Source organism: Phaseolus vulgaris, chromosome 8, assembly GCF_051622355.1.
Source record: "Phaseolus vulgaris cultivar YP4 chromosome 8, ASM5162235v1, whole genome shotgun sequence".
In the NCBI taxonomy this organism is placed as follows: domain Eukaryota; kingdom Viridiplantae; phylum Streptophyta; class Magnoliopsida; order Fabales; family Fabaceae; genus Phaseolus; species Phaseolus vulgaris.
In genome coordinates, this window is record NC_143505.1 from 7,104,931 (window position 1) to 7,161,342 (window position 56,412).

Below are 56,412 nucleotides of genomic sequence, written 5' to 3' on the forward strand. Positions count from 1 at the left end.
TATGAAAAAAGAACAAAATAAATTCCTGAGTTGATTGTTATGAGATGTATGGAAAACACGCATGTATCAATAAACAAAGTCTTTAAATATTTATTTATTTATTTTATTTAATAAATGTTTTGGAATAATGAATTTGTCAACCTTTAAGAAGTTTAATAATAAGAAACATAACATAAAAAAATCAAATAAAATGATAAAGACCTCGTCCCAAACAAAATACATTACAGACAACATATAATTATTTTACATAAATAATAAAAATAACAAGGATTTAAATCCAAAGGTTAAAATTTAAATAAAGTTAAAAATAAATAAATTTTTATTTTGTAAAAAAATATTTTGGGAATCCTAAAAGTTATTGACATTGTTAATATTGGGATGAAATGATTACCTGTTGCACTAACTCTGCATAGGAAGAGTAAAGTAAATTTGAAAAAAAAAATGTATAAAGGATTAAGAAAGGGCACACTCTATCTCAAAAAGAATAAAATAAGTTATTCAGTTAATTACTCTGACACCTGTTTAATGCACACATGTATAAATTAACAAAATGCTTGAAAATATTAAATGATGTAGCTTTTATCTTGTTTTGTTGAGTATAATGTTGATATATACTCAATAGAGTAACGTATATAATGCATTTAAGGTATGAGATATAAGGTATAAAAACGAAGCATGATTAAATAAAAATTAATTATAAGACATAACATATAAGAAACAATAATAATTAAACAAAACAAGTGTTGCTCTAATTGCTTATTTTGGGCCTTAGAATATTATATTCAAATTCTAACCATTTAAATAAGAAAATAAAAAATATAAGTACTACAGAAAAATACTTACTGTTAAAATGTACACAAAAATAATGAAAACAAAAGAATTTTATTAAAGTTGGACGAAAAAATTACCTCATTACAACAACATATATTCAAAATTGAAAATGAATAACAGACTTTTAGGAAACAATTAATTTTACATTCATGTAACAATTGTGTGACGAATAATTATACAATTTAGTACATGTGATTGGAAGAATAAGTATAAGGTAATTGACATACCTGTAAAGTTTCTTGAAACAAACAATCTTATTAAAATATTCAGAAAAATAAATTAGTATATCAATTATAAATAAAAAAAACTGATTAAAGTAACATAATATATATATATATATATATATATATATATATATTTTGAAGTCTAAGAAATTGTTTTAACTCCAATATTAAACATATCTGAAACATGGTGTCCAATGATGAAACCAACACATTACACAAAGAAATTTTAAAGAGTAATTCTACTAATACATCAAAATATGTTCTCAATAGAAATTAAATAATATGTACATAGTAACGAATAGAAACTAAAACGGTCCAAGTAGTCCTAATAATACATTAAAATTCATCATTAAAATTACTTCCTTTTCAATCTTGGTATTTGTCCTTAATGCCTTCAATGAGATATGATGATCCAGTCTCTAGCCCTTAAAAGAATTTCACTCCATACATCAACAGTTTCACATTGCATTTCAAGTGTCTGATTTGACAATTTATTAACAATCATGAGATATTAAGTACAAAAATTGATAGACAAAATTTGTAATAGCAATAATAAATTATGTAAATTAATAATTTAAGTAAGCAATACCTCATCAAGTGCTTCAGAGAATCATCAGGTATGAACTTTAATAGTACACAACCGTTTCTTCTGATAAGGAAATTCCTTTAAAACATGAAATGAAATTAAAAAACTATGACAAAGGTATTTCATAATTGAATCTACCACATTCTACAATTGATAAAGGATAGGTATCATACTTTCAAGATGACCATCAAAATATTTTCCAATAAAATAAGGTTTGTATAGACTTTTGTGACACACAAAATCAATGGTCAAACATGTTACGGATATTGTATATTAGTTATTAAATTCATGTTCATATATTACAAAAAAGAGATGGGAAATAAGAATATTTTTTATTTAATTAAAGAATTTTCATACCTCATATGTATGGCGGTAAGAATATACTTCAAACATTTTCAAATATTTCTCTGTAAACCACATTAGTAGTTAAATTAGTGATATTACCATTATCATCCAAAATCAATATATTCAACCCTTTCTTAGATTTTACTCTGGAAAGAACAACATATAATTGTCCGTGTGTAAACACTGGACGCTATAGATATAGATCAACTTTATTGAGCGTTTGACCTTGACTTTTATTTATTGTCATGGCAAAGCACAAAGATATTAGGAATTGTGTTCTTTGAAACTTAAACGGCAATCTTGTTTCGGAATGAGTCAAGTTCATTCTCGGAATAAATATTTGATCACCAATATTTTTCTCAGTAATAACTTTCGCACCAATAACATTCTTCCCCAAGTGAGTTATCTGTAATCTTGTTACATTGCAAAGTCCATTGGCTTGATCAATATTTCTTAGAAGCATTATTAAAATTCTAACTTTTAATTTAACATAGTGATTGGGAATTCTAGAGCATTTGATATCATTCAAAAATTCAGTTGTAAACCACTCAGCTTGAACATTTTCTTTAGATTCGCAAGGATTGTCTAAACTTAAATAAGTAACTTCGTTTCTTGAGATTAAGGATAAAATGAACTCATTCACTTGATTCACACATTATGTAGTCACACATATTTTATAGTAGGACATAATATTACATCATCATCAAAATAACCATAAGAGGTCCCATTGTTTATGTAGGAGAAGTAAACAAATTTATTAAAGTAGTAGTGAAGTAAATGTATTAGTTGGTGGAAGTCAGCATCCATTAAATTAAAAATTTGACTTCAATATTTTTTAATTTTTAATTTTAATATATATTATTAAAGTGGATTGTGAATTAATGTACTATTTTGAGAGTTACAAAAGAAACATTCTCCTTTATGAAAATAATAATTTGAGTAGACAGAAAATAGAATATACGTCATAGGCGCACCTAACTGGTAGACCTAGAAAGCAATGGGCGTTATAGGTTGTCTTCCTGCAGGCCTTAAACTTAAACGCAACTTGTTGGTTGAGAACGTGGAAATTCTTTAGCCTTTTATTTTCTGTACTATCAGTATTCTTTGACACTCTTTTTAATAAATAAATAAATATTTCTGTAAGTATCTTATTAATGTCAATTTAGTCCATATTAATAGAGCTTATAATATTTATAATATTTATAATAATAAATATAATAAAAATTATGGCAAAAGAACTTGTTTAGTGTAGTGGTTAAATTTTCTTTAGTTTCTTAACCTACCTACTACTAAATATTGAAATTTTTATTATCTAATATTATTTTTTTGTGGTTTTTTAAAAAAAATGAAACTTTAGAAAATTTATTAAATGTGTAAAGTTTCACTTTCGAAATTTTAAAAAAATTATTTATAAAATATATTAAAATTATATAGTTTTTCATTATTTATTTATAAATAAATTTTATTTTATTTATTTATTAAAATTTGAAAAATCTATTTTACTATAGATTTTAAAATAAACCATTCAAATTTAGATAAGATTAAAAGCTTCTATTATTTTATTAAGATTTTAAAATAAATATTTAAAATTTAAAAAATCCATTATTTTGTTGAATAACCTTTAAAATTTAACTAAGATTAAAAAAAATCACTAATTAAATCAATTTTTAAATTATATTAATCTTCGTTAAAATTTAAAAAAAAAATTCTTGGAATGGAATTAGTACACTGAATTATTCCTTTTATATAGTTTAGTTTTTAAAAATTGATCTAAACAGACATTGTAGTTTAGTGTTTTTCTTTGTAAAAATAGTTCCATTTTTTTATTTAATTCAATTTAATGAACTGTTTCTTGATTTAGTTATTTTAACAACCCAAAATGAAAGGTGACCAGGTGCGCGTCCCAATACCACGTATTACATCTAAGCCTTACATCGTAATATCTTTTTAAAATTAGAGAATTGTTCTGAATTTCCTATCTAGCACCATTTACACTTTTATTTCCCTAATTAGCACCTTTTTGTTTTTATTTCCCTTTCTAGCACTCTTTTGTTTTTATTTTCCTATCTAGCACCCTTTTATTTTTTATTTCCCTATCTAGTATCATTTCAAAAATAAATTAAAAAATAATAAATTAATTTTTTTTTGATAATTTTAATTTTGAATGCATTAAAAAATAAATATTTTTAATATTTAAAATAGTTAGATATATAATTAATGAATAAAAAATGTGTTTTTAAAAAATAAAAATAAAAAAGTAATAAATTTAAAATGTTTAGTTTAAAAATTATTTTTTTAAGAATGAATAAAATAAAAAAATTAAACTCTACAACAACATAAAAGTTGAATATATAAACAAAAATTAGTATTTATTTTTATTATTCTTGATGATATAATTATGTTAATTTCAAGTAAAAAATAGAGGACATAATTATAAAAAAACAAAGTTAAATAAAGACTGATACGGATATAAAAGAACAACATGATAAAAAAAATTCATATTATCAAACACCAAGACACACATAAAGAATATGTTCCAACATTACTGGATTATTCACTTCTCGTCATTAATTATGTTTCATTTCGCACAAACTATTTAATGTACCATTGAAGAAAATATTAAATGAATTATCATCTTTCATTTATTTTCATTTTTATTATCAACATATACTTATTTAGTATTGTCTTATATCTCTTATATTTATCTTATTTAGATTTATTTTTATATCTTTTATCTTTATCTTAATTTGTTTTGCCTTTATTTTATATCTTTTATGTTTTTAGTTATTATTTTTTTCTACCATTCTTTTTTTTATTGTTGCTGTTTTTATTTTCTATACTTTTTTTTTCATTTTTTCTTCTCATTTTTAAGCATTAAGTGTAACATTTGCATTAGTTTTTTTTTTAGGATTTCGCATTTAGGATAAACACTTCAATATTACTTGTGTATCCATTATTAATTAATACTAATTGACTTTTGTTTTTTTTGTAATTATGTCATGTATTTTTTACTTGAAATTAACATGATTACATCATCAATAATAATAAAAATAAATAGTAATTTATGTTTATAGATTCAACTTTTATGTTGTTGTAGGGTTTAATTTTTTATTTTCTTCATTCTTAAAAAAAATTTAAAACTAAATTTTTTAATTTAATTTATTTTATTTTATAAAAACTCATTTCTTTATTCATTAATTATATTTCTAACTATTTTAAATATTAAAAATATTTATTTTTTATTGCATTTAAAATTAAAATTATCAATAAATAAATAAATTATTATTTATTTTTGAAATGGTGCTAGATAGGGAAATAAAAAATAAAAGGGTGCTAGATAGGGAAATAAAAACAAAAGGGTGCTAGATAGGAAAATAAAAAAAAAAAAGTGCTAGTTAGGGAAATAAAAGTCTAAATGGTGCTAGATAGGGAATTTACCCTGTTCAAATTAGGTATGGAAATAATTAAATAAAAATTAATTTGAAAAACAAAAAGCTAATTATCATTAATAAAATTAAATATTATTTCATAAATTAAAATTATTTTTATTATTTAAGATCATTTTCAAATTAATAATTAATTAATTAATTATATCTAATTAACTAGAAAAAATTTAGTTATTAATTTTAGAATTTAAATTAATTAATAACTAAAATTTTGATAATTAATTGAATATCAATTTAAAAATTATTCATAAATTTATAAACTATTTTAAATATCAATAATTTTTTTAATTTTAAAAATAATATTTAACTTAGTTAATATAATAATTTATTACTTTTTTAAAATTAATTTTTATTTGATAATTTTTTTATAGATTTTATATAAATTAATACAATTTTGGTAAAATATGATTAGACATTTAAATGAATCAACATAATTTAAGTGGTATTTTTATTATAATTAATATTGATTTTAATTTGTTGAAGTTCATATTTATTTTCAGTTTTATTTTCTTTTTATTCTTACATTCATCTTATTAAAACTTATTGTACTGAATAATTTTAAATTGAGATTAAATATTTATTTATGTAGTATATTAGGTTCGCTTTAGGTTGGAAGAAAAAGTGTACTTGTTTGGTTTTGAGAAATTTTCTCAATAATTATAAAATAATATTTATAACATTAATATTTATTGAAGTGTAAATTACATCTCACATCAATAAATTAAAAATAATTTCATGATATATTTTATAAACTATAGAAGATTATAATAATGACAATAATTGTTTCAGAAAACAATGACATTGATACATTTATTAACTAAATCGCAGGGTATTCTTCTCGTACTTAATGTGTATTTAATATTTTGGCTGTGATTAAATTACAAAAGGAAATAAATAAATATTTATACTAATTTAAAAAATAGTTTATAAATTTTATTAATAATAAAAATTACTTTAAATACAATTTTTTTTTTGAATATTTAATTTAGTCAATATAATAATTAATTTTTTTTTATCTTTTAAAAAAAAAACCATGTTAGGCATCATTATGCAACTTATTCCAGTTAGGCTGACACCTTATTAAAAAAAAGAAAAAGAAAGAAAAATACAAAAATATGGTAGGACTAGACCATATGTTAACAAAAAAATTTATATATAGGTAGATTATACCAATGAAATGATTCTCTATGAATAAATTCTAAATTGGCCAATTTATCAGCACACATATTTCCTTCGCGAAAAATATGAGTAACTCTAAACTCCTGGTTTTCCCACAGTAATTAAAACAGGTATTCCATCGAAACATCTTATACTAATTTAAAAATTAGTTTATAAATTTTATTAATAATAAAAATTAAATTACTTTAAATATGAATAATTTTTTTAATTATTTAATTTAATCAATATAATAACTAATTATTTTTATCTTTAAAATTGATTTTTATTTATTAATTATTATTGATGTAAAGATTAATATATAAATATTAAGATCATAAAACTTTAATGTATTATACATGTAGAAAAAAAGAACATTTGACAATCAATCCAAAATATTTGAATAAAAAACTAGAAACACATGGAAAATGAAAACCTTGCAAGAGTAGATTCAAACATTAAATAAAGGGAAGAGATAGAAAAAAAAAAACTCTAAGATATTTCTATGTCATGAAAACAATGCATGTTGCATGAAATTGTCTATCAACTATAATTATCAAAAATAGATTTAATTTAAGTTAGCTCAGATTAAAAAGATTTTAGTCTAAATTAAATTAAGTAGATCAAGTTCATAAGTTTCTGAATTGAACTATTAAGTATATATGAAAGATAAAAAAATATTTTCACAATCAACATGTGATTAAGATATCAAAATGGCTCACAGAGTCAATCCATATATGTAACCTTCCCAACCCAAAGGGCTAAAAAGCTAATTTAATTGACATGTAGGGTTTATATTCTTTTGTTAATTGTTATCATGCATTTTTTGGTTAAGCACTCTTTTGCTAGACAAAATATTCTCTGAACTATTATTTTTTTTTCTTACTGTTATTTCATATTATATCTATTTAACTCATCATAATGATAACTACTTTTAAGGAGCATTTCTAGAAAAGGTGAAGATTGCATAATGATAACTCATCATAGATGAAGTGCCTATCATACCTAAATGAGAATATATTTCAGATGCCTAAAGGTGAAGATTGGATGTTCAAATTATGGGTTGGTATGTTACTGCCACAATATCAACACATTCTGCTTTTGGAATCTTGGAACTGCTTTTGGTGACCTGCGGTACCTCCATCCATTTGTGGTCACTTGTTTAGTTAAATAGTACTGTGGTGGAAAGTGCACTTTTGCTCATAGTAGCTCTTTAGATTAAATTTATCCTTTTTTTCAGTAGATTTTTGGGTGCCCTGAATGTGAAGGTTGAAACCAAATTTTATCTAAATTAGGAGCACCTATCTGATGAATACGGGTTTGGACATCCCTGAAATGTTCAATTTTAATTATATTTATTCTTTGCTGATAAAAAAAAATCTAAAAAAATAGTTTAAGTTTATTAAAAAAAACATCATTGTAATAACTTCTTTTATTTAGGAAGGACTAATCCAACTTTACATCAACCTGTTTTGGTTGAGTTTAGATGAGATTTTCAATTCAATCTCATAATAACTCCAACTCAACTCATTTTTCCATGGATTTGAATTAGTACATTTTGACATCTAAATTCAACAAAAAGGATACAGCCATCATCATGATTAACAAAGGAGACCACACTTTCTGGAATGTAAATGTCATGAATCCAAAAGAGCAATGTGTTCATAACTTGGCAACTGGGATGTTATAGAAGGTGGTATGAGCAATATATGTCAAAGTCCCAGTCTTCTTCAGCTTAAACTCTAGTGCAATCATAGTCACATTTCTTCCACTCTTCACCACACGAGCTTCAGCTACAACTTCTTCCTGCACAAACAACGGAGAAACACTCATTTATTGGAGTATTTAACCATGTTGAGGAACATGAACAAGTTCCAACATTATTGGTGAGACCCTAACCAAGTTCTCCAAAACTTAAGTTGTTATAGGTGAAGAAGACTCATGAGCATCTTAAGTTGATATAATCATAGATTATGAGTAGGCTCACCCACCTTGAGCTGAAATTGAACTATTGCTTGAAGAATGGAGGCTGCAAAGTTCAAACTTTAGACTACTCTGTGTGTGTTTAGAAACCCATTAGAACGAGGTTATTAAAATTTCAGACATTTCTACAATGGAAAAGTAATGTAACTGATGGATTGAGATCAACATGGGTTCAGTAGAATGAAATAATAATCCAAACACATCCTTAGTCATAGAGACTATGATACCATGCCACAAACCAAATATCCTAGAAACTTAAGCAACTAGAAGAAGACATGTGAATGATTTAATATTATGGAGTTATTTCGAAAATAATTCTCCCTTAATACATCTAGGAGAGAAAAATAAAAAGAAAAAATGAAACAAGTTTCTCTATAAAGTAAAATTAGCTCATATCATAAGCTTGTTTTAGCTTATTAAGAAGTTCATTTCATTTTTTCTTCTTATTTTTTTCTCCTAGAAGTACTTCTGAAAAGTTTGTCCAAAGAGGCCTATATAATCCACAGTTATCAAATTGAATGCAAATTAAGTACTCGGTGGATGCTTAGTAAGGGTGCTAATGCAGTTGAATGATGCTAACTACTTGGCAAGGCAACACTTAATGCTAAGAATCCCAAATCCTAAGTTCAAAGATCTTCTTGCTTAATGTTAAGGTGAAACAGTTTTTGAAGTCCTAATTTTATGTTTCAAATGCAAGTTAGGCTAAATCATCGAACTTCCTCGGCCAGCACGAATTGATAACTCTTTCTAAAAGGGTTGAAATCCAGAAGGCTCATTTATCATTCACTGATTTGCAGAATCAGGAAATCCAGATGCCCATAAGATAATTTAGAGAATCAAAATTAGAAATTCATTAGACAGAACTCACATTTATTGGAGCTGCAGAGAGGTAAGAAACATCAATTTCCCCAAGAAAAAGTTCCTTGTCCTCAGCAACAACAGTTCTAGCACAAGCAATAGACAGCGACTCAACAAAAGAGGCAACAGATCCTCCATGCAGTGTTCCATAAAAATTCTGCAAGTCAAATAAAGAAAATAAAAATATCCATCTACATTCATATAACATTTTTAATGCTCCTCCTTAAGATAACTTTAAAATATAGACCTCAGAAAGAGATAGAAAAAGATAGAAGTCTATATTTACATGTCTTCCCTTACCCCTGTATAAATATATGCTGTCTTATGAATGTTAGAATGTCATAAAAGGTATCATTAGTCGTGTTCAAAACAAGGTTTGACTTTAGATATTTGCTTTCAATTTGCTATAGCTTTAAGGATACAAAGGAAAAGGATAAGAGCTGTAGTTGTAGTCGTAGTTCATGTATCTAAGTCGTATGAAGAATTTATTGGTCAACAAAAATAAAATTGAAAAATTCAGTGAATCAAATGCATGTAAATATTCCAAACCTATATACTCTGCAATTTTCCTGTCATAAGAACAGTCTTTTCCCTACCTTTCTAAGCTACTAAACAGAGTATCAGAGTATCATAATAGTGAATTAAGTGAGAAAATTCAATTTTGAAATGAACTTAAAATATCATACATCAAAATAACCCGATGAAAATTTATACGGGATTTTATTCAAGTAAAATAAAGGAATTTCAAAATCATAAGTAAAATGAAATTTGCACACAATGAAAATTAAATTATTTTATCTAAGGAAAATTTGGAAGCAAAAGATTTGAATTGCTGTATCAAAACAACATATATTAAAAATGAAAGTCTGGCTAAATCATCAAACTTGTAGTCCTTATATTCTCAGTGCATTTGGTTGGGAGGAAAAGTCACGGAAGGTGACTAGAAATCTGACCAAGATTAGATTAGTCATGAACATAGTGGGTAATACTCTGCATTAATAACAATAACATGATTATCCAAAAATAATATCATGCATTTGAATTACTTGAAATTTTGAAATCATTTGTCCTAAAATAGTTATTTTGCAAATGAGTAATTTCTAATCATTTAACAAAACATCGAAAAACCTAATTTTGAGACCTTCCGTCCCAATTTTCTCAGTCGTCAGGTCAAACACAAAAACAATGTTACAATTCAACAATATAATGCATATTATGCAGAACCTCGAATTGAATAATTAACAGTTTACAAACACAAGCCTTTTTCTTCCCAATTTGTGAGGTAGCAGCAAACAGAGCATAACCAGAAAGAATAGATGAAGAAGATAAAAAGGGGTTACTGCAATTGGAAGCTTGACAGAAATAGTGCAAGAGATTCGTCCCCTTTTGATGTCGTTGACTTTGAGGAAGCTTCCAAAGAAGTTGGAGTAGAAGCCGCTGGTATCGAAACTCCGTGGAATGGCTCTGTCCATGCCCAATGTTTTAAGATAATCGAGAGTTAGAGAAACATGTTTGTCGGGAATTGAAGACAGTGTTTGGGTTTCAGAAGCAGAGGAAGAAGCTTTTGACGCCATTAGGGACTCTTACACAAACACCTCTTTACCTTTTTTTGAAGTGGTTTAGTTTTTAGTTCTTGTTCTGTTCAAAGGGTCTTCATCACTCTTGATCACTTTACTCAGTTTCGCAGTAGTTTATATTTATCTTTTACTTTATTTTTAAATATATATATATATATATAATTGAAGGGAACACAAATAATATTTTTTTTATGTGTCTTCACCTATGTAATACAGAAACTGATACAGATATTGATACGACACACGAAAATAGGTATAATCTCTCTAAAATGTAAAACACGGAGATATGAGGCACGGATCTATATATTATATATTTATGAATTATATAAATTGACGATAAAGATTTATGTGTACAAGTATTTTCAATTTTTTTTAGCCGAAACATGTTTTTCATGGCTGGTTGAAAATGATTTGTTCCTTATTTTTATAATCATACTAAAAATTTATATAATAAATTTGAATTTTTAAAAAATTAATATAATTCTTCTTTTTAAAATTATATTAAAATCGTACTAGAATTGTTATAAATCTAACAAATATTTTTTAAATTACACACTTCACTTATACGTGTTTTATGAGTGTTATATAAATGTCGATATCGAATACATGTATCTGACACGGACACGTTATTTAATAGGAGTGTTTGAACCTCATAGGTAGATCGTCACTAGAATTTTCTCAAAATATTATAAAAAACATATTTACTTAAAAATAGGAGATGTAACACGTGGCAATTGTCTACCATATGTGTTCGACTCCCTATATGCATGTCACGTATGTGCATCTTTTCTTTCTCATTCAAAAAATGCTACACATAATTACTGTTTAGCGCACAAAGATCAGAAACCGAAGAATGCAAGTATACAAAATACATGTGCACTTTGAAAATTAAAATTTGAAGTGAATCGTATGCATGTAAATATACCAAACCAGTACTCTGCAATTTTCCTGCCATGAGAAGAGTCTTTTCCCTACCTTTCTAACCTACTAAACAAAATCATGATTATAAATCAAGATTCGAATTGAGAATTTTTTTTTAATTTTTTTAATTGTAAGTCAATTTTTATTATAAATGATAAAATACATAATAAATAAAATATGATATATTTTGAAATAAATAAAAATAAATAACACTAATAAACACTAGTATAAAATCATTAAATAAAAATCAATTTTAGAGACTAAAAATAGTTAGGTGATATATCGATTAAATTAGATACTATTGTAGAGACTAAAAAATTATTGGTTTCTAAATTAATTTTTATTATAATAAATAGTTTCTAAATTGGTATCTAATTAGCTACCAAGGTTTTAACTACCAATTATTTAAATTCTAAATTTGGTAGCAAAAACCTTGGTAGCTAATTAAATATCAATTTAGAAGCTATTTATCAATAATAAAAACTAATTTATAAATCAATAATTTTTGTAATCTCTAAAATGGTATTTAATTTAGTTTATCTAACAATAAATTTTTTTTGTCTCTAAAATTGTCTTCTATTTAATTATTTTCTTGTAGTGAAAATTGATTTTAAAATAATATAAACAAATTTTATTTTAAAATAATTTTTTTAAAATAAAATATAATAAATAGAAACTTAAATAGTTTTTTATATAAAAAATAAAATTAGTTTTTCGAAAATAAATAATCCTATAAAAAAAATTTAAGAGTGATTTAGTTTTTTTAAAAGGTGGTTAAGCTCTTTTAAAAGGCAGTTCAGCTTTTTTTTAAAATGGTTTAACTTTCTAGCTACGTAGCACAAACACTGAAACTGATACAACACGGATACGGAGATACATAAAATTTATAAAATGTAGGACACGGATCTATATATTATACAATTATAAATTATATAAATTAACAATAAAGATTTATACAAGTATGTTCCAGATTATTTTTTGGAGCAGAAAGATATTTTTCATGACTGGTTCACAAGGATTTGTTTCTTATTTTTATAATCATAATAACAATTTATACAATAAAGTTTGAATTTTGAGAAAATTAATGTATTTTTCCTTTTTAAAATTGTGTTACAATCGTACTAGAGTTGTCAGAAATATAACAAATACTTTTTGAATTGGACATTTCACGGATACATGTCCTATAGGTGTCATACGACTGTTGATGTCCGATGTATCAAACACCGACACGTCATTTAAGAGGATTGTCCAAGCTTCATAGCTTTATAGATTAAGTGCGGTTCAATTTTTCTTTATATATTATAAAATTTAAAATTGTGCTTCCTTCTTGTAACAAATAAACTTTATTAAAGAATTTTTTCTTCTTCCAAAGATCTTTGTCTCGTTCGTGACCCTTTTTCTATGGTGAACTTCCTCTTCTCCAGTAATTGAATTTTTTTTTTCTTTGTTCCTCACTTTTCTTCTTTATTGGAGATCTCACATCGACTAGAGATTAGAACATTTCATTGTATATAGGTGGGTGCAAACCTCAATCTCATGAGCCGGTTTTATGGGGTTGAGTTAGGCTTAAAGTCCACTTCGTAATATGGCATCAGAGTCATTTTCGAGCCTATCCTAGTGAGTGTTGTTGGGCTTATCAGACCACCCGTTATCGGGCCCTTATCGGACCACCCATAATATGTTATCCCATATTTATTTTCTATCGATCTATTCTCTTCTCCATTGTCGTTCTTGACTTTAATTATTTTTTTTTTCTTCTTTTTAAGATTTTTCCAAAAATTAATTGAATTGGAAATAAAGAAACAGAATCGTGAATCTCACAATTCACTCTATTCATGTAACAATTCAAATCCTACCTAAAATGATTCATCTTCTAATTTGAATAGACAAAGTCATTTTGATTCGAATCATATGATTCATACGATTTTAACTAGCATGAATAGAATATCCACAATATCACAATAGTAAATTTAGTAGAGAATTATGTGAGAAAATTCAATTATGAAATGAACTTAAACTGATGAAAATTTATCGCGGATTTTATTCAAGTAAAATGAAATTTGCACACAATAAAAATTAAATTATTTTATCTGTGGAAAATTTGGAAGGAAAAGATTTGAATTGTTGTATCAAAAATCCTAAACCCTAATGGGTAATACCATGCATTAATAACAATAACATGATTATCCAAAAAATAATATCATGCATTTGAATTACTTGAAATTTTGAAATCATTTGTCCAAAAATAGTTATTTTGCACATGAGTAATTTCTAAACACCCATCTCACAAAACATCGAAAAACCTAATCTTGATACCTTCCAGTCCCAATTTTCTCAGCCGTCAGGTCAAACAAAAAAACAATGTTACAATTGATCAACAATATAAGACAGTTTATGCAGAACCTCGATTGAATAATTAACAGTTTAAAAGCACAAGTCTTTTTCTTCCCAATTTGTGAGGTAGCAGCAAACAGAGCATAACCAGAAAGAATAAATGAAGAAGAGAAAAAGGGGTTACTCCAATTGGGGGCTTGACAGAAATAGTGCAAGAGATTCGTCCCCTTTTGATGTCGTTGACGTTGAGGAACCTTCCAAAGAAGTTGGAGTAGAAGCCGCTGATATCGAAACTCTTTTGGAATATCTCTCTCGATGTCTATGTAGCACAGACATTAATACGAGATATAAATACGGATACGTAAAATCTCTAAAATGTAGAATACGGAGACACAATCTATATATTATATAATTATGAATTATATAAATTGACAATAAAGATTTATATACACAAATATATTCCATATTATTTTTTGGAACAGAAAAATATTTTTCATGACTGGTTCACAAAGATTTGTTTCTTATTTTTATAATCATAATAACAATTTATACAATAAAATTTGAATTTTGAAAAAATTAATGTATTTTTTCTTTTTAAAATCGTGTTAGAATCGTATTAGAATTGTCAGAAATCTAACAAATACTTTTTGAATTGAATACTTTACGAATACATATTCTACAAGTGTGACACGCCATTTAACAAAAGTGATCGAGTTTCATAGGTCAAAGTCAATGCTTCAAGAAATTCGAGAGTTAGAGAAACACGTTGGTCGGAAATTGAAGACAGTGTTTGAGGAAGATGCTTTTGACGCACCTCTTACACAAACACCATTTACACTTTTTCGAGGTGGTTTAGTTTATAGTTAGAGGTCTTCTTCTCTCTTGATCACCAACAATCAGTCAACTTACTCAGGAAATTCTCATGAAATTATTTGTTTAAAGAGGAAAATTGAATTGTCTTTCTTATTACATACATTTTTAATTTTTAAAATGAATATTTATTTAAAACAAAAGCACAATCACATTTTTCACTATTTTTAATTAAATATTTTTAATAGATAACACTGTTTTTATATTTTTATAAAATGGTATTTATATTCTTTGTTCTATTTAAAATTTAATAGATAAATTGTTATATATATATATATATATATGAATATATATTTAAGATTTAATCTAAATATTTAGATTTAAATATATAAACATTCAAATATTTGAATTTAAATTAATAAAAATTTAATTTATTTTTAAAAAAATATAAATTTCCTTAAATGTATCAAATATTTAAATTTGGATTGGATTAGATACATACTCGTTTTTGCTATTCGTTGTATCTTGTATCCTTGGTTGTAATCCAGTTTCCCCTAAATTTGTTTCCTTTTTATTTATTATTTTTTATGTGCTTTTACGAAATCTTTTATAAGAGAAAATATGTATTTTTTTTATGGAATTTCAGTTCTGAATTGAAAGTTATTAAACTAAAATATTAATTTGTCAAAAGTAACTGCCATTTATTTGAAAATTAAATGCTCTCTCTTTTATAAGAAAATAATATATATTAACAATGTCTGTGTATCGCATTTTCCTCTTTTACTAAGCTTTCACGATGATAGAAATTTAACATATATATATATAAATATTTTGGATGAGTCGAAAATGAAAAACAAAAAATAACATGTAAAAGAAAAATGATAAATTGATTAAACAATTTTTTTTTCTTTGGTTTAAGTCTCTCTTCTTCTTCAAATTTGTTTCCTTCTTTCATTGATAATTTTGAGATCAGAGTGTGATGATGTTCATGTTAAAGTTATGATTGACTTGATGGTATATACAAAAGAATAATGATTTTACCAAAGAATATAGTTGCTTGAAATGGAGTGAAGAGTGATTAGAAATGAATGTTATTTTATTTGATATGTAAGATTTGGTATAGAAAGTGAGAGTATACTCTCTCATTCTTTCTGTTGTTGCCTTAAAATAAGGAATTAAGAAAAGAGTGAGGTCAGTTTGCCTATAAAAAATGTACATTAATTAATATTAAATTAAAAAATAGTTTTACTTTTTAAGTAATTCATATGAAATGTCAAAATATTTCATTGTACTAATAAAATGAGATATATTAAATAAGGGTAGAATCAGACAAAATTTGTGTGCACGATACACGCTTATAATGGGGAATCCCCTTTATATATACTAGCGGAAACACAAGCGCGCGCCCGTGTATCTGCATTTTCCTCTTTTACTCAACTTTCACGATGATAGAAATTTAACATACATACAAAAATAATTTTAAATGAATCAAAATTGAGAAGCAAAAAATGGAGTGTAGAAAGTGATTGAAAATAGAGATTATTTGATATGTGAAATTTAGTGTGAAAATTTGTGAGAGTATGCTCTTTCTTTCTTCATGTTGTTGCCTTAAAATAACGTATTAAGAGAAGAGTGATGAGTCATTTAAAACTGTACATTAATATTAATTTAAAAAATAATTTTATTTTTTAAGTAATTCATATGAAATGATAAAATACTCTATTGTATTAATAAAATGAGATATATTAAATAATGATAGAATCAGACAAAAATTATGCACACCAAAAAACGATTATAATGAAAATCCCCTTTATATATATATATATATATATATATATATATATATATATATTAATAAGTATAAAAATTTATTAAATAAAAATTAATTTTAAAAAATTATATTAAATAAATTAAATACTATTTATCAATTTAAAATTAATTTAATTTTTTATTAATAATAAAAACTATTTTAAATATCAATAATTTTTAATTTTTAAAATAATATCTAATTTATTTAATAAAATAATTAATTATTTTTAATTCTAAAATTAATTTGTATTTAATCATTTTTATTATTATACATGTATATATATATATATATGTAAGGATCCTTTCCTTCAAATATTTGCTTTAGTTTCTAATAACTTTTGTAAGAGGTTTTGAGCGAAAGATGCCTCGTGGGACGCTTGAAGTTATTTTAACAAGTGCAAACCACCTTCACAACAGTGATTTTTTCGGTACGTAACGCAAATTCAAACGTACTTTCGGCTAAGAAATTTCTACATCATATGGATTAGTGTCTCAAAGTATTTTTCAATTCAATGATTTTTTTTTTATTAATTTTTTAATTTCTGCAGTTAAACTTTTATTTTAGGAATTGAAAATAGGCAAAAATTATAATAAATAAATTTAAGGGTTGATGAGTTCTATGCATATTTTTTACGAGCAGGAAAAATGGATCCTTATGTGATTCTCACTTATCGCACTCAGGAGCACCGAAGCAGTGTGGCTAAAGGTGTAGACTAGTTTCTTCACCATTCTTTTCTTAGTTTTTATATATTTTTGAACAATTTCTATATAACTAACCCCGTTGGAATATTGAGTAACGGGATTGAGATGTTTGATAGGTGCAGGATCAAAACCCCGTTGGAATGAAAGCTTTCTTTTCACTGTTTCTGACAGTGTCTCTGAACTTAGTCTCAGGCTAATGGACAAAGATACCTTAACCAAGGATGATTTTCTGGGCGAGACCAGGTGAGTAGAATAACTTTATAAAATAAGAGAAAAAAAATACTTTATTATAATTATTTGCATCAAAATATACTTTTGTGACTCACATATTCTAATTATATTTAATTTTCCTCTTAGTTTTTTTTTTATATTTTTATTTAAGTTTAAAATAAATTACTCTAAAATGTTTTAAATTTCATTAATTATATTTATTTATTAATTTATTAATAATGTTAATAACGTGAAAGGGGCTAGACAATCAATCCATTATGTTTAATGCCATAGTTGACTTTGCATCTTCTTTCAATTATTAATAATTGCAAATAATTTACAACTGGAAACGGAAAGTTAAATAATTGATTACACAGATTTAAAAAAGTTGTAACGTTAAATAACTTTCCTCCTGTAACTCAAACAATATCAAAATTGAATATACTAAGTAATGCAGTTCCTTACAATAAATACATTTAATTGACTATAAATTTAATTTAAATAATAAATAGTAATGAAGTAATAATTAATTATCTAATAAAAGTATATCAAGATAAATTTATTACATTTATTTAATTTTAATAATGGAGTTACGTTTCTCTAATATTATTACTTTTGCAAAGTCATAAATAATATACTTAAACATTTCTAAGTGACATGATGAAAATTACAAAATATTATCAATGCATAAATATATCATGGCAGAAAAATTATAAGGGTCACATAACATACTTACCTAATTAATTAGTTATATAATATATTAATCGGTTAGTAAGTATAGTAAAACACAATGTATAATTTACGGTATTAAATACATTTATTAAAAATAATCCTCTCACGCGTTTTTCAAATAATAATTTCCATATATTAAATATAGTTATATTATATTATCATTACAAAAAATTATTAATTAAAAATTAATTTTAGAAACTAAAATAATTAATTACTATTTAATTAAATTAGACACTATTTTATAAATTAAGAAAATTTTTGGTATCTAAACTAGTTTTTATTATTAATAAAAATTTATAAAATGATTTTTAAATTGATATTTAATTATTAGTTATCAAGATTTTAACTACTTATTATTTTAAGTTCTAAACTAATCTCTATTAGTATTTTAGAGACCAATTTAAAATTTAAAATATTAGTCGCTAAAACTTAGGTAGCTAATTTAGATACAAATTTAGAAATTATTTTATAAATTTTTATTAATAATAAAAATCACTTTAGATATGAATAATATTTTAGTCTCTAAATTAGTATCTAATTTTGTTAATATAGTGACTAATTATTTTTAATTTCTAAATTTAGTTACTATTTAATGATTTTCTTGTAATGTATATTAAATATTATAAATTAAGAATAACCTATAAATCAAAATTTATGGATATAAAAAATATTTCGCATCTCATAATTGATTTTTTAGAGTTTAAATTGAGATAAACTCTAATTCCATCCAAAATCAAAAATTGTTTCTAATTTTTGTTTTAATTTTTTAAATAATTTAAGACCATATTTAAGTTATTTTGCATAAATTTTTTCTTATAATTATTGTAATTTTTTTAAAGCAAAATAATTAAAACTTGTGAAAAAAAAAGTTTAAGAAAATAATTAGCTTCAATTGAGTTACAATCGATTTAAAATTCTGTATCTAATGAGCTGAGCTCAATATTTTCTACATAATTAATATCTAATCCAAAAAATTTTCCTTTCTTTTACTTTAAATTATTGCAAATATACAGAAAGAAAATATGTAGATAAAAACATCATTCATCCGTTTCCTTATAAATAGTACATATGTTAAAACAAATAAAGTCTTAGTTTGATATCTTAAAGTGATAATTTGATTTGATTTTTATTTTATTGATTCAGAATCAATTAATAAATAAGATATTAAAACGTATTTGTGGATTTTTTTCTGAATAATATTATTTGAAAGTGTCTATTACTTGTGGTATTGAAAAGCGTAGACATATTACTTTTTTTCTGAATTAAATTCGTATATAGTCACTGTATTTTATTTTAAGGTTTTACAGTTTTGGTTCCTATCAAGTAAAATCTTATTATATTATTTTAGTCTATTTTTACTATTTATTGGTGATGTGATACCTATCTATTATAAAATAGATTGTATGACATCTTGTTTATTCTATTATTTTTATTTTCAAAATGAAACCCTCTTATATTTTTGGATTGAAGAGATAGTGATAAAAGAAAGAAAATGAAAAAAAAATACAGTTATTTGAATTGAGAACAAAAAGTAAAAAGTGAAGGAAAATAAATACAAATATTGTAGCTATTTAATTGATGTGATGAAATATTTTTATATTAGTATATTTAAAATATAATTTAAAAATAAAATTTTAAACATATAAAAGATTTAAAAGATAAATTATTATAAATTCTTTATCCAACATTTATATTAAATTCATCATCTAACACATATAGAAAGGAATTAGCTTGGATTAAATTGAGTTTCACCTAATTATAAATAAAATTTACCCAATTGAATTGAATTGATTATTAGATTATCTGGTAGTTGGACTCAATTAACATTCTTAAAAAACATTGATAGGAACAACCTTTTAAAGCTTTTGAGGAACTAAATGCAGTGAGAAACATATATATGCAGAATTAATCTGGAACCTGTGTTTGATGTGGGGAGCATTCCAGAAAGTTCTTACAATGTTGTGAAGGACCAAAACTACTGTGGGGAGGTTAAGGTGGCACTCACCTTTAATCCTGAGGTAAAATTATCAGTTATTTTAAAAGCTTCTTTAACTGCAGTATTGATAAATATGGTTAAATTTTGTTGGAGATTTAGTAGATATTAAAATATTTTATAGTATAATAGGTTTTTATCTAGTTTAATTTGTTTTTATTATTTATTAATATGTATAGTTTATCTATGTATCGTTTTTGTTAATATAGGAATTTTGTTGGTTCAATCTCTTTATTTTTTGATTTTTTTTAATAATACTTTTTTATATGATGACAAATAATTGTTATTACTTGAGATGTCAACTTAACTGAGATGATGTCTAATATAAAAAAAATTTATAAAAAAAAATTTATAGCATATAATCGAATCTTATTTTATAAATTTAAAATTTATTATTACTTGTTGTTCTAATTTATTGATGTTGTAATTTGTGGTCGCAGAGAGGATATGGAGAAGAATAAAGACGTGTGAGAAAAGTGGTTGAAGGAGTCACCAAATTAGTAGCATATGAACTGACATTATTTTTTCTTTTTCCATAATAAGTTGTTCAAAATTACATTATAATTGGCTTTCTGTGAGATGATTTCTAGATTTGTATTTTCAACTCAAATTTGCCTACTTTTTCGTTGTGTTTAAATTTTTGCCAACAATCATTTGTATGAGAAAACTCGTGCACCTAATATTTTTGCACCACATCCGAATAAGGTGTAATCCTAATGATTAACCAATGTCCACTAAAATTAAATTATAATTCTAAAAAAATTAATAATATCATTAGTATTAATCCTAGTGGAAATGTGTATCCGTATTTTCCTGTTACTCAAGTTTTACTATATAGAAATTTAATATATATAAAAAATAATTTTGGATGAGTTAAAATTAAAAAATAAAAGCAGGAGTAATGGGGGATTGAAAAATGTATGTTATTTTATTTGATATGTGAGATTTGATGGGGAAATATGTGAGAGTATGCTCTTTCTTTCTTTCTTTCTTTCTATTGTTGTCTTAAAATAAAGAATTAAGAGAAGAGTGAGAGAGTCATATAAAAAATGTACATTGATATTAATTTAAAAAATTAAAAAATAATTTTATTTTTTTAAGTAATTCATATAAAATGAAAAAATAATCCATTGTATTAATAAAATGTGATATATTAAATAAGGGTAGAATTGAAAAAAAAAATATAAGCTTTTATAATGAGAAATCCCTTTATATATAAGGCAAATTCTCTCTGCACTAGATCATTTTGTACTGCACCCAATATATGCACATGAAAAAACCAAAATACCCTTAATAAAATGAAAATTAGGGTTTAAGTAAAATGTGCACCCAACCCAGCAGTGCACCCTTCTCTGGTGGCTTCGTTTGCTGTTGTCGCGGTGCCTCAATGCTGCTTTCAAGTTCTGATGCTGCCACAGTCACGAGAAAAATAAGAATGAAGGTGTTTGGGTTACTCTTTGTTTAAGTTTCCAAGCTTCCGTGACGTTGCCTCACATTGACCACAAAAAAATGAAGGGTGTACTGTTGGGTTAGGTGCACATTTTACCTAAACCCTAATTTTCATTTAATTAAGGGTATTTTAATCTTTTCCTTTGTATATATTGGGTGCAGTCCAAATTAATCTGGTACAGGAAGAATCTGCCTATATATAAAAGGTGCATTAAGTGTAATTTGTGACATTCTAATTTCTTTTTATCACCCCTTTATTCCTCTTGCACTGTGATAAGTGTAGAAAGTAAGCGTGAAAATGAAAATCTAATCCAAATTTAAATATTTAATCACATTTTAAATTTGTATTTACATTTTTTATAAACATAATTTAATTTTTATAAATTCAAATATTTCAATTAAATTTTAAATTTAAGTTAATATTTTTATAAAAAATATTTAGATTTTAAATCCAAATTTATAATTTTTTTAAAAAAATTAATATAATAACATGTAAAAAAAAATTCAATATTATAAATATTAAGGAATTATAATAAAATTATAATTTAATTATTAAAAAAATTAAAAATAACAATACATAATTTTTTAACATTCAAAATACACCTACCTATAATACAATACTTTAATTTAACTTGATTTTTTATAAAAAAATTAGAATCGTTTAAATATTCATATAATATAAGAATTATATTTAAGATATGATTAATAGTTATAATGTAATTCTTTAATGTAATAATATAAATATCATGATTTAATTCAACTAACAAGCCAGTTAATACACCCTCAATTTAATTATAATTCTTAATTAACTTAATTCTACTTAATAGTCAAATAGCTTACCAAATTCATCTTTCTAAAATAATTTCAAATAGTATGTGCTTTTGATATTCACTTAATTTTCATAAGTAAATCTTAAGACTCGTGATTCATTTCTATCAACTTGTTAACTTTGCAAGAAAAACCATTTAATAAACTTTTACATATTAACTTTTCCATATTAAAGAACTTATCTAACCTCCATTGTAAGTGATTATCATTCCAAATACCATATTGGTTCAGAATACCATCTCTCTTTACTGAGTTTGTATATAATCTGGGAAACCTATCTTTGAGTGAATTCACGTCTAGCATCTGCCATTTGATGACTTTCTATGGCAAGTGCAATATGTTATCAGAAGTAATAATTTGTCCCTAAGGACGAGTATTGATCCCACAAGGAACAATTGAATTATCAAGTACAATACTCACTAAATATAAAACAGAACAATAAAAAATGTGTTGAGAATGGTTGTGTTGGTGTTGATCCGTAAGAAAACAAGCAGACAATGAATTAGTTGTTTCAAGTTGGAAAAATAGGGATTAAGTTTAATTTTTTCTCACTCTTATGTATTATCATGTTAATATTATGTTATTTGATTGAAATTGATGCCCACAGAAAAGTCATTTATATCGATTCCTCACAAATAAAATTATTAAGAATGTTTCTTAAATATCGATTTCTCGTATTTACAAAAATAACTTACAATCACGCTGAGACGTTAATAGCATAACATTTCAAGTTTATTCTTAGCACTCAAATATGTTAAGTATTGTTGTTTAGATCAGAACCCTAAAAATACTCTCTAGTCAGATTTCCCCCCTATTTAACCTAATTTACTAGGATTATGTGACTTCTTGCGTCGCGTTGAAGGGCTTCTTGATAAAACATAAAAATAACCCAATTTGTCCACGCATTCTTGCTTGAGCGAGAAAGGCGCCGATTTTCGAAATCTTTACTGGAGCATACTCGCTCAAGCAAGAATATTTCGCTAGTGCTGAGTTGGACTTTTTTGTTCTTTTTGTGTGTTTTGAGCCTTCAAGCTTTCTCCTTTTAGCTTATATCATTCTTCTTTAGTCCAAATCTCCATTCTTTACTGAAAACATGAAATTAACACCAAATTTGGAAATAAATATTTTAGCAATTAATACTCCTCAATTTCTATATTTTAATATGAAATATTACTAAAATTAGGCACTTATCATTAAGTTAATTTTATTCCTTTTTCATATTCATAAAAATCAACTAACTAAAATCATTATTAAATCGATTCCAAAAAGATAAGCAAACATAAAAAAATATAATATAAACTAGTTGTTATATTTAATTAAGAGATTGAATTATTGTAAAAAACTAAAAAACAATAATATCACAAAAGAATAAAGATAGAAAAAATCACACAAAAAATTTATACTAACTCTTAACCAAGAACTAAATATAATCCTCGGAACACCACTGAGAATCCACACTAAACACAAAATATATATAAATGTTGTTGCCAATAGAACAAAATGTTACTATCATAAGATTTAAAAACTTAATTGCATCACACATAAATTCCTTTTAATGGTATTTTTTATCCAATGACGAAATTTTAGAAGGTGAAGAAATACACTGAAAACACACGAATCAAGAAATAAAAAAGCATTAAAATATCGAGACGAAACTGTATCAGTGTTATTTTCTTTCGCATATATGTAAAGAATTAAGAAGAATGTGCCTTTTGAACTCACGAATCAATGTTATTTCTTCACATAATATAAATAATAATAATTATTAAAATATTAATAAATATATAAAATGATAATTAAATAAAAATATTAATAATTAATTTATGAAATAATAACTATAATTATAAATTATAAATAATAATTAATAATGATAAAAATAAATAATAGTAAAATTAAAATTAATTTATAATATACATTTTACACCTTTTAAAAAATAAAAAAATTTCACACAACCATAACATCACTCACAAAGTTCAATAAATTTTTCTCACAAATCTAGTATAAGATATCCCAATCCAAACAAATCCACTCTCTCAAATCTCTTCCCCAATCCAAACACACCATAAATGAATTTTATGTTGAAACGCTCAATGACTTTTAAGGGTGTGTCTGCTTCCAAGTATGAGGAGGGAGAGGGTATTTTTTGTGCTCGTTTTCATGGTTTTGAGAGTGGGGGAGTGGATGGGGGAGAGGGTGGAAGACTTTGTTCATTCTTCACAAAATGAAGAGATTTGTGGGGATTTATGTAGGATTGTTGTATTTTACCAAAATACCCTTGTGCATGCATTTTATTACAATATACAAAATTAAATATTACTTAAATTTATTTATAATTTCAAAAATATTTAATTATACTATTAATAACAACATACAATTATAAATAATAAAATAAAATAAAAATTATAATATTAACAATATACATATAGTTACATAAAATAATAAATGAATATAATAATAAATATTATTTTCATAAATTTTAATATATTTAATAATTTTATTTCAATTTAACACAAAAATATTTTCTACTATATTTTTTAATTTTTTATTAAAAATAAAAGTAATTATGAATATTATATATTAGAAAAATTTAATTAATTCAAACCTACACACAAAAAGAATCATAATTCATTATTCAAATATTTTTTAATAACAAGAATAAATTTGTAAACTTACAATAAACCATCCTCACAAATTCACTCTATCATCTCTCAATCCAAACAACCTCACACATCCTCTCTAATCCTCACAAATCCACTCCCTCCTCTCCCCACAAATCTCCTCTTCAATCCAAACACATCTATTAAAAATAACCATTACCTTAATATTAATTTATTACAAATTTTGTAAATAAATAAAATATACTTATTACTTGTATTTATAATAGTCTTAATTTTTTATGTGAAAATCTTAAATGTTATTTATTATATTTATTAAATAAAACGCTTTAATTAATATTTAATTTATTACATGCATGCATCTATTATATGAATAAAAAATATTTATTAATTGCATTTATTATGTTAAAAATATTAAATGAATTAATGATTTCTTAAAATTATCTATATAAATAATAATATTTTAAAATTTTATATTATATTTTTTATTGTTTAAAACATTTATTAATGTTTTTATATTGAACGAAGTTTAGAGAGATAAAGTGAGTTGAGATTTTTTCTCGTGAGTGTTTAAAATTTTATCCTAACATAGCAAATAAATAACACCTTTTGAGTCAACATTATCACCAAATTGTATTTGTGAGTTCTCTTTTCTCTTCTTCTCTCACCTTTTCCTCTTATACTACTTTGTTTTACTTTTAGGAAAGGCTTCAAACCTTTTTCCTTCTTCCTCCAAATCTCCTTTATTCCCACCACCATTTGCAAGTAGTTTATCTCCTCCCAATCCATTCAAAGCTTTAGAGGTTTGCATTCTTTCTCAATCTTTTTTTTTTCTTATTCAATTACTTCTTTATTATTTAAATTTTATTCAGTCTACTTGTTAAATTTGGGTGAATTTATAATCCTAAACCAAACGATTTTTTTTTCCAATTTTCTCATTTTCCCTCTTTCTCCCAATTTACTCTCATTTTTCAATTTTGTTCACTTTTTTTTTGTTAAATAACCCTAGAATGAGCTAATTTAACCCAAATTGAACCAATTACATTAAGTGGAGTTCACACGATCTCAAAGTTATTATGTAAAATCATAATGTACACAAAAATTATGCAAACCCATATTATTTATGTATATCCTAAATTATTACACAACATTACATCAAAAAAAACATTTAAGTTTTGTCAACATTAAACATCGCTTCAAGTCTCGATCCTAGTTTCAATAAGATATAACTCTTAATGTTTTGAAAATAACATAAATTCGGGTTGATATATACAAATTTTGATTGTTTTCAAGAGATTTGGAGGTGTTTCTTTGTAATAGCTCTAAAACATCCCTAAAATGTCCCCATATTTATTTCATTTTTTTTTATAAAAAAAATATAAATTTCTTTATTTTTTTTTCATTTTACGTTAAGAGACATAATATTTTTAAATAATATGACAAAAGAATTTAAAAATATTGAGTAATTTCATTAGATTTAATGGGTGTACTAATGTAAAATTTTGATTCTAAAACTAATTTTAGCTATGGTTTTAGATCCACCATCGTAAAAACATATATGATAATAGTTTTGTAAATAAAAACAACTTTTTAGTGACGATTGATTTATAATCTTCGTTAAAAATAAAAAAATTGAGAACAATAACATCGATTCCATATAGAACCATCATTAAAAGTTAAAAAATTGAGAAACTACGATGATCTTTTGCATAACTGTCGTTGTTCCCCTTCTTTCTACCCAAAATAAAAATTAGCGCAGTTGTCATTTTATTCTTTTCTCTCTTGCCATTGGAACTTTGGAGCTCATTGTTGATGTTGTCCACCAATTGTCGTGTCCTCACTTTGTAACTATTCATGCAACCCCTCTTTCACTCCTTGCACACACTTTCTACCACCAATACTGTCACTTCTGCCATTGTCGTTGTATATGTTGTTCTTCTTATCATTGTCGTGCTTTATTTCTATGCTTATGCTATCTCTATTATCACTATTTCATGCAAACTTCATATTAGCACGTCATTATTAAATAAAGTTACAATGACAATTTAAGATAAAATTATCATAGTCTTTTAACCATAATGTGTGTAATCGATATAACCTATAACAATATCTTTGCGTTTCTCAGTGCATCAACAATTAGACATACTTTTCACAACAATAAGTTCTTCTGCTTTTCTAATGATGAAAATATCTGATGAAAAATTTCTTTCTTTTGTATTAATGTGATTAATGAATTCGTGATAATATTTATCGAATTACTTTTACTAGATTTGTAGACTTCTTTGTTTCCTTGATATCTATTGTTACTGCAATATTGTGCAAAAATTATATGAACAATTATTAGAATCTTTCAATCTGTTACTTCATTAATTCCTACCATGTCAAGAACAACAATAGATTCGAGACCAAAAGCTAAAGAAACACCAAATCTCCTTGCTTAGTATAGAGTCTCTCTCCTTGCACATGGCTTCACATGTTCTTTACAATCCCACCACTGTATTTTCTCCATATACAAGGGGTATTCACACATTATTTTTTAATATAGAGATTGTAGGATTTTTCTTCATTATTTGATTTGGAGTTCCTTATTCATGAAAAAAGTGAAAATGATTGTGTAAAAAGTTTCATATATTTGCAGGAAAACGTCAAGAAATGAAGAAAATGAAATCAAGTGCTGGAAATGTCCGGAACACGAATAATGATCTGATGCATGAGATTCTGGTAAAAATATTTTTATGCCTTAACGTTGTGGATGTTGCAGTTGCCTCCCTAGTTTGCAAATCCTGGAACAAAGCTTCTCGTGAGCCATCTCTCTGGAACAAGATTGATCTCTCCACACTCGGCTCTTACTGTTTCAGAAAACCTCTCAATAAAATTGAAGCTTACAGGCACTCGAGTTTGAAGATGACTCAATTCTTGAAACATGTTCTTGATCTGAGTAATGGAAGTACTACCTGCCTTATATTCAACTTTTATGTTTACTTAACGAATGAACAGTTCATCCTTGTAGCACAAGGGTAAGGATTCTCTCGTTCTGAATTACCCTTTTAGCATGCATGTGGGTTATTATAAAACCGTTCTATGTTTGTAAGTTAAATGCTTCTTTTTGTTTTGCAGGACCCCTAAACTGAAACGAGTTGTTCTACCAGAGACGGGTGATTTCTCAAGAGGAGTAGTGGAGACCGTAATGAGCTTATGGAGTTGTCTAGAGTCCATTACCATTACCTCTGGTGTCTCGGGTTATTACACATTGCTAGCTATTGGCAAATACTGCAACAACATCACTGAGATGAAATTTTCTCAGGGTTGCTACTTTGAAGAAAAGCATGCTGTAGCCATGGCTAAACACACCCCCAAGTTGAAGATACTGAGCATAAGGACTGTAGCAACAAGCGTGAAGGCATTGTTCTGTGTGCTGAGATTCTTAGAACATTTGGAGAAGGTGAATATATGCCATAGTCTGATCATGGATACAGCATATCCGGGCACCGTATTTGTAGACATTAGGGAGCTACGAAGGCGTTTTCCAGCCTCGAGTGTGGAAAAGCTATTATACTGTGAAAGAGGATCGTGCCTGAGATGCATCAATGGTAGAGACACTACTCCCAGCAGACAACCAGATGGACCCTATGAAGATATCTGGGGGGAGGATGAGATTACCTCTCTTGCCCATTTGCCTCAACCTTCTCAGGCTTCAAGACATGCAAGAGTGCCACACTTCGTCACTAGAATTCTCTACAATGTCTCATGTCCTTTTGATTAATAGCAGCTATATAATCGTACTTAATTTTCTAAGTTACTGGTAAACAAAAAACATTTTCTATGTTTATGTGTTTTTGGATTGCATGTTTGAACAATATTTCAGTGTTTCTGAATCTTGCATGTTTGAACAATATTTCAGTGTTTCTGAATCTTGCATGTTTCAACAAAGTTTACTTATATTATATCCCGTGGAGCTGGTGGTGATACTGCACCATCACCCCCATAGTAATGAAGCTTGGGTAGGTTGTTTATGAGGTTCAGACACTTCTTTTAGATGGACGTATCCGTTAACACTCGTATGACATTCGTAGGATACTTATTGATGAAGTGTTCAATTCAAAAAATATTTGTTGAATTTTTTAAAATTCTAGCACGGCTCTAACACAATTTTAAAAGGTATAAATACAATAATTTTCTAAAAGCTCAAATTTATTGTATAAATTTTTATTATGATTATAAAAATAAGGAACAAATTCTTTTGAACCAGTCATGGAAAATATCTTTTTGCTCCAAAAGAATCTGAAACATACTTTTGCACATAAATATTTATTTTCAATTTATATAATTCAAAATTATATAATATATAAATTTGTGTCCCCGTATCTTACATTTTAGAGATTATACGTATCTTCGTGTCCATATCCGTATCGTGTCACTGTCCGTATCCGTATCTGTGTACATAGTACTAGGTTGTATCAATTATCCAAACTTTACCATGAGGTCTGCTGATTAAGATGGAAGACAACTACCGACATGTGACCTATTTTCACCTGTCTCTGAATCCTGCACACAAAACAAACCCATGCCAAGAAACCTATCCTCTCTCTCTATATAAGTTTCCAGCAATCAGTTTACCATAATCGTAAAATATATGACTCAAGTACTTATATGATTTTGATTTACTCCTTCATGTTGATCTTTCTTTCCCCTATCTATTATGTCATCATCTTTAAGCTCAAAGTAGAATCTTATATATGATTCGAGTATACTTAACTTTATGTCTTTGATAAAAGAAAATTGCATCTAACTTTAAAATTTTGTGGATGTCTAAACTCATGTTTACATACTGAAAGATATTAAGATAAATTTTTATGGTTAATCTTAGACATTAACACATACTAATAATTTTGATATCTTAAAAGTTGAAGTCATATAAGGTTAGTTTTTTTTATTCATTGTTCAAATATTATGAATTATGTAAATATAAATATTACTTTTGCTATATGTATGTCCTGAAAGTAGTTCTAATTAAATAACTTCAAAAATAATTATGTTTTTTTTAGTTAAACCATAATGTGCCCAATCATATCAAGGACATAATAAAAATAGGAATGTCATAAATATTGTAAATCTAAATCCTTATGATGGAATATAATTAGATATTATACAATCAAATATTTTGTTTTTTATTAATATATTTATGTTTTTTTATCATAAATAAATTAAAAGGAGTGTCTTAACCCTTATATGAATTGAAAAAAACCTCATCACCTAAGCTACTAATACTAATTTAGGCTTTGGACTACACGGATCATGCTCTTGACAGTGATGGTGCTTAGAGAGATAATGCACTCGAGCGCATAGCCTCTCTGCTGAGCCATTCTCACTACAGCTTCAACCTTCTAACCCTTGCAAAGACAACTACGCACCCCTTTCCCAGCCTTGAGCTGCAGATTGCATTAGTTCTGCTTACCTTAGCTTGCTTACGATGCAAAAACCTGCTATGAAGCTATACACTATGCATTTGAATCAAATCAAGCATAACAAAACAAGCCATATGTAAGATTTTTAGTAAACAAAACTAGACAGCACACTACTTCACAAGATTCCTAATAACTGACAGAAAAAACCCCATCCATGTAACTGCCTACCACCTCTGCTTCTCAACTCTATGCCTTTTCTCAGCACTTCCTCTTCTGCAAAACATGTCACCTCTTCAGACATCTTCCTTGACATGCTGCTAGCAGATTCTTCTATAATTTATTGAACAAGCCATTGTTAGGCCGAATTTGATTTGCCCACTTAATCATTTTCCAGCACCTGTCACCTAGCTGAACTTGCATAATTTTCCTTGCCTTAGCTGGTAACAGTGGCAGCTTTACTACAATGATGTCCACATCACTGGGAGTGCCCGCTTTCTTGGCTTTCACTCTTCTTCTAACTGTCCCTTCCCTTCTGTCATTAGTGTTGGCTTCTTCTAGTAACAGATCAGAGTCTGCCAATCTCATAACCGAAACCATGATGTCTTAGAAAAAATATATTTGTTCTTATATATAACTTTTTTTATGCAAAAAATTATATTACTTTTTTTTTTCACTTGATGGTATCAAAAGATAAGAGAATCAGATAACACTTAGAAAAACTTAACTAACCAAACAACACTCTTATAAAAAACATAATAAAGATTCAAGTACTTAAATTGATTTCTATTTTAAAGGTGATTCCTATTTCATATTGATTGGTGTTTGAACCCAATGATTTTCTTAAGTTCTATGGGCTGTGAAGGTGTTTGAACACACAAGGAGCAAAAATTCTCTGGGAAAGAAATATGAAGATGAATGATCATAGGCAGCTATGTGAGAGGGACACAGAAACCTGTCAAATTCTTTCTATTAGAAAGTAATATTTATGTGTTGTAAAGGGAGATAGCAGAAACACAATCAACACAAAAAGTTTGGAATATAAATCTGAATTGTAAACATATGTTTTTTTTCTCCCAGTGAGATCTGGGAAGATGTGTAATAAGTGAGTGAACCAACAATAAAATCTAAAAACAATGAAAATTTATAAATTTGGCCAACCCAATTAAGATGGTTGACCTAGCTTCAATTGGTGCTGAATCTATTAATGCAGAGTGAGTGTTCTTGATGGAATAATATTATGATTCCCTGATGCAAGAGAGGTTATCTCATCCTCACGCCAAACATCCTCCAATGGTCCATATGGTTGCCTGCTACGACTGTTGTCATGCCCATTCTGGCACCTAAGGCACCATCCTCCCTCCAGATATCCTTCACAGTATATTAGCTTTCCCAAACTCAAGGGAGACAAACAATTTCGCAGATCTTCAAAACCCAAACCGTATAATCTACGGTCTGATGTATCCCTAATGAAACTGTGACAAACATTCACCATCTTCAAATGCTCCAAGAAGCTCAGAACACACTGCAAAGCCTTCATGCTTGCTGGTATGGACCGAATGCTCAGCATCTTCAAGTTTGGGGTGTATTTAACCATGGCTTCAGCATGCTTTTCTTCAAAGATGCAACCACAAGAAAATTTCATCTCAGTTATGTTGTTGCAGTATCTGCCAAGTGCAGGAAATATGTAATGCCCGGGGACAGCAGAGGTAATGGTGATAGACTCAAGGCCTCTCCATAACTTCATCGCTGAATTCACTCCTGCTCTTGAGAAATCACCCGTCTTTGGTAGAACAACTCGTTTAAGCTTTCGGGTCCTACAAAACATAAATACACGTTTCTTTTTTTACCATGTATAAACTGCAAAACATAAATTCAAAATCATACTTCTACAACAATTTTCAAAAGTAATGCATTTTAAAAAATGTTAGGTTTTTGTTTTAGAAGGTTGTATAATATGTAGAAAGAAGATTAAAAATGAGAAAGGGAAAAAACGTTACCTTTCTGCAATTGTGATTAACTGTTCATCCGTTATGTAAACATAGTAATTAAATATCAAGCAGGTTGTATTTCCATCACTGAGACCTAGAATGTGCTTGAAGAACTGAGTGATTTTTGAAGTTGAACGCCGGTAAGCTCCAATTTTATTGGGTGGTGTGTTGAAACAGTAAGAGGTGAGTGTGGAAAGATCAAGCTTGTGCCAAAGAGACGGGTCACGACAAGCTTTATTCCAAGTTTTGCAAACCAGTGAGGCAACTGCAAGGTCCACAATATTGAGGGATGCGAAGATTGTCACCAAAATCTCATACAGCAGACGATCATTCTGGTCTTTTCTGCCACCTGAATTGCTGCGATGCATTTCTTAATGCTTCCTGCTACTGTAATATTAAATGTTTCACACCATCATTTCAGCTTTCTCATGAACTGGCAAGTGCAAATCAAATGTTGAAGAAAAATCCTATAATCTATGTTCAAGATATCATGCGCGAATGTCCTTTATACATGAACTATTTATATAGCTATTTCAGAAAATATTTATAACTTTCCTTTTGGGGAAGGGGTTTGTAAAGGACATGGGAGAGCTATGAGTAAAGAGTGACAGACTCAAATAAACTAGAGATAAACACAATTCATAATATATAAAAATTGGTTTTATAAAACTGAGTTAGACTTAAGATCCAATTCTTAATACAACCATCACAAAATGAAAAACTTATGAAATTTAGTGTTTTTTTCCTTTAAGTCTTGGGTAAAATGTTATTCTTAATATAACAAAAAGTTTATATAAGGATTAAAATATCTCTTAAATACTCTAATTCATTCATTTTATTCCCTGCGAATAAAAATAATAATAACTTATCATGTATGTAAGTGTGAATAAAAAATATAATTTTTATTTCACTGTGACTTTTCAAATGATAATACAATCTCTCTAAATAGTCTAACAATAGACTTTTCAAATTCTACATTCTCTCTCATAAAATCTATACTATAAATTACATTTAAAATCATTAGTATAAATACATTTAAAACTAGAATTAAAAATAATAATTATTGGTTATTCAAATTTCAAAATAAAACGGATAACAATTTTGAGTTTAATGATAACAAATTCCATCCTTAAATTCAAACCTTTCATGTTCTTTATTCTATTGCTTTTTTTATTGTCATGACCCACAATTCAAATTTAATGTTTTGTCTTACCCCAACGGTCTCCTCCCAAACAAAAACCATTATTTTTAAAGGAATTTGAAAACTTAAAAAGGGGCTTCTAATTTGGATAGGAATTCATTCACCTTTTCTTTTTGTGCCAAAAGCAAAAATGGATTTCTTCTACTTGATTGACTCTACTTTCTTTTACTTTTTCCAATTTTGTAAACCTTCTTTCCATGTTATCAAATTTTGCTTCAACACTCTCCAATTAAGATACCAGGACACTCATTTCATTCAAAAGATTAAGCTTTTCATTAGTCAATAAATTGCACAATTCTTCCAAGCTACTTGATTTTTCCCTTAAACCTCAAGCTCAATTTTTTCATCACAAAAGGACTTCTTTGATAATGTACTCTTTATAAGTTGAGTTTGAACATTCGATTCTTTGCCATCTTCACTCGTCCATTTTTGTCCTTCAAGTGCAAAATTCGGTCTTTCATAAAAACCGAATAACCTTTCTCCAATAATTATCTCATACTGAGAATATTATTCTTCAAATTAAGTACATAATAAACATCCTCCATAATGTCTTGTTTTCCATTCTTTTGAGAAAAACATATTTTTCCCTGGCCTTTGAAGGGAACCTTTGTTGAGTCTCCAAAAGACACATGTTCATCTCCTATCTCTTATATATCAAGAAAGAGATGTTTGTGCCCACACATAGATTACTAACACCATTGTCTAGATACCATACCATGTCACTATCCAGAATGATGCCTTCATTAGCCATCATGAGAATTCCTTCCTCTTTTGTCTCATCTTCCTCCACTAAATTTGCACTTTCTTCCACTTTCTTCTTGGCATATCCTTTGCATAGTGTCCACATTTGCTGCAATTGTAACATTCAACATTTGAACAATGTGAACAACCACCATGATCACGACCTCATCCACACCAATTTTGTTGGTTCATTTGTCCCCTCTCTTGTTGTTTCCATGACCACGACCTATGCGTCCATGTCCTCTTCCTCGCTTATGTTGCACGTACATCACCTTATCTTCCTTGATGGTCATCTTTGTTTGTAAGGCTTCCTCCAAGACTTCTGGTCTCTTTTTCTTCTTTCGTTGTTCATGTGCTTTACGAGAACCTAAGAGATCATCAATGGTCATCTCTTCCAAATTTCTTGACTCCTCGATTGCACATACAACATTTTCAAAGTTACCGTTTGCACACGAGTGATGTAACTAGATGCATCTTCTGAATCCTTCATCTTCATGACCTCCAACTCACCTCGTAGAGTTTGAAGACGCATTTGTTTAACTCGGACTGCACCCTTGAACACCTTTTCCAAGATGTCCCATGTTTCCTTTGGAGTGGATGCAACAACAATCTTCTCAAAGATTCTCTCATCAACAGCTCGATGCAACATGTACAAAGTTGTCTTATCTTTCGATTGTGTCTCTTTCAACACTTTGTTTTTGTTTTGGGCCGCTGGGTAACCAGTGGTATTTTTTGGTTCTTCAAAAACCTTCTTGAACCACCTCCCAAGAATCTCAAGATTCTATAAGGGCCTTTCATTTGGATACCAATTTGTGAACAAAGAATATAACTTTTATTTTACTACTGCTTTTCAAATGATAATACAATCTCTCTAAATAGTCTAACAATAGACTTCTCAAATTCTATCTTCTCTCTCATAAAACCTATACATTTAAAATCATAGTATAAATGACATTCAAAATTAGAATTAAAGATAATAATTATAGATTATTCAAATTTCAAAATAAAATTGATGACAATAGACTTATCTAAATAGTCTAACAATAGACTTCTCAAATTCTACCTTCTCTCTCATAAAACCTATACATTTAAAATCATAGTATAAATGACATTCAAAATTAGAATTAAAGATAATAATTATAGATTATTCAAATTTCAAAATAAAATTGAAGACATCTTTGAGTTTAATGCTAACAGTTACTACGTATGACAGGAATTAATGAAGTCACAAATTGAGAGATTCAAACGATTTTTTTAGTAAAATCTTCGTTCAAGAGATCATTACCATTTGATATGAAGCTCACTCAAATATATATTTAAATTTAACCGATGCTTTTCAATCCGTATTAATTAAACAAATTCTAGAAATCTAGCAAAAGATACATCTAAAGTACATTAACATAATTAATTAATTAATTAATCACAATAAACTTTGTTCTATGCCAAATATTCCCACCATTTGTAAGGAAACGAATTGGCCTTCAAAATCTGATTTTGTGTAATATTTTGATTTAGTGAACAAGAAAAAGATAGTCTAATTTGCTTAGAAGCTGACATGAATTTTGAATTTGGTTGAAATAGCATAAATTATGACAAGCTAATCATGCTGACCAAAAAAAAATGAGAAGCTGATCAAGGTAGAAAATATTATATATGTCAATATGTCATGGCCTTATGACCATTTTTTTATCAAACCCAAAAAGCATATCAACTATGCAAATGTAACATATAGATAAAAGAAAACTACCCAAAAAAATCATTAAATAAAAACTAACTTTAGGTAAAACAATAATTAGTTATTATATTAACTAATTTAGATATTATTTGAGAGTAAAAAAAGTTATTGGTTTCTGAATTAGTTTCTATTATTGATAAATAATAGTTTCTAAATTGTATCTAATAGCTACCAAATTGACTAATATCTAAATTAGTCAATATAAAAGCTAATTATTTTTTTGTCTCTAAAATTAGTTTCTATTTAATGATTTTCTCACAGGAAACACATTATAAAAGTTTCATTTAATTAAGTAAATAATACTAAATTTTATAAAATTCAACCAACTCTCCCTAAATGTTTAACATTTACAACTATCGTGTAAGGGTAAAAAAAAAAAAACCTTAGAAGTGGTATATTTTAAATGATACCTGAATATTTTATTATTAAAATGAAATGACATATAAATAGAAAATTCAGTTATTCAGGATTCATTTTAAAAGAACCATCATCTCTCTAAAAGTTTCCCTTTTCCTTTCTCTCCCTTCTTTCTAAGATTCTGATCTCCTCACTTATCAGTTTGGCGATCGGAGTCTGCCATTGGACTCCTGACAGCGAAGACTACAAGACTGCCCGATCAGAATCTCGAGTAAGTTCAGTTTTGTTCCTCTTTTTCCTTTTCTCTCTATTCTCTCTAAGATTTTGATCTCCTTGCTTATCAGTTTGGCGATCGGACTCCTGGCAGTGAATCCTATAAGATTGCCCGATTAGAATCTCTTATAGAGTAAGTTCAATTTTTACCCTTCTCTGAGTCAAATTTTGAACTTGTAGATCAATCTCAATCTAAGTGTATGCATGTGCCTCTTTTAGTTTTAGGATTACTCTTTAGTAGATCAGAGTCCTTGAGATATAGTTAGATTTTTTGATCAGGACTCTGTGGTGCAGGTTAAGCTACTTTTGAAGATTTTGGTAGGTTTGGAGCTCTTCGTGAGCATATGCTCAAGTAAAGGTAAGGGATGCTAGTTTAAAATCTTCAATAGAACCAACAGATTTTGTTGCAAGATTTCTTGTTCTGAGTAGATTGTAGTTTGATTGAAATTGAAAGTGTTGTGATTGAGAATTGGTTGTTTGATTTAAATGGTTTTGGAATTGGAAATCATATATATGTATAAATGGACATAATAACTCAATGATTCAATGAGAGTGATTGTATCATGCTGAACAGAAACTGTCAATGTAATGTGTAGATTTATAGTTTAGGAATTGAATGAAATATTGACTTATAATCTAATAGGTATATTAAGTTATGCAGAATTTTCTGCATATTTCGCTCAAGCTAGCAAGTACTAGCTCAAGCTAAAAAATTCTGGGTGCTCTCTGGAGGATTTTAGCCCAAGCTAGCGACTTCTAGCTCAAGCTAAAAATTTTGGATGCTCTCTGGAGAAATTTAGCCCAAGCTAAAAATTCTGGGTGCTCTCTGGAGGATTTTAGCCCAAGCTAGCGAATTTTAGCTCAAGCTAAAATTCTGGGTGCTCTCTAGAGGATTTTAGCTCAAGCTAACGAATTCTAGCTCAAGCTAAAGTAAAAATAAAATAAAATAAAAAAATTAAAAAAAATTAAAAAAAAATATTAAACTTTTTTTTTATTTGCTTTTAAGAGATTGATTTATTTATTTCTATATAGTTTTTCTTATAAAGTATGTAAACTTATATTTCATGTATAGTTAATTGAAAATCTCTTTAATTAGACATTTATATGATTAGTCAATGAATTGTTGTGTATTTTGGGAAATTCTAAACATTGGTATGATTTGATTGTTTGATGGTGGATATTATGAGGTTCAAAATATGAATTCTGATCGAGACATAGTATTTTCAGGAAAGAAAATACCGTGTTAAGATTGTTTAGGATGTGCATTGATTAGGGATTCGTCTAGAAGGAGATATCCTGACTCTCCTGAGATAATGGAATCATATAGATGAAGTTATTCAGGTGGTGAGAGTCGAAAGAGGTTCATATGAATGGGTAAGTTGTTTGAAAGATAATTAACTTGACCTGTTATATGAATTAACCCTGTCATACTAGAAGAGAGATGATATTGAGATTAATTATGCGCATAGCTGTGTGGATTTCACAGTGATGTAGTATGACAGGTGCAAATCTCTGAGTCTAAGTCAACGCACGAGTCTTCCGGAAGTAGAGTCAAGTGTCTATGTGTTATGAGTCAGTAGAAGTTTGACATGTGAAAAGATGAATTATGAAATTTAATAGACACTTGATGATTTGAGAAATTGTATGAGAATTGATGAATTAGGTTTATTAATTTGGCATGAATTTATATAGAAATTTTTTATATAGCTAGCTTACCCTGTTATTGTTTGTGTTTGTTTCTTTATCTGTGAAGATCGTGTTTTACACGGGGAGCAGATGAGATTGCAGGTAATAGAGCTCCTCAGTGAGCAGCTGGAGTATTGGATAGATTTACCTTTGAATGCTTTGTTTCTTTTGTCTTTTTTTTTTAAAACTTTTGATGTATATATTAATTCCCTATGAAGAGGGATATCTTTTTGAGATACAAATATGATAACCTAATATATGTTTACATGTTAATTAGATATTGTATGCATAATATATTAACAAATAAAAAAATAGGGATGTTACATATCTCACCTAAAGAGATTTGGGGTCCTCTTATATAGTTTAGTTTTAAAGATTTTTTTTTTATACCAAACCATGGCATTACAAGAAAAAAATGATTTTAACGGATTTATTTTTACATTATCCAGGGTTAAAATCTCTATTAAGTAATTTATTTAGGGTTGCAGTTTCTCCCGCTAAATCATCCCTGAGAAACGTGTTTCCTAGGGTTTTTTTAAACCTCAGAAAAATTCTTTCAGAACCCCTGTTAAATACCATGGGTTTAAGAACCTCCGTAAAATACCATGAGTTTCAAAACCTCCGTAAAATACAATGGTTTTCAAAATTTTCGTTAAATAACATGGGTTTAAAAACCTCCGTAAAATACCATGAGTTGAAGAACCTTCGTTAAATACCATGAGTTTCAAAATTTTCATAAAATGACTTGTCGTTTCAAATAACCTTCAACCCCATTTTCAACTATTTCTAACAATCCTCCCGACTTCTCTCTTCCATCGTAGACACACTACTCTCTGACACAGACTCAATGGCCGTCCACGGAAGTCCTAACAAGGAATCCGAATTTAGCCACACTAATGCTTATTATCTAAGGAGAAGAAACAATAAATAAGATATTATCTTCTTCTTACTCCAATATTGTTTCTTCCATCACCTTACTGCTCTAACTTGAGTCACAAACCACTATTACCTTACTCGACAACAACTAGTATTTATCAGTGTCTTGCATATCCTAAATAATTGCATTATCTATCAGATGTGTGGGCTTCAATGCCATGTGTGTTCTTGGCTAAAGATTGCAAGAACATATTGCTAGGAGAAATTAACTTTATCACTTCTCACTTCTCACTTTCACAGGGAATTAATTATTAGATGCATTTTAAAATAAAACCCTTAATTTAAAATATTTCAAAATTATGAGAACTAAATATTAACAATTATAACTAAAACTAAAATTGCACATAAAATATACGTACATGAAAAAATAAAATAAAATAAGTCAAGATTTTTGAATTATGAGGTCGTAACAAAAAAAAAACTAGGAATTATATAAACCAAGTACCATCAATCATAAAAAAATATGCAAATATTGTTGAAATACTTATTATCCAAGGTTAGTTGTTGATATACTTATTATCCAAGGTTATTTTTCTGAGTTTTTAAAATAAAACTTTGAAACTTTATAAACTTATTTGTAATATAAAGTTACAGTTTCAAAATAATTAGATGCATTTTAAAATAAAACCCTTAATTTAAAATATTTCAAAATTATGAGAACTAAATATTAACAATTATAACTAAAACTAAAATTGCACATGAAATATACGTACATGAAAAAATAAAATAAAATAAGTCAAGATTTTTGAATTATGAGGTCGTAACAAAAAAAAACTAGGAATTATATAAACCAAGTACCATCAATCATAAAAAAATATGTAAATATTGTTGAAATACTTATTATCCAAGGTTAGTTGTTGATATACTTATTATCCAAGGTTATTTTTCTGAGTTTTTAAAATAAAATTTTGAAACTTTATAAACTTATTTGTAATATAAAGTTACAGTTTCAAAATTTTAAAGAATTTAGTTATAAAATATATTAAATATATTAAAACTATGTAGTTTTTAATTATTTATTTATAAATAGATTTAATTATATTTATTTATTGAAGTTTAAAAAATCTAGAGTGTTTTATTGAGGTTCTACAATAATCTTTGAAATTTAACGAAACTTTAACAAATGTTTATTATTTTGCTGAGGTTTTAGAAAAAAATCTTTGGAATGTAATAAAAGTTTAAAAAAAAAAACCTATGTTATTTTGCTAAAGTTTTAGAATAGATCTTTGAAATTGAACGAAGGTTAAAAAATACATTTGTTATTTTGCTGAGGTTTAAGAATAAACCTTTGAAATGTAACGAAGTTTAAAAAATCTTCTGTTATTTTGTCGAGGTTTTAAAATAAACCTTTAAAGTTTAACGAAGGTTAAAAAAATCTCCATTATTTTATTGAGATTTTTAAATAAATTTTGGAACTTAACAAGGTTAAAAAATCATCTATTAATTAAATCAATTCCTAAAATTATATCAATTTCTGCTCATTTCTTGTAGTGTTGAAACTAAATTAAACTATTTACAATTAACTATTTCTATAGTAGACAACTAAATTGAATTTGTATAGCTATTTTTTTTTTAAAAAACTGAAATTTAATATTCAGTAAACACGTTTCTTTTAGCAAAATAGATGCTGAAAAAAAAGGATAAGTAAAAAATGACGAAAAGATAAAAATTCTATCCTAAAACATTGTTGGGGTGCTTAGCATGATTAGATAAAATTGTTTTCCTAGAACAAGATTTTTAGTTTAAGTAGTTTAAAAATTGAATTTAAGTTAATTTTGACTTTAATAAAAATAGTTTACATTTTTTTTGGTACAGTTTATTTCAATTATTTAATATTTTTTTGGAATACTCATATAAGTACATCACACCCTTGTTTATTATGATTAATATCTACTTCAGATTTTGTTAATTATATTGATTTGAGTTTAAATTATATAAAAGCTATACTAAATAATAAAATAAGTTTTTTTGTTAATTACAAAATTGGACTATTTTTTATTTTCCAGGAATCGAGTAAATTTAATTATTTGAATTGTATTATTATTATTATTATTATTATACAGTGGAGCATAAGATGAAGAAACAATGTATTACGTTAATTCTTTCCATTAAAATTCATGCATTTATTAATGACAATAATAAGTTTTAATTAATAAAGAAGGAAATAAATTATTAATAAAAGTTAAAATTTTCAACAGAAAAATGGAAAGTGTTGTCATTTTTTATGACAGTAGAATATAGTTATTAATATATTGGGATACATATTTAATATTGAAATCATTTTTAAAAAACAAATTCAACTAAGATTTAATTTTATTGATAAAATCCCACAATAGAAAAACTAGTTTAAAAAATTCAGTGTGACAAAAAATCAACTGAAAAAATAGTTCAATATTTTGATAGTTTAGTTTTCAATTCACTGTGTTTTTACTTCTATTTAGTTTTTTTACACCATCTATAGAAAATGACAATGCTAACTTTTTTTCCTAACAATTTTTGCAATGTGTAAAAGGTGTTCATGTAATGTTTTCAAACAATTAAGGGGTTAGTGTAGGGATGAAATAAGCATAGATATAGTTTGTGTAATAATTTCTCTAAATTTAAATAAATAAAGCAAACATAGTTTAATAATAAAATGGAATTGAATGAGAAAAAAATAGAAAAAAATGAAAAATGAGAAAGAATGCAAACCTAAAAAGCTTGGAATGGTTGAGACAATGTTGGAAGAGGCTGTGAAGAGCTGAAACTTGAAATAAATAAATAAAAAATATTGGGTTAGATCTTTCGAAGACCAGAAAATAAAATGAGAGAATTAAGAAGAGAACTTTATATACTCACAAAAAGAATGTCTCACTTTCTTTCTCCACTCATTTTTTATATCTATTTAAAAAAGTAAAAAAAAATCATATTAAATGTAAAATATTTTTTAGTACATCAACTTTTAGAAAATTTTGTTTTTAATATTTGACTGATTTTAAATATTTAATATATTATTAATGATTTTAAAGTATACAAAAATACATTTTTAATATAATAAATGCTTTTAATTAATTTTTTTTAAAAATATTTAATATATTATTAATTATGTCAATAGTTTTACGAAAATATTAAATGATTTAAGTTTTTTCAACATAATAAATGTATGTAATAAATGTATTATTAATTAAATTGTTTTATTTTATTTCTCCATTTTATAATGGGTGTAGTTTAATTTTTTTTACACGAATTACGAAAAAATAATTGTCGCTCGTTGAAAGAATTTCACTTCATTATCTTTTTAAATATTGTTTAAGGTTGTTTTGAAAAAAAATATTTAAAAAAATATTTCTTAACTTATTAGACATTTATAGGATTTTCTATTTTATATATAAACTAATACAAGATTAGAAGAAAAATAAGGATATAAATAATAAAAAAGTAATTAGTATTATACTAAACTTTGAAAAAAATAATTAAATAAAAAATATAAATCGTTCAAAATTCCGACAATAAAAAAGAAACCAGAAGAAGTATTATAATAACTACATTTTCTGAACAAAATGCATTATCTACAAATATCTTCAACAAGTGGATTAAAAAAATATTAATGTTTCACTGAAAACTGAGGAGATAAGTCATTTTAGATTTCGGAAAAACATTGTTGGAGATTTTTATATCTTTTTATAAGACTTCTTTCTAATTTGTTTTCAAGCACGTAAATTTGATCATTTCGGCCACTAAAATTTGATAAAATATTAATAAAAAACATAGCCCGTAGAACATCTTCACAAAAAATCTGAAGTGGATTGGCTCACCTTCCAGAACTCGTTCTGTAGCAGTTGCACAAAAGTCAGCCTGCACCTGCAGCACCCTTCGCCAATTTTGCATTTCTGGTAGGAGAGGTTTCAAAACCCAATTCAAAAAAAAATATTAAGTGAATTCATCTTATGTTTCATCCATAACCACAAATTAAGCCGTGTCAAATGGAAGACTTCTTGCTATTAACATGTGTTAAATGGAAGTTCTTAAAGTGCAGCCTGTTGGAGAAGGTTTGATAATGGGTGTTAAACTTCTTGGCATGGAAAAAGAAGGTTGATCGAGTGAATGTTGGATAGGAGTGGGTAAGTCAATGTCAATAGTGGGCAAAATACCTTGTAATGGAGGTGAGGATTGTGTCTATGACTGTTGGCAGAATGGGAAAACACTTTCATGGAAGATGACATCCCGACTTATAAAAAAAGTGTCTGCATCTATATCAAATAATTTGTATGCTTTTTTACTGTGAGGATAACCAATGAAGATGCATTGTCGGGCGCGCGGATCAAATTTTTGCTTAGGTGAAACAACAGTGAAGGTGGTTGATTATATAGTAGCTCAAAAGGTGATTTATTTTTTTAGTAAAGGTGATGGCAAGCGATTAATGATATATGTGGCGGTTAAAACGCATTCTCCCCAAAATTCTAATGGTAAATTGGACTGAAATAGGAGGGCTCGTGGTGTGTTTAAAACATGTTTATGTTTGCGTTCTACTACTCCATTTTGTTGAGGAGTGTAAACGCAAGTGCGTTGACATTCAATACCTTTTTTGAGAAAAAAATCATACATTGAAATAAATAAATTCCAGTCCGTTGTCAACGCGGATGGTTTTAATAGATGCCTGAAATGTAATGAATGACTCTAAGAGATGTTGGGTTTCAGATTTGTGATTCATAAGAAATAGCCAAGTACATATAGTATAGTCACAATGCAATAGATTAAATGGAGAATGAGATTTTATTGTGCTTAAAGAAAAGGGTAGCATTGTCTATTTAGCTTAGGGACAAATACTACAATGATTATGAATGGGAAAGAGATTTTTTACTAATAGGGATAGGTAATAAGGAAAATACAAGTTGTAAACACGTCGGAGAAGGATGTCCAAGGCGCTTGTGTCATAAATCAGGATCGGTCGATATTTGAGATGCGTGAGCTTGGTTTGGAAGAGGGGACATGTAGTATAAGCCTGCGTGTTATTTACCCGAGCCAATCATCCTCCATCCTCCCTGTAGCCAAGTCCTGTAAAACGCAACCATGTGGAGTAAAAACGACACAACAATTTAGTGAACTGGTTATCTTACTAATGAACATGAGATTAAATTAAAAGAAGGAACACAAAGAACATCGTTGGAGTGATTTTGTCATTGAATTTAATTGTGCCTGTAGATGAGATGGGCGCAGTTGAGTCTGTGGGCAGATTAACATTTGAAAAATAAATGATGATGAAGTGTGTGTGAAAAATTGTGAATCAGATGCAATGTGATGGATTGCTCCGCTATCCAAAATCCATGGTTTCGTAAAAGCAGAATTAGAAGAGGAGTTATGGGCAAGCAGACCTGCAAAGCTAACAAACATGTCACTTTTACCGTTATTGTTGAGCGAGTAAATAGCCCTTGCCAATTGCTGAATTTGCTCGGCACTGAAGCGTTGTACGAGGTTTCTATCGGACTCGTTACTGGTGCCTTCTTTGCCAGACATGATTTTTTATTTAGGGGATAAAAATGGAGAGGCTGTCAGGACACCAAGATCGGTGCTCTGATACCATATAAGAAAATGATAAAAAAATGGTAAGAAGAAGAGATGTTTCTTATTCTCTTATGTGTATATTACATCACTTCATGTATAGGAAATATATAGGAATTTCTCTCCCCAAATTACAATCTAATTAGGTAGGATACTAATCATGAGATTCTATAATTATTAAATTAATTGCATATAATTGGGTACAATATCGTCAAATATTGCATACAATAATTGCATATAATTTGATAATTATTATTATTCTCCAACTGACCTTCCTGTTCGACGATCCAATCGCACATCAACCCAACCTTCCTGGGCTTCAAGACTACGTAACGGATCCCAAGCCAATCATTCGACCACTGCCCAAGACTGACCGAATGGAACCAGGTATCCTGTGCATCATTTTCTTTCTAATTCACGATTTTCTTCTACACATAGTGCATATCTTGCTAACATCATAGCTACCAAAGAACCTCACACTTATGCTCAAGCTATCCTTAATCCAAATTGGCAAAAAGCAATGGACGAATAGTTTTCCGCCTTGCAGCTAAATCAAACATGGACCTTGACACCGTGACCCGCTGGGCAGAAACCCATCGGATGCAAATGGGTCTATAAAATAAAGTACAACTTAGATGGTAGCGTCGACAGATATAAGGCGCGCCTTGTCGCAAAGGGGTACACTCATATTGAAGGTGTCGACTATTCTGAAACTTTTTAACCAACAGCAAAATTAACAACTTTGAGGTGTCTCCTCACCATTGCAGCAGCCAGAAATTGGTTTACTCACCAGCTAGATGTGCAAAATGCCTTCTTACATGGCACATTGCATGAAATTATTTACATGGACTTGCCACCCGGGCATCATCGACATGGGGAGAACATTGTATGTCGACTCAACAAATCCCTTTATGGTCTCAAACAAGCATCTCGAACATGGTTTTCAACATTTTCTCATGTGATTAAATCTGTAGGATTTCAACAGTTCAAAACAGATTACTCTCTATTCACAAGACAGAATAACTCATCATTTACTGCCCTTTTGATTTATGTGGATGATATTCTTTTGACAGGAAATGATTTGACAGAAATTCAGCGTGTTAAAGATTGTTTATTACAACAATTTCGCATTAAAGATCTTGGAGACCTAAAATATTTTCTAGGGATTGAATTTTCCCGTTTCCAAAGCTGGTATTTACATGTCCCAAAGAAAATATGCGCTTGATATTTTGCAGGATACGGGACTCACATGTGCTCGTCCAGACAAATTTCCAATTGAACAATACCTAAAACTCACACCAAACGATGGAGAGTTATTAAAGGATCCGGTCAAATACAGGCGAATCGTGGGACGACTGATATACCTCACGGTTACTCGGCCTGACATAGCATTTTCGGTTCGGACCCTAAGTCAATATATACAGGATCCACGGAAACCTCATTGGATGCCGCAATTCGAGTCCTAAAGTATATCAAAGGATCACCAGGACAAGGATTGCTATTGCCATCCGAAAACAATCTGACATTGACAGCTTATTGCGACTCAGACTGGGGAGGTTGTCAGACAACTCGGAGATCAGTATCTGGATATTGCATTTTTCTTGGTTCCTCTATTATCTCATGGAAGTCAAAAAAACAGACAAACGTATCAAGATCATCAGCGGAAGCAGAATACCGTGCAATGGCCAATACTTGTTTGGAGATAGTTTGGTTGCGATATGTGTTGCAGGATTTAAAGGTGCCATGTAACTTGCCAGCTCAACTTTTCTATGACAATCAAGCGGCATTACATATAGCAGCAAACTCAATATTTCATGAACGCACAAAACACATTGAGATAGACTGCCACATTGTGCGAGAAAAATTACAAGCTGGATAATCAGTCTTTCATATGTACTGACACAGTATCAGCTCGTAGTCTTTCATATGTACTCACAAAACACATTGAGCAAGGAACGATTTTTGACGCTACGACACAAGTTGGGGGTTCTTGATCTTCACCTACCAACTTGAGGGGAGTATTAAGGAAATAATAATTATCAAATTATATGCAATTATTGTATGCAATATTTGACGATACTGTACCCAATTATATGCAATTAATTTAATAATTATAGAATCTCATGATTAGTATCCTACCTAATTAGATTGTAATTTGGGGAGAGAAACTCCTATATATTTCCTATACATGAAGTGATGTAATATACACATAAGAGAATAAGAAACATTTCTTCTTCTTACCATTTTTTATCATTTTCTTATACAGCTTCAAGTTGTTATGTTGTACAAACATAATGTCAATCCATCTAAAACACATAGACCATACACATTGTGCATACTTACACTCTAGAAACAGATGATGAGTTGTTTCATCTGAAGCCTGGCACATTGCACATGTAGTTGTGTTTACCACCACCCTTATCCTAATTAAGCACACTCCATTTGGAATTCTATCCAACAGAACCCTCCAAACAGTGATCAACACATTGAGCAGAGCTTTAACCTTCCAGAGGTTCTTGAAGAGACCATCATGAGAACCTCTGGCGTGATTGGTTAAGCATTCATAAGCTGATTTCACAGTGAATGGTTCTTCACTTCCCCACACCTGCTCATCCTTCACCTCCCTATTCAATTTGACCTTGGATATGTACCTTAAAAGTTCTTCCTCTTGTGCAGATTCCCATACGAACCGAGCATGCCTCCACTTTAAACGCCACTGCCATTCAGATACTTCCCACACACCTACCTCTCCCACCTTTTGGTCCAGATCCAAAGATATGGAGTACATCCTAGGGAACAGTGTTTTGAGATTATTGTTGTCTACCCACACCCAACTTTGACTTTCCAACCTATTGCTTCTTGAAACTAACCTGCACCTTCTTCCTCGTGACATACTTTAAGTAAGTCTCTTCACCACCAGGATTGGAATTTCATTTAGGTGTGATTGTTACCTAAATCCACATTGTATTTTGATAACAATAAATCTTTCTACTTCCCTTTTTCTTCACTCAACCAACGTCATTTTCATTTAGTCAAGAGAGCATAATTAAACTTTTGGATATCTTTAAAACTCAACCCTCTCTCTTCTTTAGATTTACACAGGTTTTCTCAGCTAACCCATGATATAGATCTATTCTCCTTCCCTCACCTCCACAAAAACCTCCTTTGAATACTAATGATGCTTTTACACACCAATTATGGAGCTTTACAAAATGATAAAGAGAATAGGGGTAATGCTATAAAAACTAACTTGGTTAGACAAATTTGGTCTACCAACGACAAAAATCTCTCATTCCAAGCATTTAGTCTAGTACTTAATTTGTTTAGAATTGGCTTCCAAAATTGTTTCTTCCTTGGTTTGCCACCACTTCTAGTCCCTGTGATACTTAAAAGATACTCTCATATTTGTGTGCAATTTAGAGCTTTACGACTAGTTGATATTACTTAAAGTAATCTTTCTAATGACTAGCATTTATTATTTTAAAGTTTACCTATGCAATGTAATTTCAACTCTATTAACTAATTCACGTTGATTTTTACTTGTTGGTTGTCAATTTTTTTTGTAAAAATATGTATTTTCTTGTAATGAAAGATAATACAAGTAGAACTATCCTACAATTTAGAAAAGAAACTAATCTTATTGTTTTGAAGTTAGCTAAAAACACCAATATATTTTCAAGGAACGAACATTTTGCAATAAAATTCATGTATGAACAAGTATCTTTGCAAATTCCAGGAAGGATATTTCCATCATCTCCTTACCCATTAAATGCTAAATCTTCCACCATTGTAAAAAAAAAAAATAACGGACTCTAGAGTCACTTTGTCTCAACCTACATTGCAGCGATCTACCTTGGGAATCGAGGCATATTCAGTGTAAAATTATTTTATATGTCCACGTAAAATAAAATATAATAATTGTATAATTACTTCAATTATTGATTATCTTATACAGTTATACATCACAATACTTAACACTAAGGAAGAATGAAAAAAAAATCACTTTTTGAAGATATAAGGGCTAACTGATTAATTTAAATATTCATAAACCGTAAACAAAGTAACTTCCAGTTTTGTTCGGTCATGTGGTCCATTTGGAGTTGCCATGAAGTTCCAGTGAAAAGTTATAGCATACCATCTTTATTGAAATTTGTAATTACATGATGAACAAACTGTAATTGATACAAAGGGAACTTTAAAAGCTTAGTTAATTAGGTCACTGCTAAATATAACCTTATTATGGATTGTTGATAACAATAGGGCTCCTTACAATGTAACGTGGGCTTCTCCATATAAGGGAGCCTGATACAATTTTGCTACTTCCAATAGATGTGGCTTTCACAACTACTTTGAAGCTCCTCTTCTGCTTGGTTTTAGAAAAACTGAGGCTAGTTGGCTTCACTGTGATTTCCACTCCCTTAGGTGAAATAATGGTTGCATTGTAGATGGTTGGAGCAGGACCTACATTGGTCACTGTTCTTCTGAAAACTCCTAATTTTGTGCCTTTGCTGCTTTCCAGGCTCAGTTGCATTGTGGGGTAGTTGATAGCATCATGGCCTAGCCCAGGAAGCAAAGAGGAGCAATTTACTGGTGAACCAACTAAAGCTGATAAACTGGAACCTTTGTACCCCTCATGGCATAAGAACTGGATATACCCTAAGTCATCCATGTCATAGACCAAACCAGGGCTAACAGCTCTTGTTGGGTTCAATTGACCAGCACCATAGGCAAATTCTCCCTCACTGTTAACTCTCTTGCTCATTGGTTTGGCTTACAAAATATTATATAAACATGTCAGCCATCTCAAAATATCTTCTGCAGTTCAATTCTATATATACTATGTGAATAAGTTATATCTCAACCAAAATTATCATTCATATAACTTTTAAGATAATTATCATAAAGTCAACAAACTTATATACAGTACAATACATAAGGATTTTGTATCAGATGAAAAATGTAAACATCTTCTTCATTGTCCATATACTACTTACTCTACACTTTGCAAACTGGGCATGTGCTGCAAATAAAACAACTGAGAAAAGTGGAATTAGGATTTAATCTTAATTACCTGTGGTGATAATAGAAGACCTAATTGCAGCAGGAGTCCAATGTGGGTGAAATGACTTAACATATGCTGCAACTCCAGAAACATGAGGACATGCCATGGAAGTCCCAGACATTAGAATAAATTCTGAAAATTGAGTGTCCCCCTTCAAACCAGTGAGTGACTTCTTCAGAGTATAAGATGCCAAGATGTCAATGCCAGGAGCTGCAACATCAGGCTGCACAAAAAGGATCATTGAACACCCTAATATAGAAGATACAATACCCATATAATAAGCATAGAAATAAGTATAAAAATCCATAAAACATAATAAATATATAACTACAATTCTATATGTCCAAATTAAAATCATACTTGGATATTATCGAAAAAAAATTATAAATTATTTTCATCATATTATTTCCTATTTTCTACAAATAAGAATAACATCTATCTTCTTTCTTTATTAAAATCCCTCATAAAATGAATAATTTTCACGTTGGTTGGCAATGCTTGTATTATACATGCTCATAAGTCTGGTGTACTTATGTCAAAAATTTTGTAGCTTTTTAAAAAACTTGAATACTTAACAAATATGTATGGTAAAATATTCAAAAGAATGTTTTCAAACCTTTGTGGCAAATTAAAATGTAAGTACTTTGTGGCAGAATAGAGGACCACCAACTACAAAGGAAGGTTGCCAATATTCGTATTCGTACCTTGAGAACATTTTGGGATACTGTATTTGGGCCTCTAGATGAAAATGTAGCAGTAAATGGAGCTGGCATTTTCACCTCGTGGCTCTTGTATATCATTGCTGATGGTGATCTTGGTTCAACAAAAAATTAATGTAAAATTCATGGTTTAGATAATCTGATCAGAGGAATTATTTTGGTTTGAACAAGCTGTAGAGAAATTAGTGAGCAGTTATATTGAGAAGTGATTCAAAAACAAATAAGAGTTTTCTTACCTTGAGGATTGTATATATTTTGTAATAGTGTCACCTTGCCTACTATTCACAATGGTAGCAGGTGCCATGAAAATTTGAGCAACATCAGGAAATTGGTCACTTTCTATTAAAGTACCAATGCCCCCAATTCCTTTAACAACAGCTTCAGTGCCCCATGTTCCTAATTTGCAGTAAACAAGTTTTCCTTTCACTTTATTTGGCTCTAAGCTGCCTTCAAAGCAGAATCTGTCAGTAAATCAAAATGTTCCTTGTTATTGTTGAACAATTTTTCAGGTGTTGTTGACAAACATTGGAAAATTACCTAGCCTCCTCCTTGTCTTTTGAGTCTTTGGCTGCATCAATCCCACTGACAAGAGGGTACTGTTTTCCTTTCGGATCAAAACAACTCACGCCTACCCCCTGCACATCCTCCATTATTATCGATGTGCACACATAAGTTAATTGCAAAGTTAGTTCTGCAAAACACACAATGTCACATTGCATACTAATAGAGCCATATCACTTCCCATGTGTAAAGCAAATTTTGCTTTATATTCTTTCAACAAATTATTTGTTCTTGCATTCTGTAAAGTCCCCATCAATCCCAAGGTATAACTAATTAATGGATCATTCAATCATGCCACATGTTATTTACAGAATCTACAGCACATGGAAATCTCAGTTATTACCAATGTCCCATTTAAATGAATCATAGATGTATATGTGAACCTAACTATGAAATGAAAATTTGATTATTGAACTGTGGCTGCTATTACTTTCTTTCAGCCTTTCAAAATACGTATAATGCAAAAGAAACAAACTTACAGAAAAATTCTTTCCATTTCCCAACTGTACAGTGCTCTTGAAAGCCCTGTCAATGCCACTAGCTGCCACAGTTACAATCCATGGTGCAGTATTTGTTACAGTTCCCAGGCTTGGACCAGCATTTCCAGCTGAGGCCACTGTGATTATACCTTTCCTCATGGCATGAAATGCACCAATTGATATGGAGTCTTTAACATAACTAGGGTTCCCTCCACCTATGGAAATAGATATGACATCCACACCATCATGTATAGCAGCATCAAATGCAGCAAGTATGTCCATGTCTGCACATCCACTAGATGACCAGCAAACTTTGTAAATTGCTAGCCTAGCCGATGGCACTGCACCTCGAGCAGTCCCATTGGCCAACTCAAAGAGATTTGCATTTGGGACCAGATTGCCTGCAACTGTTGATGCAGTGTGAGTGCCATGGCCATCAGTATCCACAGGAGATAATATGTCTGATGGATCAAGGTTTCCATCAGCCTTGAAGTACTTGGCTCCTAGGATCTTTCTTCATTTGGCCACAGAGAGTTACCATGCAGATGGAATTCATAAGTTAGATCATGAGCTAAACCATACATAAATTTGTCAAATTAATGTTCAAGACATGATGATCAATAGTATTCACATTAAAATCTTCTTCTTAAACCACTTTAATAGTGGATTGAATAAGAAAGAAGAGCCTCCTTAATAAACTTTTCAAGTGTTTAATAGCAAGGATTGTAAATATGAACTAAGAAATACGTGGTATTTAATAGTTCTCTTTTATTTCTATCTATCTACGAATTTTTTTTTCAGGATAACTCTTATCCTTTGCCTTAGTTAAGAATCAAGATCACCTACAACATCAAATCATATTACAGTCGCTTTGAACAAATCCTTGCATTTGGCATGACAAGATGAATTTTAACCAGTGGGACTAAGTTTTTAAGAGATTTATATCTAAAAGGGGTAAAAAAATTCTCACGTAATTGATTATTTTAATTCTGTTTTACTTTATTCAAAAAGCCTAGCCCTTTAGCTGATTCACTATGAATTGAATCTTTGTGAAGGATGACACGCATCCATTTATGGGGTTGAAGAAAAATTCTTCCAGAATGTACTTTTGTTGTGGTTTAATTCTTCAAGGAGAATCCTAATAATCTAGGCAATGTGATAAAGCAAGATTAGCAATGTCTGAAGCAATGATTTCTTGGGAGATTAACCAGGAACCATGTGTTGGATACTTTCGAAGAAGAATAGCTTTGGGACCAAATTTAGCAGAGTTGCATGGCTAAATTTCCTCTTCCTCTTTCTCTGTTTTGGGGTATTGAGATCTAAAAAGAAGACTGTAATACTACCTGAGTAAGGGAAGATTAGACATTCTTATCTGTGAACAGGAAGACTGTGAGAGAGGCACCACAGATGATAGAGAGAAAGAAAACAGAATGCAAGAATTAGTAGTGTATGGGTCTGTGTTCCTCCCTTTTTGTTTAAGCCTATTTTGTTATTCTCATGTTTGGACTTTACTTGAGAGGTAAAAATTGCAACTGTTCATGTTTGAATTCAAGTTGGACCAAAAAATAGGGTATGAAGCTTGCATCTAGTTGAAATCATCCATAGAGGAAAAAGTATTGAACTTTTAACAAGATTGAACCCCATATGAATATTAAACAATTCCTGTGTTTTAATCACTGTTTATCTCTTCATATTGTAGCATGAGACATTGTAGGAGTAGGATTTTTAGGGAGGACACGGACTTTTAGTAGATTAGTGAAATTCAGCTAACTTAAACCACAAAAATCATCTTCTTTTTACTTACTTCAAAAATCAGATTTAGTTCAAAATTCTCCAAGTGATAAATTTTAAAAAAAATATTACTTTTTTATGTGTACTTTAATATTTTCTTGACAAGGCCAAACATTCTTGAATTTGGTGGATCTTAAAAGATAAGATTTGTCAAAAGTCAACTTGAATAGATTTAGTTCATTTAAATAAAAAAGATTCATAATTCATCCTATTTTTTGTTTTTTGGAAAACTTAACTGTTATGTCAATTATCACGTAAATAGAAGTTTTTTACTACATGTGTAACGCAGGGACAAATTTATGTCCTGTGATAACAGCTCTTCTTTTTTGTAAACAATTATTATTTGAAAACAAATCTCCCAAAACAGGAATAACAATTTGAGGTACATTTTACTTTCTGTTATAGAAAAGTACATTGAATTCAAAACTCATAAAGAAACAATTTTCAGTGGGAAAAGATTACTAAATACGAAAACAAACTTCAATAGTATATGCCTTGTTGCAATCTAACAGAACTGATTACATAATAAAATGCAGATTTTGAACGATAAAATGTAAAAGAATAATGTGTGCTTGGACTATACTTTTGGCAAATTTCGTTTTGCATGTACTTGATCTAGTGAATTTGATTTTACCACAAGTGGGTTAACAATGGAGTGATTTGAGTAAGTTGTTTGCACAGAACGAACAAAATCACTGCTAATTGAATACTTCTTTGTTATTAAGGGAGTTTACTGCTTAACTTCATACCATCTGGTTAAATTTTGTAAAAAAGTTACCATTCCTTAAGTAAATCATTCACTGATTAAGTGGCTTGCGACAAAAATTAGTTATCGAAAAAATTGGTAAATATTTCATACATAAAACATGCTAATGAAAAATAATTCGTGACAAAAAAGTGACACAATGTAAACCAGGAAAGAAAATTTACTTATTGCAGCCTGAGAAATTAGCATAGTGGCCACAAGATCCTTTCCATCTTGCTGGTGGAGGACCAAATCCGTTGTCCTTGAAGCTTTTAGACTCAGGTGTGATCCCTGCCTCACCAATATTGAGACACAATTTTAACAATTAAATTAAGAAGTGCCATTCATGTAGTATAACAGACAAAGAAGAAAATGGAAAATGTTAGCAAAGCCAAGATGAACCTGTATCCAAAAGAGCAACAATTATGTCACTTTCTACATTCAATCTTCTTCTTGCTGTTGGAGGTAACCCAATGAAGTTCCATGATCTTGTTGTGTGTAGCTGGCGGTACTGATTTTGAAACACTAAAAGCACTTCATCCATGGCTGCACATACAAAATGGGTTAATAACATAATATATAGGGCTTGAAGAAGCCAGAGAAAATTGAAAAACTATCCTTACCAGATAACTTCTTGGCTTCATCGTCTGACAGTTTTGCAGCAAATGCATTGAAGTTCCTTGTGTAACTATACACCATAGATTCTTTGGCTTCAAGGTAGCTAAGTGAGCACAAATCAAAATCCAAAAGGCTTAAGTCAAAGAAATAAAACAAAAATTGTTCACATGGTTTTAGAGAATGGATTTGTTAGAATGAGAGCAACATGTCTAGTTCATTTTTGTTGGCCTTTGATCTTAAAGATGGAAAGAAGATAAGAAGTGTTTGTGAGTTATTCAAGTTACCTTCCCTTCACAGAAGATAGAACATTTAAATAGGTCTCAAGTGCATTTCCTCTGCTCTCTGTATGAGCTCCCAAAAAAACAATGTAAAAGTTCTACACACAAATCAAATAATGGTCAAGCTCATAATGACAGCAATAACTAACATGCATGCAAGAGGGTAGCTTTAAGATGAAACAAATCAAATAGATCTATGGCCAAATAAGGAAGGAAAAGGGAGAAGAAATTGAATACCTTCTTCTCAACTCCATTAACTGAAGCACTGCTTGTTAAGATTAGCAATAATTGAAGGCAAAGTAGAAAAAGGAATTTTGTATGCCTCTTTGGCAACATTTTTAGTAGCAACATGCTTGGCTTTTGAGACACTAAAACATGACCAAACAGACTCTAAGAAGCAGCTTATATACCATTCAAAAGTTAGCAAAAGAAATGATAAGAAATCCTAATTCGATTAGATTGCTTGTAACATACAATTTTCAAAGCTTAATTTGGTTGGGGGAAGCTTGTAAGAAAGATTAGGAGTCTCTGAGTCCTTCTTTGGCTGAAGTCAATGTCACATGGAGCATAGGATTGCTTCCTCAAGTAAAACTTGTATTAACATTCTCATCTTCTTTATGGTTTGTTGTTATTATTTGGGATTAAAAACTCATTTGGTGTCATGATCTATATAGGAGACTCATAGTGGTCCATGAAGATTAATTTCTCATCTTGTTATTCCATAATTTTTTGTGTTTATTAACCTGTATAATGATCAAATCTAATTAGCTGTTAGTATAAAACAGGAAACACTGCATAATTCTCCTTGTTTTTCTATCTTAGGGGTTAATTTAACATTGGTAACATTTTTAGCTTGGATTACACATGCTAATTGAGTGCCAAGGAAATATT

The 56,412-nt window shown here is 28.6% G+C and overlaps 5 protein-coding genes across 8 annotated transcripts; 2 read left to right on the plus strand and 3 right to left on the minus strand.

The window, feature by feature from the left end:
• Window positions 1-7,985: 7,985 nt before the first annotated feature.
• On the minus strand, window positions 7,986-11,116 carry LOC137825788 (uncharacterized). 2 transcript variants are annotated; one of them, XM_068631579.1, is made up of 4 exons: window positions 10,769-11,100; window positions 9,439-9,585; window positions 8,579-8,642; window positions 7,986-8,393 (listed from the first exon to the last, which is right to left on the minus strand). In XM_068631579.1, the coding sequence occupies exons 1-4, from the start codon at window positions 11,000-11,002 to the stop codon at window positions 8,377-8,379; spliced, it is 462 nt and encodes a 153-aa protein (XP_068487680.1). In that variant the 5' UTR covers window positions 11,003-11,100; the 3' UTR covers window positions 7,986-8,376. The 2 variants fall into 2 exon arrangements, with proteins under 2 accessions (XP_068487680.1, XP_068487679.1); XM_068631578.1 differs by lacking the exon at window positions 8,579-8,642 and having other exon boundaries at window positions 10,769-11,116.
• Window positions 11,117-17,199: 6,083 nt separating this feature from the next.
• On the plus strand, window positions 17,200-21,120 carry LOC137826286 (16 kDa phloem protein 2). Its single transcript, XM_068632196.2, has 5 exons — window positions 17,200-17,307; window positions 17,520-17,585; window positions 17,698-17,824; window positions 20,427-20,541; window positions 20,957-21,120. Exons 1-5 carry the CDS (start codon window positions 17,241-17,243, stop codon window positions 20,975-20,977), a joined length of 396 nt encoding a protein of 131 aa, XP_068488297.1. The 5' UTR covers window positions 17,200-17,240; the 3' UTR covers window positions 20,978-21,120.
• A 4,969-nt stretch (window positions 21,121-26,089) lies between these two features.
• Window positions 26,090-29,245, plus strand: LOC137823675 (F-box/LRR-repeat protein At3g48880). Its single transcript, XM_090294578.1, has 3 exons — window positions 26,090-26,211; window positions 28,047-28,425; window positions 28,526-29,245. The coding sequence occupies exons 2-3, from the start codon at window positions 28,061-28,063 to the stop codon at window positions 29,169-29,171; spliced, it is 1,011 nt and encodes a 336-aa protein (XP_090150704.1). The 5' UTR covers window positions 26,090-26,211; window positions 28,047-28,060; the 3' UTR covers window positions 29,172-29,245.
• Window positions 29,246-31,947: 2,702 nt separating this feature from the next.
• On the minus strand, window positions 31,948-33,169 carry LOC137823678 (F-box/LRR-repeat protein At3g48880). Its single transcript, XM_068628903.2, has 2 exons — window positions 32,811-33,169; window positions 31,948-32,627 (listed from the first exon to the last, which is right to left on the minus strand). The coding sequence occupies exons 1-2, from the start codon at window positions 33,167-33,169 to the stop codon at window positions 32,015-32,017; spliced, it is 972 nt and encodes a 323-aa protein (XP_068485004.1). The 3' UTR covers window positions 31,948-32,014.
• Window positions 33,170-49,379: 16,210 nt separating this feature from the next.
• LOC137826848 (subtilisin-like protease SBT4.14) lies at window positions 49,380-55,907 on the minus strand. 3 transcript variants are annotated; one of them, XM_090294600.1, is made up of 11 exons: window positions 55,759-55,907; window positions 55,528-55,619; window positions 55,249-55,346; window positions 55,028-55,171; window positions 54,811-54,916; window positions 52,090-52,603; window positions 51,587-51,693; window positions 51,286-51,510; window positions 51,035-51,143; window positions 50,340-50,553; window positions 49,380-50,038 (listed from the first exon to the last, which is right to left on the minus strand). In XM_090294600.1, exons 1-11 carry the CDS (start codon window positions 55,870-55,872, stop codon window positions 49,506-49,508), a joined length of 2,256 nt encoding a protein of 751 aa, XP_090150726.1. In that variant the 5' UTR covers window positions 55,873-55,907; the 3' UTR covers window positions 49,380-49,505. The 3 variants fall into 3 exon arrangements, with proteins under 3 accessions (XP_090150726.1, XP_068489096.1, XP_090150727.1); XM_068632995.2 differs by having other exon boundaries at window positions 51,587-51,684; window positions 55,759-55,892; XM_090294601.1 differs by lacking the exons at window positions 54,811-54,916; window positions 55,028-55,171; window positions 55,249-55,346; window positions 55,528-55,619; window positions 55,759-55,907 and having other exon boundaries at window positions 51,587-51,740; window positions 52,090-52,222.
• Between the last annotated feature and the right edge of the window lie 505 nt (window positions 55,908-56,412).

Excerpts from the sequence above, each read along its gene's own strand:
- LOC137826286 (XM_068632196.2), top strand. The coding sequence starts at position 17,241 with ATGCCTCGTGGGACGCTTGAAGTTATTTTAACAAGTGCAAACCACCTT. Across the intron at positions 17,586-17,697 it reads CCGAAGCAGTGTGGCTAAAG|GTGCAGGATCAAAACCCCGT; the intron begins GTGTAGACTAGT and ends GATGTTTGATAG. Across the intron at positions 20,542-20,956 it reads CACTCACCTTTAATCCTGAG|AGAGGATATGGAGAAGAATA; the intron begins GTAAAATTATCA and ends TTGTGGTCGCAG.
- LOC137823675 (XM_090294578.1), top strand. The coding sequence starts at position 28,061 with ATGAAGAAAATGAAATCAAGTGCTGGAAATGTCCGGAACACGAATAAT. Across the intron at positions 28,426-28,525 it reads TTCATCCTTGTAGCACAAGG|GACCCCTAAACTGAAACGAG; the intron begins GTAAGGATTCTC and ends TTTGTTTTGCAG.
- LOC137825788 (XM_068631578.1), bottom strand. The coding sequence starts at position 11,002 with ATGGCGTCAAAAGCTTCTTCCTCTGCTTCTGAAACCCAAACACTGTCT. Across the intron at positions 9,586-10,768 it reads CTGTCAAGCTTCCAATTGCA|AATTTTTATGGAACACTGCA; the intron begins GTAACCCCTTTT and ends TTTGACTTGCAG. Across the intron at positions 8,394-9,438 it reads TCTCTGCAGCTCCAATAAAT|GAAGAAGTTGTAGCTGAAGC; the intron begins GTGAGTTCTGTC and ends TTGTTTGTGCAG.
- LOC137826848 (XM_090294600.1), bottom strand. The coding sequence starts at position 55,872 with ATGTTGCTACTAAAAATGTTGCCAAAGAGGCATACAAAATTCCTTTTT. Across the intron at positions 55,347-55,527 it reads CTATCTTCTGTGAAGGGAAG|CTACCTTGAAGCCAAAGAAT; the intron begins GTAACTTGAATA and ends GTGCTCACTTAG. Across the intron at positions 52,604-54,810 it reads AATTTCTCAGGCTGCAATAA|AAAGATCCTAGGAGCCAAGT; the intron begins GTAAATTTTCTT and ends GGCCAAATGAAG.
- LOC137823678 (XM_068628903.2), bottom strand. The coding sequence starts at position 33,169 with ATGCATCGCAGCAATTCAGGTGGCAGAAAAGACCAGAATGATCGTCTG. Across the intron at positions 32,628-32,810 it reads TTAATCACAATTGCAGAAAG|GACCCGAAAGCTTAAACGAG; the intron begins GTAACGTTTTTT and ends TATGTTTTGTAG.